The sequence below is a fragment of the Hakea prostrata genome, chromosome 3 (genome assembly GCF_041222555.1).
Source record: "Hakea prostrata isolate BN-2017 chromosome 3, UWA_Hpros_2, whole genome shotgun sequence".
Taxonomy (NCBI): domain Eukaryota; kingdom Viridiplantae; phylum Streptophyta; class Magnoliopsida; order Proteales; family Proteaceae; genus Hakea; species Hakea prostrata.
The window spans coordinates 73,918,682-73,990,446 of record NC_142602.1 but is presented as its reverse complement, the minus strand read 5'-3'; the positions used below and the strand labels follow the sequence as shown (position 1 = coordinate 73,990,446).

General features: G+C 42.0%; 3 protein-coding genes and 1 long non-coding RNA gene across 8 annotated transcripts; 3 read left to right on the top strand and 1 right to left on the bottom strand.

Annotated features, from left to right (window-relative positions):
• The first annotated feature begins 25,241 nt into the window (after positions 1–25,241).
• Positions 25,242–27,333, top strand: LOC149023053 (7-deoxyloganetin glucosyltransferase-like). Of its 3 annotated transcripts, XR_016172051.1 has the most exons (3): positions 25,242–25,783; positions 25,914–27,050; positions 27,229–27,333. XR_016172051.1 is itself a non-coding variant. In XM_089147401.1 (2 exons), exons 1-2 carry the CDS (start codon positions 25,255–25,257, stop codon positions 26,843–26,845), a joined length of 1,326 nt encoding a protein of 441 aa, XP_089003527.1. In that variant the 5' UTR covers positions 25,242–25,254; the 3' UTR covers positions 26,846–27,102. The 3 variants fall into 3 exon arrangements, 2 of the variants coding, with proteins under 2 accessions (XP_089003527.1, XP_089003526.1); XM_089147401.1 differs by lacking the exon at positions 27,229–27,333 and having other exon boundaries at positions 26,049–27,102; XM_089147400.1 differs by lacking the exon at positions 27,229–27,333 and having other exon boundaries at positions 25,914–27,102.
• Positions 27,334–50,596: 23,263 nt separating this feature from the next.
• On the bottom strand, positions 50,597–54,923 carry LOC149023051 (uncharacterized). 3 transcript variants are annotated; one of them, XR_016172508.1, is made up of 4 exons: positions 54,672–54,923; positions 51,616–52,403; positions 50,817–50,923; positions 50,597–50,667 (listed from the first exon to the last, which is right to left on the bottom strand). It is a non-coding gene; the product is annotated as an uncharacterized LOC149023051 (long non-coding RNA). The 3 variants fall into 3 exon arrangements; XR_016172507.1 differs by having other exon boundaries at positions 50,817–51,765; positions 52,015–52,403; XR_016172506.1 differs by having other exon boundaries at positions 50,817–52,403.
• LOC149023052 (ternary complex factor MIP1 leucine-zipper protein (Protein of unknown function, DUF547)) lies at positions 50,659–54,475 on the top strand. Its single transcript, XM_089150914.1, has 9 exons — positions 50,659–50,809; positions 50,915–51,034; positions 51,150–51,498; positions 52,065–52,506; positions 52,937–53,036; positions 53,122–53,181; positions 53,510–53,593; positions 53,706–53,813; positions 53,924–54,475. The coding sequence occupies exons 1-9, from the start codon at positions 50,741–50,743 to the stop codon at positions 54,230–54,232; spliced, it is 1,641 nt and encodes a 546-aa protein (XP_089007040.1). The 5' UTR covers positions 50,659–50,740; the 3' UTR covers positions 54,233–54,475.
• An 8,063-nt stretch (positions 54,924–62,986) lies between the features above and the next one.
• Positions 62,987–65,042, top strand: LOC149023050 (uncharacterized). The gene is made up of 2 exons (XM_089150913.1): positions 62,987–64,858; positions 64,931–65,042. Exon 1 carries the CDS (start codon positions 63,416–63,418, stop codon positions 64,355–64,357), a length of 942 nt encoding a protein of 313 aa, XP_089007039.1. The 5' UTR covers positions 62,987–63,415; the 3' UTR covers positions 64,358–64,858; positions 64,931–65,042.
• The last annotated feature ends 6,723 nt before the right edge of the window (positions 65,043–71,765 follow it).

Here is a 71,765-nt window from a genome sequence, read left to right as displayed (position 1 = left end):
TACTTTGTTATGACCTAGGTATCATCTCAACAGAGTACCATTTGTAACAAATAAAATCTCACAATAAAGTTGAATTTTGTTTAACAATAAGTATGCTAAGCATTACCCCAGCTTTGCATCGGAGACCAGTGGTTTGGATGGTGTTTTTCATTTGTAGGATTGTTTAGGTGTATGATTCCAGCTTTTGTATTCAAAAACATGAAGCATATCAATAGTACTATATTTATTTCTACTTTTTGCTGTGACTTTCTCCTTGTAGCAAAATTGAATCATATTCTGTGACTTGGAATCTTCTCATTGCCTACTTACTTTTTGATATCAGTTGACATGTGGAAATGCTTGAGTGACTTCTGGAAAAAAAATTTGATTGAATTTCTTATGTAAGACCTCTTGTTTTTTCCAGGTTGAATTTCTTATGTAAGACCTATTTGGTTACATTCAAGGGTAGAATGCTTACAAAGAGGAGATACAGATGACAGCCCCTGTGATTACTCAAGTTTCACCTAATGATTGACCCTTCTGTGCATCGTCATTCATTGTTAGCATTTATGTCCCTAAAGAGAATCAAGCTGACCGAGCTCTAGCAAAAATTCTTCATGTACAAAAATGGAGTTCTGGGTATGCAGCAGTAAGAAAATTTGGTGGATTTGTCTCTAATGATGAACTTGGAGAGAAGCCGTAGCATTGCATGAGAGTCTAGCTGGTTCTAATTGGGAAGCTGCCATCGAAAAAGGTCAGGCTGATGATCCAACATGAGTTTACACTGTTGCACAATATAACTCACCCTTGAATTTGAGAAAAGGGTGAATGAGATATGGATGATGTTTGATATAAATGATGCTTGAAATGTAAGATTAGATCTTTCATATCAAGCATTAGGGGGAGTGTTGCTATTGCTACTGTATGTATTTTGTCACAGGCTGTCAGCTTGAACTTATCACTGCCCTTGTGTTGAACACCATAGTCTAGTTTAAGTTACTTGGGTGTATTTGGAACCATAGTACTGTAGTACTTCATATGTAATTTGTATCAGCTAATTGTACCTAGAATCATCCTAAAGCTTTCTGAAATGTTTAAAGCCAAGTGTTACCATCAATATTTTAATTTCAATGTTATATTGTACTTTTAATTTTCTTGGATTTTTTTTCTTGGTATTCATGTATTTCTATTGTCTTTCAAGAATATTTTAACTTCAATGTTACATTGTACTTTTAAAAAAGAAATCAATGTTATCACAATTACTTCATCTACGTTGTCATTCGTTAGATTTGCAGTAGCAGATGAAGATCCATCAAGATCATTTGGATTCCATAAATACCATGACAAGGAAGCCCAAAAACCCTTTATAATATAAAATGGCATCAATGGACCCCCTTTAAAAAAGCCTTTGATGGAGATACCTTGGGGCAAACGAATCCAATGGAAGGTAGTCATGGCTTCCATCCTTTAATGACAGAACTAGTAAACTGACTGTGGGTACTTTTATTAAGAATTAAATTCTTAACCTTCATCCAAAACACATTAATTTGATGCATCTATCCCATGAAAGCAATTAGACCATAATCACCAAAGAAACCCCTGAAATACTCAAATTATTAGAAGCATACATTGATGTAGTATAATATTGTAATGTAAAGACTCCAAAACATTAGCCGATATGGAGAGTTTATGATCAGATCGGGTTCATACCTGGTCCGACCCTCGACCCCGGTCGGACGGAGAAAACCGAATCGCTCCCGAGCGAACCGGATCCGGAAGATGGCTTGTCGAAGAAGAAAGCTTATTCGGCTACAAGCGTGCCCTAATCTTACTTATGGATTAGGGTAATCACCCCGATGATGGCAGACTCAAACCGACGGCTGCGGATAATCATTATCGAAGGGATAACCATCGCATAACCTAACGGTTACCTCAGGAGTCCTCTACTAGCCAAAACTAGTAGAAGTCTATCACTCAACGTATCTCACCGATGAGATCCAACGACTACCCGAAGAAGGCTCAAGTGCATCCAACGAAGGAGATTCGAAGGTACACTCTATATAAACCTCACTACTTCATAAGGTGAGGGACGGATCAATCGATCAAGAAGAATACTATCTAAGACTCGTGTTCGGATACATACCGATAGACCTAAACAATCAGCGATCTGCTATCTTGATCACATTTCCCGTTTCTTCATTCCTTAGCTCTGTGCTTCTAGCAGAGCCGTTTGTGATTAAGTTCATCAACTTACTTAGCCTTCGGAGGTGGACTCCCGACCCCAGCCGGTCGGGCCACATCCGACGCTTTCCTTTGCGGGACATCACGTGGAGATCCAAGGGCTGAGCAGATTTTGGACGCATCATTTGGCGCCGTCTCGTGGGAAACGACTTGAAAAGCCATGGTGACTAGATCAGCAGCTGCAACAGCCGCTGCACAACGCAATTCCGGTGTTCGGATACCCGGAGTGAATAATCCAGATATTCCCCGGAAAGCCAAAATCCTATCGAAGTGGATGATGGCCAGGGAGGACGTAATCCTCCTCCCGATACAATCCAAGATCAATTGGATCAGGTAAAGATTCAACTCTTGGAGGTGATCCAAGCACTCCGCATGCTCACCGGGCGAGTGGTTTTACCACAAGAGCCCGATCAACGCGATTCGAGAAGACGTGCATTGCCACGTGACCAGAGAATGGCTGAAGATCGGAATGTTGATCAGAATTTCCGTGAAGGAGACCGAGGACTTCGGAGGATCGATGATCAACCGAGGCGAGGCGATCAGTTCGACGGACCGCAAGAGAGTACAACTAATTCAAATACAAGGTTGGATACGGGGTAAGAACTCACTCACCCACTGGTCGGAAGAACCGTTCGTGATGATCGAGCGATTCGCGACGAGAGGAATGTTCGGGAAGGACGGGCTGTTCGTGATGATCGAGTAGCACGGGATGATCGTGTTAATCGAGGTCGTGATCATATTGCTGAAGATCACCCAACCCGGATTGGTCAAGAATTGGCCAACATCAATGAGAAATTAGGGCGGTTGGCTAAGGGAAGAATAATCGAGGATATTTACTCAATCATTCGGAAGACTCCTTTGCTGAGCCAATTGCGGGATATCGGTTTCCCCATAACTTCCGTTTGCCTACCTTCTCAACGTTCGATGGCTCCGGAGATCCAACAGCTCACATCGGCTATTACCAACGAGACCATGGCGCTTTCGGGTAATTCCGATGAAATTTTATGCGGGGTTTTTGGTTCATCTCTAACTGGAGCAGCACAAAAGTGGTTTTCTAACCTCCCCTCTGGAAGGATCGTAAACTTTGACGAATTGGCGCGCCAATTCATAGGGCGATTCCAGAGTGAGATACAGGTCAAGAAAACGGAAGAAACCTTGTTTACTCGTCAAACAAGGAAAGAACGAATCGATCGGAGAGTTTCTGAAAAGATTCAACAAAGTGACGATGGAGATAGAAAACTTGGATGAACAAGTAGCCGTAATCGCTCTATTCACAGGACTCACTAACCGGAAACTCCCGGAGTTATTACTATAGGATATACCTACGACTTATGCTTGAGTTGGTACGGAGATGCCGAAGCAGGCTGAAGTCAAGGAGATTCTAGATGTGCGCCAAGGAGATAATAAAGTCTCCAATAAGGAACAAAAGGCTCCTGTGCGAGAAGCGAAAGCCAAGGAAGAATGTTAGCGATCGGGTTGGAAAATCCCAGCCTTGGCGCCAAAGATCCCCCGGTAGAAGTGAGTACACTCCATTGAATGCTCCTCGGGCTGATATTTTGAATATCCTCAAAAGAAAAAATATTTTAAAGTGGCCGCCTAAAATTCTTTTGAAACCCGGAGAGCAAGCAGGATCGGGAAAAGTATTGCCGATTCCACAAAGACTATGGTCATTATACTAATGACTGTCGTCATCCGAAGGCAGATATTGAGAGATTGATATCTCGGGGACATCTGTCCAGCTTTGTTAGCGAGGGAGAAGGGAGGAGCCACGTGGGCCACGTACGGCTGCTCCAAAGAGGGATCGTTCGGTTAGTTCAAAACGATCGAGGAATGCCCCGAAGTCTAAAAAAGGCAAGGAGGTGATTGAAGCCGCTACTCGGTCACCGATCCTTACCATCTTCGGGGGACCAGAGCCCGAATCATTCCGGAGTCCGAAAACAAAATCCAAATTTGTTGGAGCCGGAGAGGCGCGAAGCGGAAGAAGCTGAATGGTGAAGATTCTATCACCTTTAGCGAAGAAGACGAAAGAGACGTTTGTTTACCTCATGATGATGCTATAGTCATCAAGGTAGAGATTGCACGGCGGGAAGTGCATAGAGTTTTGATTGATACGGTGGTCCCAGTGACCTAATTTCCTACGAAGTGTATCAAAAATTGAAGGTGGATCAGGACTTGATGAAACCTTTATCTACACACCTATATGGCTTTGCGGGGTCATCTGCAGTAGCGGAAGGATCGGTTCAGTTGGATTTATCCATTGGAAGTTTTCCTAAGGAAACAACTGTCCGAATCAATTTTTTGGTGGTTCGAGAACTACCAGCCTATAGTATGATTCTCGGGCGACCATCTTTATCCAAGATAGGTGCTATTGTTTCGACAAAACACCGAAGATAAAATTCCCGACCGATATGGGAATTGGTCAAGTCTCCTCCGACCCGAAGATCTCTCGGCGGTGTTATGTTGCCTACTTAAAAGACAAGGAGGGTCCAAGGAAAGTTACTGCCCTCCCCATAGAAGTTCGAGATGATCGGGAAGAGATAGAGATGCAAAGGCCCGAACCAATGGAGAAATCGGAGCAAATCCAGCTGTGTACCGAAGATGAGAACAAGATTACTTATATCGGGTCCGAACAGTGGAAGAGTTTAAAGATGAGTTGAAGTTTTTTCTTCAACGAGAATAAGGATGTATTCGCATGGTCTGCCGAGGACATGCACGGGATCGATCGGGCCATTGCAGAGCACAAACTCGGATAGACCCTAAGGCGAAACCAAGTGATACGAAAAGAAGAAATTTCTCTATCGAAAAGTATGAAGCCGTTCGGAGCGAAGTTGAAAAACTTAAGAATTCTGGTTTCATAGAACCAATCGAGTGCCCAACTTGGTTGGCCAACGTGGTGATGGTGAAAAAGGCGAATGGGAAGTGGAGGATGTGTACGGACTACACAGATCTAAACAAAGCTTGCCCGAAAGATTGCTACCCGTTGCCTCGGATTGACCTCTTGATAGATGCGATCGCAAGATATGAAACTTTAAGTTTCATGGATGCCTACTCGTGGTATAATCGGATCCTTATGAATAAGGAGGATGAGAAGTATACGGCTTTCATGACTGATCGTGAGAGCTATTATTACAAGGTCATGCCTTTTGGCCTGAAGAATGTAGGAGCAACATATCGGAGGGCCGTCAACAAGATTTTCAAAGAGCTGATATGAAAGAATGTTGAAGCGTATGTTGACGACATGCTAGTGAAAAGCTTTACAAAAGCAAATCACATTGCAGATTTGATCGAGGTTTTCTCGATCGAGGAAGCATCAAATGAAGTTAAACCCGAGGAGAGAGTTAAACCGAAAAATGTGCCTTTGGAGTCTCCTCGGGCAAATTTTTGGGTTTCATGGTATCACAGAGGGGAATTGAGGCTAATCCCGCCAAAATACAAGCTCGATTGATATGGAGGCTCCCAAAACCGTTCGGGATGTACAATGTTTGACAGGGAGAGTTGCTGCTTTAAATCGATTTATCTCCAAGTCCGGAGAAAAATGTTTGCCTTTCTTCAAGGCACTTAAAGACCTGAAGGGCGTAAGGAAGCAAAGTGGATCGAAGAGTGCCGGAAAGCTTTCGAGGAATTAAAAGAAGCACTTGGACAACCACCGATCCCGTCCGGGCGCGAGAAGAAGGGGGAAATATTACAGCTATATCTAGCGACGTCCCTTTCTGCGGTCGGTGCGACTTGTTCGGGAGAAAGATAAAAAACAAGCTGTGCCGGTTACTATGTAAGCCACGTGTTGCTAGATGCGGAGACGAGATATTCGCAGATTGAGAAACAGGCTCTCGGCTCTCATGATGGCCGCCAGGAAGCTAAGGCCATATTTTCGAGCTCATCCAATTGAGGTATTTACAACTTTTCCTCTTAGTAAAGTTCTTAACAAACCCGATTTGTCCGGAAGGATGGTATCCTGGGTCGGTTGAGCTCAACGAGTTCCAAGTGAGCTTTAAGCTCGTAAGCCGCAATCAAGGCTCGGGCATTAGCCGACTTTGTAGTAGAAACTACTGCACCGGTGGAGCCCACCATTGAGGATCCCATTATACCAACCACTTGGGAGGTATATGTGGATGGTTCGAGTAATAAAGATGGAGCAGGAGCTGGAATTCTATTAAAAAGTCCAGCAGGATTCATTATTCGATATGCTTTGAGATTCGCATTTGATGCAAGTAATAACGAAGCGGAATATGAGGCCCCGATAGCGGGACTTCGGTTGTCAAAAGCATTAGCTATTGCAGATGTTACTATTTATAGTGACTCTCACTTATAGTCAACCAAGTCTAGGGGGAGTATGGCATTAAAGAACCACGCTTGCAAAAATATCGGGAGATAGTGCGGGCATTTCAAAACCAATTTCGGAATTTGAAGATATCTCGATTTCGAGGAATGAAAATTCAGTGGCGGATGAGCTATCCCGACTAGCCAATGCCAAGGAAAAAATCTAGACCCTTCGGTCTACATTGAAGAAATAACTTTTCCAAGTTATCATGAGAAAGAAATTTCTTATATTGAAGCGAACGTTGCTTGGATGGATCCAATAATCGAATATCTAAGGGATGACAAATTACCCGAAGATCCAATGGAGGCAAGGTTGATCAAGATTCGATCAGCTAGATTTGTCATTCGGAATGGGAGACTATACAAAAGATCTTATGCTGGACCCCTTATGAGATGTATAGGCCCCGAAGGAGCAAAATCAGCTTTGGCTGAAGTTCATGAAGGAATTTGTGGAGCTCACATGGGTGGCGAGCCCCCGGCCCACAAAATTCTAAGACTTGGGTTATATTGGCCTAAGATCCAAGAGGCTGCTATGGACTACGTTCGTCGATGTAGTAACTCGTCAAATTCATGCTTGCAAGTATCAAAGCGCCCGGCGGAAACTATGACTTCAATTCTAAATCCCATTCCCTTTGCAATGTGGGGAATTGATATCATGGGCAAATTCACCAAGGCATCAAAGCGGACGGGAATATCCGATAGTAGCAATTGATTACTTCACAAAATGGGTAGAAGCCGGTGACCGGCGACAATTACTCGAGAAAAAGTGGAGAAATTTGTGCTTGAATCAATCATATATCACTTTGGGATTCCAAAGATTATTGTCACCGATCATGGTACTCGGTTCGATCGTATACAATTTGAGCAATTCCGTGGAACATATATGATCGAGCATCGTATGTCCTCGGTGGCATACCCCCAAAGCAATGGCCAGGTAGAGGTTACTAACCGAACGCTACCGGAAGGAATAAAGAGAAGACTCGAAGTCGACAAAGCTTCTTGGGTCGAAGAACTACATAATGTATTGTGGGCTTATAGAACTACGGTTCGAACACCTACAGGAGAAACTCCATTCAGAGTTGGCATATGGATCCAAAGCATTGGCACCAGTGGAGATAATGGCGGGGACATTACGGGATCGTGAGTTCGAGGAAAAAGCAAATGAACAAGGACTGCTTGATAGTCTTGATTTGTTGGACGAAGTTCGGGCAAAGGAAATAGCACGAACTCAACATTATTAAAGAAGGATAGTGTCTCATTATAATACTCGAGTGAAGAATCGTCGGTACTTAGCCGGAGATCTGGTGTTGAGAAACACCCTAGCTTCCGACCCACGTCACCAAAGAAAGTTGGACCCTTCCCGGGAAGGACCTTATATGGTTGTGAAACCAGTCGGTTCAGGAGCTTACAGGCTGAAGAACATCGATTCCCGAAAGAGTTGGATCGTTCGTGGAATGCTAGGCATCTCAAAAAGTTTTATCCTTGAGGATGATTTCAATTTTGTTCGCGATGTAATCATTTTCAACTCAATCAATGCAATTTTTGGCTTTCAACAAACTATCTTTTGATTGGGGGGCATCATACACCACATTCAAGAACAAGATCCAACTATAAGGCATCGGATGAAAATTCGTATGGGTCCTTCAACACTTCAACACTTATGGAAATTTTTCGAACTTTCTTAAGTCGGGGCATCGGATGAAAATCCGAGTGAGTTCCTTTTGCAAGGTGTCGGTTTGATACCCGAGTGAGTTCCTTCGAGACTTATTGAATTTTTGAATTATCCTTAAGTAAAGGCATCGGTTTAAAACCCGAGTGAGTTCCTTCTCGGACTTATTGTATTTCTCCGGAAATCCTTAAGTAAAGGCATCGGTTTAAAACCCGAGTGAGTTCCTTCTCGGACTTATTGTATTTCTCCGGAAATCCTTAAGTAAAGGCATCGGTTTAAAACCCGAGTGAGTTCCTTCTCGGACTTATTGTATTTCTCCGGAAATCCTTAAGTAAAGGCATTGTTTCGGACAACTAAGACCTAATACAACGGCGATTCAAGTGGCTAGCAAAGTTCAAGATAAAGTAATTTCTTATTTCTTCAAAAGATCCAAAGAGGCCAGTATCAAGACAATTACAAGAGCTGGATACAAACTTCGATCAAAGAAGAAAGTCATTACAGTTGACTATTAACAAGTTATACAAGATCGACGCGACTTTGCTAGAACAAACATATGAGTCAACCATTGGTGGGGATACAAGGAAAAGAAGAGAAGAAATGAGGATTACAAAAATATTTCGGTATACATAAAATCCTCCGCAATTTCATACTCTTTGTCCAGCTTTGTCCAGGAGAAGAATGGTCTTCGACCAAACTCGCATTCAAGTACAAGCTCGTCATAATTGATTTCTTCTAGCGGAGAATAAACAGAGAATCTTTCGATATTGCATAATATCTGGATTGGAAGGTGGAGGATCAATCTTATCCTTGGTCCAATCGGGAAGAGGGAAACCCGTGTCGGTAAATACTTCAGGATGGCAAACAACACCGTAGGGAGTCGTATCAAAATGAGGACCTTTCCTCAATATTGATTCCCATACTTCGTTCTCACCATCCCGGTACGCCTGCAAGTTATAAGCATTCAGCATATCAACAAAGGGCTTACCGTGTAAATACTTGAAGACACAAGGCTCTGCGAACATCGGTTGGAAGGGATTCGGGCAAAGGAACGACAGCTTGCCTTTCGGGTAACGTTTCAGATCCTTTGGCTCCTAACTTTCCAACTGTTCGCTCCAATCCACCGGATCTTCTCCCCGGCATCATCCAAGTCCGACCGAAGACGACCAATCATCGAATTTTTTCTCCCCGCCACCTCCCAAGCTAGATTCCGAAGGCGAGCAATCTCAACATCTTTAGCTTCAGAGATTTCCCGAAGCCTAGAAACTTCATTGCTCAACCTACCGAGTCTAGTAACCGCTTCCACTTGGTTGTGGAAGTTACCAAGAAGACTCCCGCAAACAACTTCCGAGTTAGCAAGGAGCGAGAAAAGTAATTTTTCAAAATCGAGGATAATGAAGAAAGACTTACATCACCAAGTGACTTCGTAAAGACTTCATCTGGAAGTTTGGAAAGAAGCTGCGCTCTCGTAAGTCATTCGAGCAGCAGTACACCATTCCAACACTCTGTCAAACTCGTTTGACACTAATTCAAGCGAAGGATGAGAAGGATGAACTCCACCAAGCGAAGGATGAGCTTCATCACTTGTCACCCGACGGCGCTTCCTAGTGGCAACATCCTCCAACTCGGAAGGAGAGGAGGAGGATGCCAAACAAGCACTAGAGTTAGAAATAGGAGCAGCACCTGCTGGGACCACACCTTCATCGACGCCAACATAGTTGCCTCGGATGCCCGAAGAGTCTCCTTCGGGGTGCACCAACAAAGCTCACCAACAAGCTCACCAGCAGGAGGGCCGGGCAGCACCATCGGCAACGGAGTGATCAAGATCTTCCCGGGAAAGACGAGCGATCACTTCGGGCAAAGGAGGCGCAGGGACGACATCAATAGAAACCGTGGGAATCGACTTGAAGATTCACCGCCAGCAGCCGCCTTACTCTTGGAGGATTCACTAGCTGAAACCACCGCACCGGCCCCAACCACCACCGACGGAACGCTTTTCTTGCAAGATTTTGCTCGATAAAGTTCGGGTTGATCTTGGGAGCCACTAGGAAAAACAACAAAAAAAAACCAGCCGTATCGCTACGTAAATAAACGACAAGAACAACTGGGGAAACCCTAGTTTTCTACAAATTTCGACAAACCAACAAACAAAACCCCAAGTATAACTACTGTGCGGTTTACTCGGGGGGAAGTGGGGAAAGAGATGAGTAATCAAAAAACTCACTTGTTCGAAGTGGATAGAGCTGTTGTTGGAGTACGAGGAATATGGAAGCAGGCCGAAGGACGAAAGGTTGCTTTGGCACTTTAGCAAATCTAACTTGGAAGTCGGGATAGATGGAGAGTACCCACGAAGGCTTTAAATAGCCTAAGTTATAAGATGACGGTTGAAGGCTAAGGACAACCGAAGGACGAAAGGTTGCTTTGGCACTTTAGCAAATCTAACTTGCAGAAGTCGGGATAGATGGAGAGTACCCACGAAGGCTTTAAATAGCCTAAGTTATAAGATGACGGTTGAAGGCTAAGGACAACCGACGACCCAGATCGAAATGACGCTTCGAAATCCGCAAAAAGCAAGATCAACGGTCGAAGGGATGCCACATGGAAACATGTGGAAGCGAGCACTGATGCAGGAGATACCTCCAATCATCGCACCGCCATTAAAATAATGGATGTATTTCCGATTCATTGGAAACAAGTGAATGGTATACAAAAGCAGAAAACGTTTGAACTTCGCAGAAGGGAAACGTGCGGACTTTGCAATAAATGAAGTAGTGGGAAAGATTAATGCATCTTCCCGAAACGCATCTTCACAATATTTCTACAAGATTATTATTCGGCGAGGAATGAAAAGTTAAGTGATAAGTTTTATCATACTTTGATATTCAAGGCAAGATTTCGGCAGGAGACGGGGAAATTTAGAGGCCAACATGAAAAAAGAAATGTCTATTCATTAAATTGAGGGTAAATCTTTACAAAAGAACAACTCCCTAAGCCTTTTCTTCATTGTTGCCCGAGGGACCCCGGGTCGGGAGGACTTTTCTCAGGACCATGAGAAGAGCCTTCCTCAAGAGTGGCATCGGCTGAATTCTCTACAACAACAACTTGAGACTCGACTTGTGATTTCTCCTCCGGAAGTGCCGGCTCGTCATTCAAATATGCCTCATATTGAGGGTCAGCTGGAAAAGGATCATCTTCTCCCCGAGCCCAGTCCGGGAGATCCATACCAACTTTCCCGAAGACCTCTTGGTGGCATACTTCACGAAAAGGAGCAGCAGTGTCGAAGTCGTGGATCGTTCCAAGGATTTGCTCCCAAACGTCGTTTTGCCCCATGCAATAAGCTTGAATGTTGTAGAAACCTAGCAACTCGGAGAAAGGTACATTGTTCGTGTATTTCCGAATGCACTCCTTCCGAAGCTCTAGCTTTATATGCTCGGGCTTGCTAGGGATCGCCAACTTCAGATGTTCTTCGAGCTCCCTACTTTTGATTTCAAGGTTGTCACCAAACAACGTGGCAGCTGCCTTTTGCTTCCCGGCCTCGCGCTCGGCAGCAGTGACACGAATTTTCGAAGCTTCGAGGGCTTCCTTGAGGGAGATCACTTCTTCCTCATGCTTTTCTGCAGCTCCACGGTAGCTGCAGTCACTGGTCTATTTCGAATTGGCCTTGGCCAATTTCTCTTCACAAGTTTGCAGCAAGGAGCTGGTGCGACCAACCCGGCTCAATGCTTCCATGTGTTGATAAAAGCTCAACACAAAGCATTCCCCGGGAAGACGGAAGATATCAGAAGGAATCATAAGAAATTATGAAAACATAAGTAAGCAAGAAGACCGGTACCTTGTAGATTGACTAACAAGGGAGGTGTCATCCAGGGCTTCAAACTCCCGGCGATCGAAGGAGCAAGACCGAGGGAGCTCCATTCTCAGCTTTCTCAGGATCCCGAGTAACCCCGTCGGTCATCTTCGGGGTCCACCGGGGGATGAAGACCTCCTCACCATCCGTCGAAGCTTTGGATTTTTTATTTGAGGGAGCATCAATTGTGTCATGCCTCCTCTTGGTTCGGGCGGAGGAAGAGACATTAGCCCTCTCCACCATTGGTTTCTTCCCTTTACCCGAAGCATCAGCTACAGGCCCGATATTCCTAATACCCCTATAAGAGGGGTCGGGAGAGGGAAGAGAAACCTCTTGATCTACGGTCAAGACCCCCGGGCGATCGTTGCTCGGCTGTCACAACAGCCCTAGCGGCCTTCACCCGCAGAGCTTTCGGGGTTCGTTCGGGAGGCACTGCAAAGAAGAAGGACAAGAATCAGAATTCAAAACATATCACTTCAGTCAAATCAAAGGATGATGGTTAGAAGCTCACAATGAGCCAAGCCCCAAGATCGAAGGATGGAGTTATACTCCACTTCATATCCATGTATCTCTTGATACCACGGAATGGATTTGATCTTCCCGATGGCCGCCTCGTCTTCTTCGGATAAGGGAAGGCCCCGGTTACTCTCGGACGAAGAAGTAAACCTCCTCCGGGTGGTTGGGAAGTTAAGATCTGATGGAGGCGCTCGACGGAAAAAAGTATCGTTCGGGCCATCTTTTGTGGTTAGAAGGGCAAGTTCCTTTGACAAGGATGCTGCCCCTCCAATCAAGTTCAGCCTTATTGCGTTTGGAAAGAAAGACCCATCCGGGAGGATGGGAGATAGAAAGAACATGAAAATGTACAAAAAGAGAAAGAGATGGCGTAATGCCAAGCTCAAAACACAAACCCAAGAAGCCGACGATGAGACGCCAGCTATTGGGGAGGAGCATTCCGGGACAAATGTTCCAATGGATTCAAAACTGCGGAGAACAAAGGATTAAAAAAGGGAAAGCGAACCCCTCTTTCCAAAGGCATCTATATACAAAGAAAATTCACCCGAAAGGGATGAATCAACCCTCTCATCGGGATGGGAAGCCCTAACCTGATATGAGGAAGGAAGATCAAAATCTTGGACAGCTGAAAGAAGGGTTTCCTCATTATAAATGGAGGGGAACGCAGCCAGGTCCACCATTGGACCCGGAGGTTTGAGGCTGCCTAGAAGACTCGACAATCTTGGAAGATCCAGACTCGAGAAGGACAGGAGAAGTTTCGGTTTTTCTTTCAAAACCTTTTTGAGAAACTTCGGCGAACTCCCCGCCAGAGGACGGTTAGGGTTTTGTTATCACTATCCGACTGTTCGGGAGCAGGAGAAGCAAAAGCATCACCGCTATCACCAACATGGGGTACTAAAGAAGCCCTATCGTCCGCCATTTCTCATTTCAAGAAACTACAAAAAGAAAAGACCAGTAAACTTACCGATTCAGTAAGACGGAAGCTTGAGAGCAGGAAGGCGCGAAGCGGACAACAAAGGTTCAAATTCCAGACAGGAAGAATGAAACCTACGAAGACAACGAACCGCTTTTAAAACTCCCGCACGAGTGTTCGGGAATCCGAACGATCGAGATTGATTCAAAATCAACGATCAAGATTGAAAGACGTTTTGAAAGTTTGAACTCACGAATCCGAAATAGGGGTTCGGAAACCGTCGCTTGGATGACGTGAGCCACGACAGATCAACCGCAACGAGATATGTGGCCTTACACTCACAACGCTCGAGGAAAAGTGACCATCGCATTAAATGTGATATGACATTTAATGAAGCACGCAGAGATCATCACCGACGACGAACCCAGTTAAAAACCAAGCCCTCGGGATCGACCGAACGCTTGGTCCGGGGGGCTCGTGATATGGAAAGTTTATGATCGGACCGGGTTCATACCTGGTCCGACCCTCGACCCCGGTCGTGACGGAGAAAACCGAATCGCTCCCGAGCGAACCGGATCCGGAAGATGGCTTGCTGAAGAAGAAAGCTTATTCGGCTACAAGCGTGCCCTAATCTTACTTATGGATTAGGGTAATCACCCCGATGATGGCAGACTCAAACCGACGGCTGCGGATAATCATTATCGAAGGGATAACCATCGCATAACCTAACGGTTACCTCAGGAGTCCTCTACTAGCCAAAACTAGTAGAAGTCTATCACTCAACGTATCTCACCGATGAGATCCAACGACTACCCGAAGAAGGCTCAAGTGCATCCAACGAAGGAGATTCGAAGGTACACTCTATATAAACCTCACTACTTCATAAGGTGAGGGACGGATCAATCGATCAAGAAGAATACTATCCGAGACTCGAGTTCGGATACATACCGATAGACCTAAACTATCGGCGATCTGCTATCTAGATCACCTTTCCCGTTTCTTCATTCCTTAGCTCGTGCTTCTAGCAGAGCCGTTTGTGATTAAGTTCATCAACTGACTTAGCCTTCGGAGGTGGACTCCCGACCCCAGCGGTCGGGCCACATCCGACGCTTTCGTTTTGTAGGACATCACGTGGAGATCCAAGGGCTGAGCAGATTTTGGACGCATCATTAGCCAATAGACAAGATCATTAAACAAAGAATAATTCAAGTTACATAGGACAACCCTGGAACACCTAGGAGAAGGTTATTAAGGTGGAATCACCAAACATGAACGGGAAACCAGAGCTAACCAATTAAATACACTTATTTAACGATCCAACTACATGAAAACCTTTTCACTGAGATATACAAAAGCTAATGAATCAAAAGGAACTACATAAAATCAACCTAGGCCCTCTAATCTCCCAATTGGATAATAGACAACTACCTTCGAGACCTAATCTTCAACCTAAACAAATGCAAGATCTTTGAGCCAGTTTTTACCCTAATAAATAGGTAACAAGATTCATTTTCATGAGGAGTCAAAAATAAAGGTTTTTGAAGACAAGCCTTGGAAAATGATAGGGTTTAAGGAATGAAGAAGGCTATCTTCTTGTGGATTTGAGAATTAAGAAGGCGTTCTTAACCTAGAAACAAGAACCCTCATCGTCATTGTCGAACAAGTTGTCTCAACTTGTCGGAAGCCTCGTCGTCGTCATAACCCCCGTCGCAAATAAAGCTCAGATCTCTCTCTCTCTTTTTCGCAGGCTCTCTCCCTCTTTCTATTGTTCACAAGCTGGAACCCTCATCGTTGAAAACCTAACCCTCGTCTATAAGTGAACCCTAACCCTTGTCGTCGGAAACCCTAAGTGCAAAATCTCCCTCTTCAATCTCCAAACTTGCTTTTCAGTGAATGAAGATCAACATTTCCCTCGAATTGCCATTTCAAATTGCTTCGGTTCTAAGTATTTGAACCGGTATGGTTTGAAATGGATTTAGTCGAACCGCATGAGCCGAGCTGGTTATGTAACTTAAAATTGTGTTTAAGTTCAGATGTTTTAAATCAATGGCTCATATTCCATCAATCGACGTGGCTCAATCTGAGCCGTTCACAACTTTAGTGTTGTGCATTTAATGCACAACTTAGTGTTGTGCATTTAATGCACAACTTAGTGTTGTGCATTTAATGCACAACTTAGTGTTGTGCATTTAATGCACAACTTAGTGTTGTGCATTTAATGCACAACACTGAAGCGCCACCGCCCCGAGTTATACTTTTTGGCATAAATGTAGCTGAACGGCTGTGTAAATAAATCCTACCATTAAATGTATTGAATTAAATCTGAACCATTTATGATGGATGACTCAGATTTAATTCCACCAAATTTAATGATAGGATTTCTATAACCATTCAGCCAAGCAATTTACACAGCCGTTCAGCCACCCCCTTCCCATATTTTTTTATTATTTCTATTTGAGAACGGGTTCTATCGGTAAAGAGAAATCAAATGGATTCAATTAGCTAGACCCATACAGCTAATTGAAGGTCAAATTTTATAAGAGATTTACTCAATAAGATATTCTTAAAAAGTTTTACTCAAATTGATTCATTTTGAAAACAATTACCAGATCACAAATTTTGTGAAAATTTTTCCACCCACCTAATATTCTACTATGAATTACCCAAATTACCCTCAAGTCTTTCATTGCAAATGGTGAAACTGATGAATGATAAGAGAATTGAGAGAAACAAAAGATAAGATGTTGTCAAGCCCTAGAATTGCCAAGAGAGTGAGTGAATGAATTGGTAGCACTTCTCACAAGTTTTATATAAGAGACTTCGGGTAATTTGGATAAATTCGCGGTAGAATATTAGTTGGGCGGGAAAATTATCACAAAATTTCAGATTTGATAATTATTTTCAAAAATAAGATCTTTATAAGTAAAATATTTTTAATAATATCCTATTGAATAAATCTTTTATAAAATCCGAGAAATGTTCCCTAATTTTAAGGTTTGTGAAAAAATGAACAGTCAAGAATATTTTCCATCAAGTGGACAATCAAGAGTTCTAGCTCAATTTAAATAGGGGCCAAGTGAAAACTTTCTTGTTTTTTTATCATATGTGCTCTACATGAATTTGTAGTGAAGAAGTGTCCAACATGTTCCATAGGTGATTCAGACTCCACAAGTTCTATAAAAATAAATAAATAAATAAAAAAGGAAATCAGCCCACAAGATGATGACGTGATATTATATGATATGATCTGTCATGTTGTGTCTAGACCTTCTTCACGTCATCTAAGTAGTTGGATGACCTCTTGAGGGCTTTTCCTACGTGATTTGAGTAGGTGTGATGCCTACACTCACAAGGGAAATTAAAGCGCCCCAACTAGGTGTTGGTCAAGGGACCGCCTCCGACGCCCAAGTTAGTCTAGGCAACAATAGAAGGCTTTGAGAGGGTTCTCAAAGCATAGAGAATGATAGTGAGTAGAGTCTCGTACCTTGCCCATCTTAGGATGGAGGTACTTTAGTGGTTAACTAGGGGCGGCCCCTCCGACAATTTTGCCCATTGAGTTGAAGAGTGGGGCGAGTTGCCTTAGGAACCACGTTCCTTTTCTTAGTGGGGCTAATAGAGCCATTACTCCATCAATTTCCGCACATTTTGGAGTGGGCATGATGGGTGGTTATCTTTAACTGACATTTTGACTTGGTCGTCTTCAACTTTCCTCTTTGGACTTAGCATTGGGCATTCTCTCATAGCATTGGGCATTATGTCATTGCTCGAGCCTATCCCGAGTGAATCTCGAGGGATCCTTTAGGGAAAGGCTCTCCAACTCCTCGAGGGGGCATTTGTGGTTCTTCACGAGGGGTTCTTCAACTCCCCGAGGGGGTGTAAAGGATTCTCCCCAAAGGGTTCTTCAACTCCCCGAGGGGGGTGTAAAGGATTCCTCCCAAAGGGTTCTCCAACTCCCCAAGGGGGGGTGTGGTTTTTCATGAGGGGGTCTCCGGGTTGCCTACCCTCCACAACGAGCCCCACATTCCATGCGATCGGCTTCTTGAACATGTGGAATGCTTCTTACATCACTTTTGATTCAAGCTTTTATCCAAAGACCCTCTAGTAAATGTTACCCAAACCAGGTCCTTTATCCAAAAGCCATCTTCAAACATTAAGATTGTTAATTCTCAACCATTACGTCGATTCATCGTAACATTTCTTCATTACGACTCGTTGTAGCACAAAGGTTGTTTGATCTCAACCGTTGCATCCCTTGATCCTTAGCCGTTAGATCACAACCTTTCCTCTTCTTGCCTTCACTACAAATAGAGGTGTTAGTAGCTATCATTTTCATTTGAAACATTTGTTGCTCCAAGTCTCTTCAATTACCCAATTGACTTCATTCTCTTCAACTAGCTCGCTAATCAATAAATCTTCTTTCCTTCCTTCTTTGATTTCCTTTAGCTTAGATTTGTTTGAATTTCAATTGTCACTAAACTGTCTTGTCGAGTCGAGAAGCCCCCAGCCGGGTTCTCCGAGAGATGCTATTGCCTCTATTAAGGGTATCATGCACTTCGAGCCATTCCACCCACTTGACCCTCGACTATACCGAGCCTCTTGAAGAAGAAAAAACTGAAGATAGATTCAAGAAGAAGACTTCAATAGTTCCGGAGACTCCAAAAATTGAGCAAGAAGCAAACATGGTTGAGGCGATCCTTCATCTTCTTGAGAAACATGATCCTCCTCAAAATTAGACTTCTTCAATATCCATGTCTTTATTTTTTTTTTTTTCCCCTTTTTGTTGTAATTTGGGTCAGCATGCCCACATGCTTTGTTGAAGGAAATGAAATTTTCTTTTCAATGATGTTATCTTGCAATGTTGTGTGATAAATGGCTAACACTGGAGGCATTATAGTTCATCAATTGTTGATGCCTTCCCCGAGTTACTCCCCGAGCATAATGCCTTAGTTTCTCATGTTCAAATTCTTCACCTGATTGAAGACTTTAACACTTATGTTCATCATCCTCTTGAAGAGGTGGTTAGGAAGAACTCTCTTGGGTTCTTCATCCTCTTGAAGAGGTGTTAAGGAAGAAATCCCTTAGGTCAAGAACACACTTGGGTTCTTCAGCCTCTTGAAGAGGCGCTAAGGAAGAACTCTCTTGGATTCAAGAACTCTCTTGGGTTCTTTGGCCTCTTGAAGAGGTTTTAAGGAAGAACTCTCTTGGGTTCTTCGTCCTCTCAAAAAGGTGCTAAGGAAGAACTCTCTTGGGTTCTTCGTCCTCTGGTGGAGAAGGTGCTGAAGAAGAACACTCTTGGGTTCTTCGGCCTCTTGGAGAGGTGCTAAAGAAGAACTCTCTTGGGTTCTTCAGCCTCTTGAAGAGGTGTTAAGGAAGAACTCTTTTGGGTTCTTCAGCCTCTCAAAGAAGCATTAAGGAAGAACTCTCTTGGGTTCTTTAGCCTCTTGAAGAGGTGTTCGGAAGAACTCTCTTGGGTTCTTCGGCCTCTTGAAGAGGTGTTAAGGAAGAACTCTTTTGGATTCAAGAATTCTCTTGGGTTCTTCGGCCTCTTGAGGAGGCATTAAAGAAGAACTATCTTTGGTTCAAGAACTCTCTTGGGTTCTTTGGCCTCTTGAAGAGGCGCTAAGGAAGAAATCTTTTAGGTTCTTTGGCCTCTTCAATAGGCATTAAGGAATAACTCTCTTGGGTTCTTCATCCTCTCAAAGAGGTGCTAAGGAAGAACTGTCTTGTAAATATCCTCGTGAAGAGATGTTAAAAGACACCAACATTTAGTCAGCTAAAAATGATACTTCATTGAAACCGAGATGGAATAGTTACATAAGAGTTTGATCTGGGCTTCTTGATCTCTACCACTTTTTGGCTGAGGACTTCTCCGGGAACTATTCCGTTCTTCGAACATACTTCTTGAGTTGACCTTTTTGGATAAGCTTCTCAATTTCTACCTTGAGGTTCCTATAATCGTTCGTGTAGTGGTCATAATCTATATGGAAACGACAATACTTAGTTATATCCTTATCCTCCGGTTGATAATGTTGCTTACCCAACCACTTCAAGAGGTTCTTGTCTTGGATTTGGATTAGGATCTCTGATCTCTTGGTATTTAAGGGAGTGAAGGTATCTTCACTACCCTTGGTGATCTTATGCCGAGCTTCAATAACCTTTGAGACTGTGGTATACTTTTGACATTTCTTGAGAAGGGCCCCATAAGTCTTGGGCTTATCTTGGATTAAAACATCTAGCAATCGTCGTTGGTTTATCCCACTCCATAACGCACTATATGCCACTGTATCATTGAGCTATTCGATCTCAATAGCTACTTCATCAAATCTCAAGAGATAGTCTCGGATGGACTCATTTCGTCCTTCTCTAATGGCGAAGAGGCTATCAAGCATCTTTTCACTCCTAATGCTACTTCGAAATCGAGCAATGAACTTCCTCCCACGTTCCCTAAAGTTTTGGATGGATCTTGGCCTTAGGCTAGTAAACTACTTTATTGTCGGGCCCTAGAGAGAGGCCGAGAAGGTTCGACAGAGCAACTCATCCTCTCTCCCGATCACAGCCATGATTGACTTGAAATAACTAATGTGTTCTTGAGGATTGGACTTACCCTAAAAAAAAAATGAATGTTAGCATAATGAAATTGGGTGGAAGAGATGCTCTCATGACTTCTTCAAAGAAGGGCTCTCTATCGACCACATCATAGTCGTCATCTTGATCCCGATCGTCAAGCTTCCTCTCCAACTTGTCTAATATTCTTCTAAGACCATTTGCATCTTGATGTCCTTCTTGTGGAGACCAGATGCTCTCACAATCGAAATAATAAGAAAGTGATAGGGTTGAAGATCGGACTCTATTGGCCGCCCCTCTTGGGTTTCCCGGACCCTACCATGCCTTGGCTTTCTCCACGGCTTTCCCCTTCTCGTTCTCGAACTCTTTCTTTATGGTGTCTTCTTGGAATATCTTGAGTTTGCCTTATCCTAGACAAGTGATTAAATATGCTCTCTCGAGCTTGGTTACTTCGAAGTGCTTGCTCTTGAATTTGGACCCCATGGTTCCTTTCTCCAACATGTTCATTTGGCTATCTAGAACTACTTTGTTGGTCATACCCTTCTCGAACCTCATCCTCCGAACATCGCCTTGCACGTACACGTCAAATGGCTTGTAATTTTCATTTCGAGTATTTCGAGAGGGTCTTGGTGGTACTCCAAATCGGTGGACCAAATCTATTATCACTCCTTGGAGTTTCAACATTCGTTGTTGCACTTTTCTTTGCATATTTTGTAAATCGGCAAGTGTTGCTAGAATCGGAGGTTGGTTTGAACCTCGTTCTCCAAATGGAGTTGGTATGGTTCTTGAAGGAACCTCTAAAATCCCCTCTTAACCTTGCTCTTGACTTTAATTTTGTTGATTAGGAGAAAGGGGAACCTGCTCTTGAACAGCTTGAACGCGCTCGTTCTCCATCTCCCTTTCTCTTCCTCAAGTAATGACTTGATTGGAATTTGAAACAACATGGTTGGTGGTGCGTCTCACCATGATTCTTCGTTATTTTTCCCATAGACGGTGCCAACTTGTTGCATCTAGACATTCTTCACATCATCCAAGTAGTTGGACAATCTCTTGAGGGCTTCTCCAACGTGATTTGAGGTGTGATGCCTACACTCACAAAGGAAATTAGAGCGGCCCGACCAGGTGTTGGTCGGGGGACCACCTTCGACGCCCAAGTTAGTCCGGGCAACAATAAAAGGCTCGAGAGGGTTCTCAAAGCATAGAGAATGATAGTGAGTAGAGTCTCATACATTGCCCATCTTAGGATGGAGGATATATAGTGGTAAACTAAGGGCGATGTCACATCCTCCCAGCCGGTACCCTATCCGGCATACCCGAGAGTGTGATCCACAGCCCGAAGATCGGGTATCGAGTAATCAACCTCCCACATAAACAATAACATAATCATGAAAATAATAATAAAAGTGCGGAAGATAAACATAGATCCAAATAAGGAAAGAATGAATCATATATAATCGAGTACTAAATATAATCGTAGTATCTAAATCGATAAGTAGTGAGGCGAAATCCCACTCTACAACCGGGAAAGTAGTTCTAAAGAGAATAAGCAAGACGAATCTAATCTCGGTGGGTACAATAGGTAACTAAATTGTTCTCAACTTTATAGACAACATCCCTATAAGTATAAATCTCATAAACAGACAAGGGCACTTCCACTCTATGGTCGGACTAAGCATCGTACGGGCATAACCACTGCGGGATCTTGTGTAATTGTTGTAACCGAATCACCTTCCTGGAGATATGCCTCTTCTCCTTGCGCTTCTTCATAGGGGCCGTCATAATATTCGTGCTGTAGAATAGTCTAACAAACATTGTACAATAAAGGAATGAGTTTCAAAGAAACTCGGAGCGTTAAATCCATAATAACATAAATGGCAAATTTCGAGAATCATAATGCAATATGGTATGAGACAAACAATGAATGTATGAATCTAACTCTACATATGCTGGTCTCTATTGGCGCATGCTTTAAGTCATAGCTCCGTACTTCTTTAGGAAGGTCTCAATCACTCATCATCAGTTGGTAATGGGTCCGGCATCCTCGGGACATTCCATGGCTGGGGGTATAGGTCACCACTCTCTCACATCACCATTGGTCTAAGTACCGGCGCATGTCGGGGTAAGCCTAGCCAAATGCAAGTCTTCTACTTAGTTACATCAAGTCGGATCCGGATACGTCCATTCCTCGTCCCGACGATCCTTTCCGGTATCCTTCACACTAGAGTCCTCATAGTCCCCGACTACGGACTCATCAACCCTACTGGTCATCCACATATGGTAAACGGAAGCTCTCACGTCCCCTCACGGATTGGTTACCGGTCTTGGCGCCGTGAGCCCAAGTCTATCCATATGCAACCCTACCAATAAATGGCCCCCACAATGTGATTCCTGTCCTCTCACGGGTTGGTTACCGGTCTTGGCGCCCATGAATCCCATTGCTACCACGGGTCGTTCGGTCTCAATACCCCTCCGATTAGGGTCTCGCATAACTGGACATCCTAGCCAAACACTACTAGACAATCCTAAACATGTCATCCAACGGTTTAGGAAGGTGTCCGGAGGGCATCTCCGAAACATCCCATAATATTCCCGTAGTTGTCCAAGGACGTAGTGTCAAGGACACCTCTCCTTTCCAAACCATACTTAAGCATACACATGCATCAATTCATATCATCACATATATGGTAACTTCATATATGGAAAGAAATCAATAATTACAATCAATTTGTATATAACTGGTAAGTAAATCATACATGAGTCAATTCAATATGAATAAGTAATGCTACTGATATCAAGACAGGACCACGGTAGTATAACATTATAAGAATCTAATTAAAGAAATAACTTAACAAGATTCAAATATAGAAACTAAGATATGCAATTTATGTTGTTAAAGAAGTAACCATCCTTACCTTTTATAACTCGAAAGGAATCCTAAGAAATCAAGTAAGATCTTGGCAAACTTGAGAAGAAGGTCCTACACAAGTGTATACAAAATATTAGGAAAGATCCCTAATAGAAAAGATACCAAAACATCCAAAACGGACCAATTCTGGAGTTGCTGTACTCATTGGTCGAGTGGATTGGTCGATTGGTCCAGTCGACCAATCGGTCGACCAATGCAGAGATAGCCTATAAAATCGGAGTTTTGAGATATAACATTCGATTTGGTGGTTCAAAGGGTACTAATCAAGGGGTAAACTACATTAGTAGTATCCTAACATATAGGGGATCTCAAAACACTAATCAAATCAAGTCATCAAGATCCAAATTAGGAAACAAAAGTTACCATAATTAGATCAATCATGGTTCTTGAAGAATTCAAGATAGAAATCAAAGACAAGAACAATAGGAGAATGGATCATTGATTTAGGTAAAGGTATCATGAAAAGCATACTTAGATCTTCAAGAAAATAGACCTAAGAGCATAAATCTAAATAAGGAAACAAAACCTACCATATATGTAATTATCATGATTCATGAAGAAAACATGGTATGGTAGAAGAGAAACAACTAGAGATTGATAGATCATGGATCATGAAAAGAAAACACAGCAATTGACTACTAACATGATCAATATAGTAGATCCAAGGAGATCGGAATTCAAATCAAAAGATAAACAAAGACTAGATCATGGTTTGATCATGATTCCTTCAAAGCTTGCAATGATCATGGTTAAGACCATTGCTTTAGCCATTAATCCTTAGGAAGATCATGAGAGACAAGTCCAGAGATGTTTGCAACAGAGAATGCAGCATCTCCTCTCTGCTCAACTCAAAAGGAAAGAAAACAGAGATGGAGGAGAAGAAGAGAGTGTAGACATACCTTTGATGCAAAGGAAGAGTTTTGACGAAGATCCGTCAAGAAAATCACCAAGGATGCAAGGGAGATGACTTGCGAGAGGTCTTTGGTTCGTTCCAAGAGTTTGGAGGCAGCAAATACGAAGTAGACTCGAGATTGGACTTCAATAGAGCAAGCAAGACCTAATTGCCAAAGACAAGACTCATTGGTCGAGTGGATTGGTCGATGGTCCAGTCGACCAATCAGTCGACCAATGCGTCACGACAATTCCAAAACAGGGAATTGAAGACCCGGATCAAATCCAATCCTAAAGGGGTTTTGCACACATATCAAGTGACTTACCTAATAGGTAGAAATGCCTTCAAACCATGATAGAGAGCACTCCAAGTCCATCAACTAATCCGATCTTCATCAAGATTCAATTTCCATAAATAGAACTTCATCATCAACTCTCATGGATTCAAAGCGGACACCAAGTCCTCCACTGGGATGGCCCAAAGCCGACTTCTTACTTTACTTCGGCGCCTGGACCTACAAATAACAAGGTTTCCGGGTCAAGGTTAGGGCGGGTTTTAGTAGCCCCTCCGTCAATTTTGCCCATTGAGTTGAAGAGTGGGGCGAGTTGCCTTATGAAACACGTTCCTTTTCTTAGTGGGGCTAATGGAGTCATTACTCTTCATCTACTTCCCCACATTTCGGAGTGGGCATGATGGGTGGATATCTCTAACTGACCCTTTTGACTTGGTCGTCTTCAACGTTCCTCTTCGGACGTAGCATTGGGCATTTTCTCATTGCGCGAGCCTATCCCGAGTGAATCTCAAGGGATCCTTTAGGGAAAGGCTCTCCAACTCCTTGAGGGGGTGTTTGTGGTTCTTTGCGAGGGGTTCTTTAACTCCCCAAGGGGGTGTAAAAGATTCTTCTCAAAGGGTTCTCCAACTCCCCAAGGGGGTGTGTGTGGTTCTCCACGAGGGGCTCTCAAGTTGCCTACCCTCCACAACTTGTCAAAATTCGGTCACAACGGAACAACCTTATCATTAAGTACAGCAAGGCATTTGAGAATGAGGGAAAACATACAGCAACGTATATCCACAATTTAGGTTTTCATATATTCCCTTAAATATCCCCTCCCCCTCCCACAAAGTTCCAGCAATTGGAAAGTTTGGACGTCGACGCAGGTTTCTTTGATATTTAATTTGGACCTGGAATCTTGATTATGATTCTTCAAGTGGAGCTAGCTCACCACAATAATACCGCCTACCTAGTAATTATTAATTATCCAAAGGTATCTGATTGGATAGAGGGAAGAGTCCAAAACGATATCTTAATTTAGTGGGAAAGCAATGCAGTATCAGCCATGCGTTCTTTCTTCTATAAATTGACGGCAGTATGCTAGCAAGATCCCTAAAAAAAACCATGGCAAGCAAGCAAGCAAACATGGGTTCTATTGCCGCCCAGAAGCCTCACGCTGTGTGCATTCCATTCCCAGCACAAGGCCACGTTAACCCAATGATGGAAGTAGCAAAGCTTCTCCACTCGAGAGGTTTCCATATCACCTTTGTCAATACTGAGTTCAATCACAGACGTTTATTGCGATCCAAAGCTCCAGGTGCTCTCAATGGTTTCAATGATTTCCAGTTCGAAACCATACCAGATGGGTTGCCACCAACCGACCGTGATGCTACACAAGATATTCCCATACTATGTGATTCGGTAGCAAAGAACTGCCTGGCTCCCTTCCATGAGCTACTGAAAAGGCTCAATTCTTCCTCCACCACACCTCAAGTCTCTTGCGTTGTTTCTGATGGGACCATGAGTTTCTCCGCCCAAGCTGCCAAGGAACTAGGGATCCATGCGGTTCAATTTTGGACTGCCTCAGCTTGTGGCTTCATGGGTTGTCTCCAATATGAGGAGCTTATCAAAAGAGGCATATTTCCACTCCAAGGTACGTACTCTTTCCCAAGTATTAATTAACTTGTACATTTTCTGTACTTCAAGTTTCAACATATTGAATGTGTTCGCGACAATTTAAGATGTCTGGGTCTCTGATTTTTCTTCTTCGATGGGCCCCCCAGATGAGGAGGATATCACCAATGGCTATCTTGACACACCCATTGATTGGATACCTAGCATGAAAGATATCAGGCTCAAGGATCTCCCAAGCTTTCTCAGAACAACTGATCCCAATGATATTTTGTTCAATTTTCTAGGTAACGCAGCACAGAATTGTTTGAAAGCACCTGCCATTATATTGAACACATTCGATGATCTGGAACATGAGGTCTTGGGTGCAATTTCATCCAAGAATCCTCACATATATACTATCGGCCCAGTAAAGTTGCTGGAACAAGACATCCCTAAGTCCAGATCCCCTCCATCGAGCCTCTGGAAAGAAGACCTAAATTCCTTGGAGTGGTTGGATAAATGGGAACCCAACTCAGTTGTTTATGTGAGTTTTGGAAGCATAACTTTTATGAGTGAACAACACTTGAGAGAGTTCGCATGGGGGTTGGCAAATAGCAAGTATCCCTTCTTGTGGATCACCAGACCTGATGCTGTGATGGGTGAATCAGCACTCTTGCCGGAGCATTTCTTAGAAGAAACCAAAGATAGAGGATTGGTGACGAGCTGGTGCCCACAAGACAAAGTGCTCTGCCATCCCTCCACAGGTTTGTTTCTTACACACTGTGGATGGAACTCTATGATTGAAAGCATATGTGGGGGCGTGCCAGTTATATGCTGGCCCTTCTTCGCCGAGCAGCAAACTAATTGCAGATATGCTTGCACTACTTGGGGCATGGGTATGGAGATCGATCCTCAAGTAAAGCGAGACCAGATCGAGACTCTTGTTGGGGAAATGATGGAAGGAGTAAGAGGGAAATCAATGAGAAAGGCAGCCTTGTCTTGGAAGGAGAGAGCAGAAGCTGCTGCTAGACATGGAGGGTCTTCTTACAATAACTTTGAGCAAGTAATTAAGGATATCCTCCAACCAAGACAGACAGTCTAGCTAGTTGATGGCCTCTGCTGAGAAAACATAGCTCCTCAACCTAGGCGGAATGAGAAGCTCGGAATGTTCAAATAAAATAATTAAAAGAAATTTCACACAATAGTCATCTGTCTTGGTGTCTGCAAGATTGGACGGGTCAGGTCTGTGTTACTGCTAGATTCCGCTGGTAAAGGCATAAAGTGTGTCCTTTTTCTTCTTCTTTCAGGTTTGTGTTTCTGCTATATTGCTAGATTCTGTTGGTAGAGGCATAAACTTCTTCTTCTCTTCTTCTTCTTTTTCTTCTTTTTTTTTCTTTTTCTTTTTTTTTTTTTTTTTTTTTTTTTCCTTCTTCTTCTTCTTCTTCTTTTTCTTATTTTTTTTTTTTTTTTTTTTTACATATGTAGGTACAGTTGAAGCGTGTTGATTATTTGTGCACACGTCTGCAGGGTCACAAACTCACAAGTTTGACGCTCATGTGGCTAATGTATAGTAGTCCCCATTTCCCAACCCCTAGTCAATGTGGATCCGTTTCGTCTTGTGAATTGTGGCCGCCGCTTTGTGGTCGCGGAGCGATCCCAGCTCGTCGTGCTCCTTTCGGGCTGGGGATTGGCAACCGCATGTCATCTCCTAAAAAAATTCTATACTTATAATATTTCTCTCTCAAGATTAAAATAAAATTGCGCCTTGAGGGTAACTCAGGTCTCGCTGGGATGATTTGTCACGTTGATCCAAAACAAGCTGGTGAGAAAGACTCAATGTCTTGCGGGGATCAACATCGTTTTTTCGCATTTCGGGATCATTTTGAGCATTTTTCTTTTAGATGTATTTTTGTAATTTTGTGATTTTTCATTTTAGGGTTTCTTGGTACTATAAAATCATGTTTTGTGCGTCTCTTGAAGGCAGGTTATTGTTTGTGAAATAAAATAACCGCAAGTGCACAAAGATCGTGTAGCTAAGGGTCGATCTTAGGGAGATATGCCACACCTAGAATTCAACTTCTTAATAGTAATGCGAGAGTGGAATTATTCAATTTTGTTAACTAATTAATTAAACTAAACCAACGATCCTAATCCATACATCTAATGCAATCAAATTGAACGAAAATAAAGCAAACATAACCAACACATAAATAAAAGACAGGAAAAAAAATGCGAACAATAAAATAAAAGGGAAATGATCCGAGTGTCGGCTCTAAATCGAGGAAAGGGGATGATAATTATAATGACTTTGACCGTGGACCCTTTGTCGTAGCTTATAGTGCACCGATCGGGGGAAATGATATTAAAGAGAAAAAGAAATTGCAGAAAAGGAAATAACAAAAGGTAAATAACAAACCAATAAAAGCAAAAGGGAAACCTTAACTAAAGAGAGGCACGATTGTATGCATCTTTGATCAAAGATCCAGGGGAAAGGGAGAACAATAAATAAATGCTTAAATTAAATCCTAAATTAAGAATATGGAGGGTTAGATAGAAGTGGGAATGGAGGGGGGAGAAAAGATTATTGAAGAATGTTACTTACTTGCATCTTTGAATCTCCAAAAAAAATTGAACAAACTATTCGAATCTCAACCAATCCTAACAACCAAAAATCTAGATATAATCTAGATCAGCAATTGCTAAACCCAAAGAGAAAACGAATCCTCAAACTTGAAACTTGAACTTGAACTTGAAATTGCATTGATATAAATAAAGGAAATACACTTGCATAAAATAAATTACACAACTTCAATCTTTTTTGCAAAACATTAAAACCTAAACATTCAATCTAGAACTAGAACCGACAAAGTAATCAAAGAACTAGAGAAAACCTAGAACAAGCTAGAGAGAATAGAAAGTGCAAGACTAAAATAAACTAAAGAGAAAATAAAGTGTTGAAACCTAAGAGGGAGATAATATTTATAGGAGAAGGAGAATAATTTACAAACAAGGAAATAAAATAATAATACATAATATAATAAAATAATAATAATAATAAAATAAAAATAAAATAAAATAAAATAATAATAATAATAAGAGTAAAATAGAAGAAGAAGAAAACAAATAAAGAAAGAGCAAAATTTGTTAGAAATAAAGAGAGAGAGAGAGAGAGAGAGAGAGAGAGAGAGAGAGAGAGAGAGAGAGATTGTGTGGAGAATTAAATAAAATAAATAAAAACTTGATTTCACGTGGAGAAAAAGTGGGAGAAAGAAAGAAAAAGTGGAAGAAGGAAAGAAGGAAGAAAAATCCATATTTTTAGAAAACCGATTTTGGGTTAATTAAGGAAAAAAATAAAATAAAATAGTAAAAGGTATAGAAAGTGGGGAGAGAGAAAGAAACCTAATTAGAGAAATAAATAAAATCTAAAAAAAATGAAATCTTCTAGAAAAATAAAAAATCCTAATATTTGATTACTTGTGGGCCCCATACATTCATTCAAATTACAATAAAGAAAAATAAAATAAAAATCCTAATCTAATTTTATAAGATATTCTGGAGTTGGCCTATAATTGCATCTAGCCCATCATGCTCAAAATCAAGCCCATTTTTGCACTTGAGAATTTGAACGGACCTCTTGACATGTAAAATCGCATGTTTCATACCCAAAACTCCAAATATTCGCTCAATCCTAGAAATTCATAAAATCTGCAAAAATAACATATAATCCATGTGATGTTATGACTTATCTTTGAATATGATGAAATATCATGGATGTATGATATGATGAAACTAAGAATGTGATTGGATAAGTATGATTTGGGATTGGGAAATGTCCTTTCGACATTTATGTCCTTGGACATCGGAAGGAATAGAATGGGATGTTCTCCGAAGATGCCCATCGACCCTTTCCCGGATTATTGGATGACATACATAGGACTTGTCTAGATGTGTTGGCTAGGATGTCCTTCTTGTATCGGACTCGAATCGGAAGGGCATTGATAGCGAACGACCCGTGGTAGTAGTGTGGTTTGATGGGCGCTCAAGACCGGTAACCAACCCGTGAGAGGACATAAATCACACCGCTGCGGATACTTGTTAGAGGCCATTTATTGATAAGGTTGCAAATAGTTAGAGTTGGGCTCACAGTGCTCGAGACCGTGAGTTATATCCGTGAGAGGACTTGAGAGCTTCCCGTCTACTATTTGTGGATGACCAATAGGGTTGGTGAGTCTGTATTTGAGAGGGTCAAATACGCTGACTCTAGTGTGAAGGATACCAAAAAGGATCCCGAGATGGGAGGAATGGACGTATCCGGATCCGACATGATACGACCGAGTAGATGACTTGCATTGGGCTAGGCTTTACCTTGACATGCACCAATACTTAAACCAAATGGTGATGTGAGAGAGCGGTGACCGAAACCCCAGCCATGGATTGTCCGAGATGGATGTAGGACCCATTACCAACCGGAGCCGAGTGACTGAGACTTACCTAAAGAAGTATGGTGCTATGACTTAAAGCATGTCTACCATAGAGACTAGCATGTATAGAGTTAGAATCATATTTGCATCATCTGTTTCATATCATTTTGTATCATGTTATGTTTTGTATCGTATGACTTATGTATTATGGAATAATCGCCTTGCTTGAGTTCTCTTGAACTCATTCCTTTCGTGCAATTGTTTTGTTAGATTACTCTACAGGTGTTGAAGAAACTGATGGCTCCTTCATCAAGACGGACCCCGATGCCACATACTACTCCGAAGGTCTTGGCCACTATGAAGGTCACGGTGAAGATCCCGAGGGTGGTTACACTCCATACCCGGATTAGCTCAACCTTAGTGTGGGAAAGGCCGTGTTTGGTCTCCTTTGTTTAGGATTATGAAGACATCTTGTATAAGATAGAGGAGACCTTAGCTTAGACTTTTATATTGTTATCTCTTTAAACTTGGATCTGTAGTCTTAACTCTAACTTTGATTGATCTACATTCCGCTATTACTGAGGGAGTGATTTCCGCTCACTCTCTTCTTTTGGATTATACATTGGTATTTTTTATTCCGCCCTCCGATTATCTTGTTCTTATCTTATTCATGATTTCACTTATTATATGCTTTTACCTTGATTATTATTGTTCATGATTGTATTATCGCGTATATGGGAGGCATGGTTGCTCGATACTTGATCCTTGGGACTGTGGATCACATACCCGGGGATGCTAGGTAGGGTACCAGCTGGGTGTATGTGACAGAGGCAAAGTGGTTCGAATTAGATCGAAGTTTGTGTATATAGGGCTCCGGAAACCTAATTTTCCAAATATACCAAATCTATCTCGAGGACTAGCTTGGTCACTTGGCTTGGTCATTTGGGGCGACCAAGGCAATCGACCAACTAGCCCCCTTTGAAAAACAAGGTCTTTGGTCTCTCGAAAGCCACAAGCTCCACTTGGGTTCTTTTTTAACTTAAGAAAGAGTCTTACCTGGATCTATAGGACCTTCCAAGGGTGTAATCACTATACTCACTATACTCATAGTCCATTTCCCAAATCCATCATCATTCAAGTTACGTCTTCTTTCAAAGTTAGACATGGTTATCGTCAACCTCCATTGGTTCATGATCAGATCCATTGGGTTCCAATGGAATGGCCCACAGCTGTCTTCTACCTTGACTTCGAGTCTTCCCGACCTACAACATAGATTTCCAGGTTAGGGTTTGTGAGGGATTTCACATCAAGTATCTGATTTGGTAACAAAAACAATATATACTTCCCATGACATTATTTTTCATGAAAAAATCTCCCCCTTCCGTGATATATCCTCTCCCAACATGATCCAACTAGTCATTCCACTCGATTCCCGATCGTTATGATACTCCTTTGATCTTATTAACTATTTACCAACTATGGCTGACACCCCTTTTTCTTCTTCACCATCAATGTCTAATAAAACACTTGTCTACTTCATCTCCACTTGAGTCTAATAAAACAACTCCTTCTTCATCACCATGTTAGTCTACTAAAATGTCTTCTACCTCATCACCACTTCAGTCTCGCTAAAACACATTCTACTTTTGTGGAATCCCCTATGATCCTAACCTGGAAATCCACATTGTAGGCCTTAGAAACTGGAGTGCGGGTAGAATGCAACTCTGGGCTATTTAGATAGAGACCATTGAATTGGAACTTGAACTGATGGAAGTGGATGGTGAAGTTGATGAAGCTAAAGAATTGTTGAAGTTTGGAAGATCTCACTCAAACCCCGATAGATATAGAAGGTGGATCAAGAGTTCATTGGCAGCATGTTTGGAAGGTCCCAGAGATCGGGAGACTCCTCTAAGTCCGGATTAAGTGTTGGAGCAAAGCCAAGGGAAGAAACACCCCAAAACTACTACTAGAACAATTCTAGGGGTCTAGGTCAATTGGGGTATGTGTCTCTCCGGGCAACCCATACTAGTGCCCACAAGTGAAAAAGGGAAGTTATGGGTTTTTTTAGCAATTCAAACCCCTATTAAATGATTTTTTCAACCTAGAACGTGCTATTTCACTCCTAAGCTATAAAAGAATATTAGAGAACTCATTACAAAGAGGGAGACTATTGCACAGATAATCTAAAGCTTTCCGTTCAACAATTGAGTTTTTCCTAAGGTTAGTATACTCATTCTCTTTCTAGTTATTCCTTTGATTATTTTCTGTTAGTGGATCCTTGTGGAGAGATCCTTAATTAAAAGAGACCTAAATCGTATCTTTGTTATTGCTATGGATCACTCTATTCTACCTTTTCTTTCCGGATAGATTTCAAAGAAGACCTATTTTTGATTCGTTAGGATTTCAATTTGTTTTGAGTTTTTGATTGTTTCCTATTAATAGATCTTGTGCTTAGGTGTTCTTAGAACTTCCTTTTTGTTTTGGAAGTAGTTTAGAACCAAATCCAATAGCCAACAAAGTGTTGGATCAGATTTTGTCCGCACTCGGACATGGATCTCCCCAGTGCGACACTCTTAGGTTATTGTTCAAGTGACCTATACCCCCGGGGTCGATTGACCATGGTCTCTCCAAGCAATCCATACCTGTTACTATTCAAGAGACCCATGCCCGGTAGTTTTGGCTTTTTTTTTTTCCCCCCTTCTTCTTCTTCTTCTTCCACGTAGAACTTCTAAGATTGTTTCTAACTTTTACCAACATTTAAATAGGACTATTTGGGGTGCATTATATCACCTTCTAATTATTTTGAAGAAGTTCAATTTGCTTGCAAGGTGAGGATATTCATTTGTAAATGTTTATCTTTATATTCTAGAATGTTATCGAATTGCGTATTGACATGTACACTTTTTGTTTTTGAGATTTTATATTCATGCAACGTTCTAAAATTAGAGAATCATGATTGTTTTGCTGAGTTATAAGGGTTATGGTTGAGTTGAAATAAAGGTGGACTTGACCTGGGGTTGTGGCATGCGCACCGCCCTAGGAACCGTAGTATGGACATGTAACTTAAATTGCATTCTTAGGATGTCATTTTGCAAGGTTAGGAAAACCCCTAACATGTTATGACCCTATCAGCATGAGAATTGAGGCCGAGTGACCCGTGGCCACGGTATTTGGTCGGTGGGTTCCCAAGAATACGAGAAGCATAAGGGGACACAACATTACCATGGGGCCCAATCATTGGTAGGGTTGCATATAATAGAGGCTTGGGCTAGGGTTGCATAAGGGGACACGACAGCTTGTTGCCCATCATATGTGGATGATCAATAGGGTTACAAGTGCGTGAGGTTTGGAATATAAACTAGGATTGAGCGGCGACGAAAGAAGTGCATGGGTTGATCCAACGGTCGTAGTAAGAGGTAAATCCTATATAAACTAAAGGATTGCCTTAAGCAAAGGAAACTGAATCATTTCCTTCCATTAATTCGTTCAATTCAAGCTCTACATCAAGCCGAGTTCTGTGGTGTTCCAATTGCTGATTTAACCTTCGGAGGTGGCTACCCAACCACACGATCGGCCCACATCCGACTTTTGTTTTGCAAGAATCTAAAGGTTGAACAATTTTTGGACTCATCATTTGGCTGCCTCTATGGGAAACGCTTCAAAAAGCCATGGTAGACACCAAATCAACAATTTTGAGGAGTCGAATCAAAATCTCCATCTTCCTCCAGGAGAAAACCCTCCCGAGGGAAGTCGTGTTCATGAAAGAGAGATTCACGAAGAAGAAGAAATAGCGAGGGGGAGGAGTTCACCTAAATGACCTGAATGACGAAGTTTGAATGATTCCGGTCATTCAGGAGTAGATGAATCAAATGCAAATTCAATTTTTGAAGATGCAACAAATGTTTCAAACAATGGCCAGACACCTAAATGCCCCAAGACAACCTAACATTCATGATCAGGAAGAAGCTCGAGGACAAGCACAAAGGGCTGAGAGAAGAAATTCTCCAATCGGGGGCATTCTCCTCGAAGAAATAAACAACAAACCGAGGGCCAGAACTTCCGATAGGAAAGAAACCAAGATCCACCAGGAGTACAAGAAGAGTGATCGGAAATAAGGAGGACTGGAGAGTTGCCCAGGAAAGATGATCGGGATATCCAAGATCATGCACGGAGAGGAGTTGAACTAGAACTCTCACCGAGGCTCGAACGTGGAGTACGAACGCACACGGCAACATCTCAACAATTGGGCAGGGATAGCGTCCGAACAACGGTACTCGGGCAAGGTGCAAATACATCAAGAAATGGCAGACATCAACCAAAAATTAAGTCAAATCACGAGGGACAAAAGGATAAACAATATCTATTCTATCATCCAAAAGACCCCATTAGTGGAGGCAATTACCACGTACGAATTCCCCCATAACTTTAGGCTCCCAACCTTCTCACCATTTTATGGATCGGGAGACCCAATTGCCCATATGAGTTACTACCAACAAACAATGGTTGTTGCTGGAAACTCCGATCAAATCTTGTGTTGTGTGTTCGGGTCTTTATTCATGGGAGTAGCTCGAAGTGGTTCTCGAACTTGCCCTCGGGAAGAATTGTTGATTTTGATGAACTAGCCCGAAAGTTCATCGGTCGATTCCAGAGTGGGATCTAGACCAAGATTGAAGAGACATTATTCAATGTTAAACAAGGAAGGAACGAGTCTATTAGGGATTATTTGCAGAGATTCAATAAAGCTACCATGGAGATCAAGAATCTTGATGAACAATTGGCCAAAACAGCTCTCTTTATAGGCCTCTCCAATAGCAACTTCTGGAGTTACTTGTTGCAAGATATGCCAACCACATATCCCAAACTTGTGCGAAATGCCGAGAAGCAAGCAAGGAGAGGTGAAGGCAACCAACAAAGAACAAAAGGCTTCAAAAAAAAAGGCCAAGGTTCGAGAGTGCGAACAATGGTCGAGGGAGAAAACTACGTTCGGGATGGAGATATCATTTGCCCAATCATGTAGGGTACACATCGCTAAATACCCTAAGATCAAAGATCCTAATGCAGATAAAGGATCAATACATCTTAAGATGGCCACCCAAGATGATTGCCAAACCTGGAGAAAGAAATATGGAGAAATAATGCCATTTTCATGAAGATTATGGTCACTACACTAATGAGTGTAGGCACTTGAAGATGGACTTAGAAAGGTTGATATCCCAAGTGTCACACCCCACCCAGCGGATCCGGTCATTACCCAAATGCCCATGGGGGTGATACACCGCAAGATCTAGGTTCATTGACAAATCCATACAAAACATGATATAGCATAATTAAATGGACAAGAATAAATCAAGTTTATCATATTAAGTTATCAAAACCGAAATAATGGTTACAATCATCCATTACTTCAAAATAAAAGTATAAGATCGAGTTACGAAATGAAAAGAGAGTAATTTTATTCGCAGCGGAAAAATAAATTAAACTAGTTCTCTAATGGAATCCCACCCAAAAGAACAGTCTTGATACGGCATGAAGCTCCATGTGCGTCCACTTCTTCTTCGATCACTCCTTCAAGAAGATATTTTGGTAACACATCCTCCATTTGGAAGAATTCCTCATAACCTGCAGCATAATCTAAAAGAAAGAAAAAAAAGACATATAAAAGGAATGAGTTCAACGAACTCGGTGAGGTCAACTCAACATCATATCACACATTCATTCTCAAGATTCCACACCACACATATAACATAAATATCGATAATGAAATTAATGACAATGATATAATATATGAATGATTATGCTCCTAACTCTATCATGAAGTCTCTATGGTAGACACGCATTAAGTCACACACCGGTCTTCTTTGGGCGGTCTCATCACTCTTCCCTCACGGCTCGATGCACGTCCGTTGGGTTCTCCGCGGTTGTTGTGTAAAGTCCTGTCAAGCCATGGTTGGGGATTAGGTCACCACTCTCTCACATCACCATTGATATAAGATCTGGCACGTGTCAAGGATTACTCTAAGCCCAATGCAAAGTCATACGGTCTCGTACTACATATGGTCCGGATATCTCCCCTCATGCCTAGTGCTCTGTTTGTTCAATACCTTCCCACATATGAATGGAATCCTCAATGGAGGCATCTGTTGGACCCCATTCATTAACCCGGTGGTCATCCACATTTAATGGACAGGATGATCTCCATGTCCTCTCACGGGTCATTTCACCGGTCTTGAGCGTCCATGAGCCCTTATCTATTATATGCAACCCTACCTCTCTATGATGATAGTGGGCACGCTTGACATACGGGACCCAGCCACTAACATCACGGGTTAACCGGCTTCAATACCCCTGCTGAAAGGGTAGTAGTACTCATGAGGTCAACTAACCAAACACTTCTAGACATGCCCTAAATATGTAATCGGTAATAGGGAAAGAGCCAAGGACACCATAGGAATGCGTCTCATACCGCTTCCTTTGGTATCCTATGGCGAAAACACCAAAAGGGCATTCCCCATTCTCAATCATAATATAAGCAATCATATAATATCACTAGGGCAATGGGTGAACCCACAACCCTAGTAGAAAATATAAGGTAGAAGAAATAATAATATTTCTCCTCTCATACAATCACATTCCATTTCATAACAACAATAATAGATTTCAAAGCAAGGAACAACATCGAATTAATAATAAACATAAATTATAGCAATTCATATTTAACAAAAGACATAAAATAACCAAAAGATAATACTAAAGCAATACAAGATATCAATAATGAAAAGTAACTAACATCATTACACATGTTATATAAAGTTAAGTATATTCCTCACCTTTTACTTTGTTCTTCCTCCAAATCCAAGAATCCACTCCCACAAATATAGTGATTAAAGATATATTTACCTATTTATACAAAAGAAATAATTATCACAAATTAGAGCCAATTTAGAGTCAATTTGGTTTCAAAGGATATCCTAAAATCTTCCCACGAAAACCCAAATCCGAAAATTAGGTTAAAAAGGGTAGTTCTCAACCTCACTAGTGAATGGTCACTAATTTGCCACCAATTCAAGTCTAAACGAAACGAAATTTTGGGGAAAGCTAATTGACAACAAAAGGATCTTACGGGTACCTTCAATTTTGTCCAATTTGACCAAAATCAAGAAGCCCCAAATTTGGCTCTCATAAATCACCCGTGGGTGATCTAGAGAGTCAAATTCTAAAATCTTTTACAAGGGGATATACTCCCAAACTCAAGGGGAACCTTAATATAAGAAAAGATAAGCATCTAGGGTACCTATCATTATTCCCTTTCAAGATTCCCCAAAAGGAAAGGAGAGAAAATACTCACAAAATTGTGAGTAAGAGAAGGATTAAAGAAAACTAACCTTTCTTAATGATTTTGCGAAGATTCGGATCATAACAACCTTCGGAAGGATGGAAGTCGCTCCTCTCTTTCGTTTCTCCTTTTCTCCAAAGTCTCCGCCTCTTTATAGCCTCCAAAAATGCGTTTACGGATGAGATAAAACATAAATAGGGTTTAAAAATCAGAAAATTCCAATTTTGCCCCTAAATAGAAAATGGGGTGGGGGTTGGTTCACCCAAACGGCCCAAACTTCTAGTCCATGGTTGGACCCCCAAACGAACTTTGATTTTGATGATTTTCAGCTTGTTGAAAAGGTCTTTCGATGATCTTCGATTTGATACCTTATTTGCATCAATCGGATTCTCCATCACTGATCTATAGATATTCCAAAATTACCCTTTTTACACTATCGAGACTAATCTTCTCTCTTCACTTAAACTCTAGGAGAGTTTTTGAGTCATTATAAGGGTCATCTACCAACATTGGTTTAATTTCCAAACCTTCGGGCTCGAATTGAATGGTCCACAATTGTCGCCGAATCAAGGCCCTGTGTTCTCGGTCTTAAAACCATGGGTTAAAGGGGTAGAAATCCGGGGATTTCTCACCAAGGACACCTATCTAGCTTTGTAAAGGGTCAAGGTGATGATCGGGACAGAAGAGCCACCAGATAAAGGAGAAGGGAGCGTTCGGGAAGCGAGAGATCGTCGGGATGAGCCCACTCAATCCAAGAAAGGGAAGGAAATAATAGGGGCCAATAGATCCCCGATCCTCATAATATTCAGGGGGCGAACCCAAATCCCTCAAAAAATTGAAAGCAAAATCAAAGTTCATGGGATTGGGAGAGGTGATTAAAAGAAAGAGACCAAATACGGTAGAAAGTATTATTTTCAATGAAGAGGACGAGAGAGGTGATGAGCACATTTATGTGTGAAGTCTTAGGGCATAAAGCATGTATTGTATACACTTTGAGTGGAGCTACCTTGGGTTTTATGTTGTTTTTGCAGATTTTATGAATTTTCAAGACTTGAGCGAATATTTGGAGTTCGGGTATTAAACATGAGATTTTATACGTCAAGAGGTCCGCTCAAATTCTCAAATGCGAAAATGGGCCTGATTTGGAGCATTATGGGCCAGAGATGTGATTATGGGCCAACTCCAAAGTATTTTAGAGATAAAGAAGCAAATTTTGATCTACGGCTGAGATTAGAAATTATTAATCAAATCTACGAGAGATATTATTGAGAGAGTCCTAATGGAGAAAAAGAGTCATTGCACCTCAATATCTTATTTCCTATTTGGGATTTGATTAAAGAAAGAAAAAGAGGAAAAAGAATTATATTTAGAGAAGGAAGAGGCAAAAATCCCGTCTTTGAATGTCTCTGTCCAGTTTTGATCAAACCCTTCATCGAACGGTCATCTGGTGTCCGATCGTCCTGATTTTTGGAGGAGAGCTTCAAGACTTCTTAAACCTCAAATCCAACGGTGGAATTATGCATCTGATCTCTCTAAGTCTATTTGATTAGTACGTCAAAACCCTAATTGGTCGAGTCAGATAGAAACCACGAGTTTGATTCAAATTCAGCCATGATTCATATCTCATGTAAACTCTATAAAAGGAGAGCATACTCCATCAAGGGAGAAGGTGTTCTAGAGCTTAGTAGTAGCATTCTTTCTTCTCTCTTTGGTTTATTTAGGCTTTCTCTAGTTTTCTTTGCTTGCATTTGTGAGATTTAAATTTCTAGATTGAATGTTTAGGTTTAATTTTTTTTATGTAATGCAATTCAAGTTCAAGTTTCAAGTTTTTAGATTCGTTTTCTCTGGGTCTAGCAATTGCAGATTTAGATCATTCTAGATCTAGATCTGGTTGTTAGGGTTGGTTGAGATTCAAATCGTTTGTTCAATTCACAAGTAACCTTCTTTATTAATCTTCTCTCCTCCCTCCATTCCCGCTTCTATCTACCCCTTCATATTCTTAATTTAGGATTTACTTTCAGCATTTATTTATTGTTCTCCCTTCCCCTGGATCCTTGATCGAGATGCCTACGATCATGCCTCTCTTTGGTTAAGGTTTCCATTTTACTTTCTCGCAATTTACTTTTTGTTATTTATTTTCTGCAATTTACTTTCAGCAATTATTTATTGTTCTCCCTTCCCCGGATTCTTGATCGAGAGATGCCTACAATCGTACCTCTCTTTGGTTAAGGCTTCCTTTTCCTTTTATTGCTTTGTTTATTTACTTTCCTATTTACTTCGCACCGTTTTTTTTTTTCTTTAATATCCGTTCCCCGATCGGTGGACCGTAAGCTACGGCAAAGGTTCCACGGTCAAAATCATTATTATTATACTCCCCTTCCCTTGATCCGAGCTGACACTCGAGATCACTTCCCTTTTCCTTTTATTTTTATTGTTCACATTTTTTTCTCGTCTTTTATTTATGCATTGATTGTGTTTAATTTATTTTTTGTTTCAATTCGATTGCATTAGATGTATCGATTATGATCATTTAGTTTAGTTAATTAGTTAACAAAAATTGAATCATTCCACTCTCGCATTACTATTAAGAAGTTGAATTCTAAGTGGCATATCTCCTTGAGATCGACCCGTTAGCTACACGATACCGTGCGCTTGCGGTTACTTTTAATTTCACAAACAAGAGGCGTATGCACACCTCATGAAGATGCAATCGTGATCAAGGTCAAGATCAGCTGTCATAAGGTGCACGGGGTATTAGTAGACACGGTATCATCAGTGAGCTTCTGTCTTATGAAGCATATCAAAATTTAAATATGGAGGAGGATTTCCTAAAGCCAACCTCCACTCATTTGTATGGCTTTGCTAGATTATCAAGCAATAGCAAAAGGATTAGTACAACTGGATCTAATAGTTGGAAACTTCCCGAAGGAGACTACTATTCGGATAAATTTCTTAGTCATTCGGGAACTCCTCGCATACAATGTCATACTCGGGAGGCCATCCCTCACAAAGTTGGGAGCAGTTGTATCGATCAAGCATATGAAGATCAAGTTCCCAACGGAAAAAGGAATAGGAGAGGTAACTTCGATCAAAAGACCCTAGACAATGTTAAGTTTCAAACTTGAAGGATGAAGCTAGACCAACAAAAGCTACGGCTTTATCACTTGAAGTTCCCGATAACCCGAACCCATTAAAAAGCTAGAGTAAATCTAATTGGATTCAATTGAGGAAGCAAAGACCACGTTCATCAGATCGAACAATCTGTAAGCTTCAAAGAAGAGATGAAGAAGTTCCTTTGGTAAAATATTGATGTGTTCGCATGGTCAGCAGCTGATATGCCCGGCATAGACCGAACTATAGTAGACCACAAATTGTGGATAGACCCGAAGGCCAAACGTATAATACAAAGAAGAAGGAATTTCTGAATTGAAAAGCACGAAGCCATCAGAAATGAAGTGGAGAAATTGAAGGATTCGGGATTCATCCAACCGATCGAATGTCCAACTTGGTTAGCCAATGTCGTGATGGTCAAGGAGTCAAACGGGAAATGACGGATGTGTACCGATTACACAAACCTCAACAAGCATGCCTTAAGGATTGCCACCCTTTACCTCAAATAAATCTCTTGATCAATGCTATGGACGGATATGAAACTTTGAGTTTCATGGATGTGTACTCGGGATATAATCAAATCTTGATAAACATTGAGGATAAGAAGTTCATCGCATTCATGACCGATCATGAAAGCTTTTTCTACAAGGTCATGCCGTTCAAATTAAAGAGCGGGGGAGCAACTTACCAAAGGGCGGTAAACAAAACCTTTAAAGACCTGATAGGGAAAAACATGGAAGCATACGTTGACGACATGCTCATGAAGAGCCTTCAACGTTTGGGTCACATTTCCGATTTAATAGAAGTTTTTTCTATTTTGAGGAAATACCAGATGCCGCTCAATCTTGAGAAGTGTGCCTTTGGAGGGTAAGTTATTAGGGTTCATGGTTTCTCAACGTGGGATTGAAGTTAATCCAGTTAAAATATAGGCCTTGATTGACATGGAACCCCCCAAAGACTGTTTGGGATGTACAGTGCTTAATAGGCAAAGTAGCGACTTTGAATTGATTCATCACAATTGGGAGAAAAATGTTTGCCTTTCTTCAAAGCTCTAAAAGATATGAGAGGAAGCAAAGAGGCACAATGGATTGAGGAGTGTTAGAAGGCACGATGGATTGAGGAGTGTTAGAAGGTGTTCAAGAACTTAAAGACAATGCTTGAGCAAACCACCTCTATTATCCCGACCAGAGAAAGGAGAAAGTTTGCAAGTCTACCTGGCCACTTCTTCCTCAGCTGCAAGTGTTGTTCTTGTTTGGGAAAAGGACAAGAAGTAATGGCCAATCTATTACATTAGCCATGTGCTCCTAGATGCTGAAACAAGAAACTCGAAGATTGAGAAACAAGCTTTGGTCCTTATGATGGCAGCAAGGAAGCTAAGACCTTATTTTCAAGTGCACTCGATCAAGGTATTAACTACTTTCCCCTTGAAAAAAGGACTTTATAAGCCAGATTTGTCAAGAAGAAATGGTGTCATGGTCGGTAAAAATTTTGAGAACTCTAGGTGGATTTCAAACCCCAAATAGCCATAAAGGCTCGGGCCTTAACCGATTTTATGGTGAAAACTACAGCTCCTGCAGAAGAAATTACCAAACCAACATTCACGACCATGTGGGACATTTATGTAGATGGTTCAAGCAACAAGTAAGGGGTAGGAGCATGAGTCCTATTAAAGAGCCCTATGGGCTTTATCATTCATTTATGCTTTGAGATTCAGGTTTGAGGCAAGCAACAATGAAGTGAATATGAAGCTTTCCTAGCTGGCCTTCGGTTTGCAAAAGCCTTAGCAATATATGAGATAGTTGTTTATAGTGATTCTCAGCTCATCGTTAATCAAGTGCAAGGAGAGTTCGAGATGAAGGAACCTAGACTACAAAGATATCAGGAAATGATACAAATTCTGAAAAAATAGTTTAAAGAAGTCCAAGTTTTTCAAATCCCGAGGAAGGAGAACACTATGGAAGATGAGCTCTCAAAGGTTGGAAAATGCAAAGAAGAAGACCCCCGAACCTTCAATATACATTGAGGAATTAAGTTTCCCAAGCACCAAAGGAAAGGAAGTATCATATATAGAAGACGAACGATGTTGGATGGGCCCGATCGTAGAATACATCGGGATGACAAATTGCCCAAATATCCAAAAGAAAGCGAGAGTCATTCGTGTTCGAGCAACAAGGTTCAAATCCAAAATGGCTGATTATATATAAGATCCTATGCCGGACCATTGCTCATATGCTTGGGACTCGAAGGATCAAAGAGTGCCTTAGCGAGAAGTACATGAAGGGATTTGTGGAGCTCACATGGGTGGTCAAGCACTGCACATAAAATACTAAGGCTCAAGTTATACTGGCCGAAGGTGCAAGAAGATGCTTTTGAGTATGTATGTCGCTATGAGAATTGCAATTCATTCACGGTGTCGAAGAAATCAGCAACAACCCCGACATCAATCCTTGACCCAATCCCGTTCATAATGTGGGAGATTGATATCATGGGGAAGTTCACAAAGGCAACTGGAGTCGGAAATACTTGATCGTAGCAATAGATTACTTCACCAAATGGGTTGAAGCAATCGCACTAGCAACAATCACCGAAAAGAGGACAGAGAAGTTTGTTTTGAAGTCTATCATCCACAGATTCGGCATCCCAAAGGTTCTGGTCACTGATCATAGGACACAATTTGACAACCCTTAATTCACACAATTCTGTGGGACCTATATAATCGAGCACCGAATGTCTTCGGTGGTATACCCTCAAAGCAACGGCCAAGTAGAAGTGACAAACCAAACTCTACTAGATGGAGTCAATAAGAGATTAGAATCCAATAAAGTTCTATGGGTTGAGGAACTCCCAAATGTGCTATAGGCTTACCGAACAACTGTTCGGACACCAACAAGAGAAACTCCATTTAAACCGGCTTACGGGTGAAAAGCTTTGGCTCTAGTAGAACTAATGGCGGGCACCCTCAAAGAACCAGAGTTTAAAGAAAAAGCTAACTAGCAAGGCTGATAGACAGACTTGGATATGCTGGATGAGGTCCGAACGAGAGCCAATGTTATACTAGACGAGGTCCAAACGAGAGCAATGCTCGGACTCAATGTTACCAAAGGAATATTGCATCACATTATAATGCCCGAGTGAAGTCACCGACAATTTCATTCAGGAGATTTAGTTCTCAAAAACACCTTAGCATATGATCCACATCATCAAAGGAAATTGGATCCTTCATGGGAAGGACCATACATGATCATGAAACCAGTAGGTTCGGGGGCCTATAATTTGAAGAATCTAACAACTAATCGTGAGCTTAACCAATCGTGGAATGCGAGACACCCAAAAAAGTTCTATCCTTAGTTGTTATTATAGTTGCAATTTTGAGATGTAACCCAAATCAAAATTTCAAATTTTCAATGCAATTCATATTTAAGACACCAAACCTCTTTTGAATGGGGGCATATGAAATGAAGGGTATAGCAATACAATCAATTCAAAAGGCTTCGGTGTTAACCGATTGAGTCCTTCAAAAACTTAACACTTAAAAAAAATTCTCGGGAATAAGAGTTTTCAGGGATTTTCTAAATAGAGGCTTCAGTTTAACCCAAATGAGACTTCCTAACACTTAGAAAAATTCCCAGAAATTTTCGAAGTATAGGTTTCGATACACCCGAATATTGCTTACAAACACTTAAGAGATTATTGAGTATTCTATGTAGAGTCACCAGAGAATATACTAGGTACAATATTAGAACAGAGACAATGGACATGGAAAGAAAGCATTTTCATTATGATACAAAAGGCCGGGAGGGGGCCAACCCTTACAAAATAAAAAATAAAAGAAGAAATCATTCTTGGACTCGTTCAGGATTTTCTTGGGGTGCTTGGAATCGGGACTTGCTCTTGGATAGGGGCTTGCTTTGGAAGGGAGGCCCGGTTATCTTGAATAACTTCAGCTTCTGGGGAGAGAGGAGGAGAGTCACTAAGATAGAATTCAACGTTCGAGTCCGCAGCCGCAGGGTCTTCCTTCCCGTCTAGGCCCATTCGGAAGTGGCGGTTGCAAAGACTCGAACACTTCAGGATGGCAAACCTATTGGTGAGGATTAGTATCAAAGGTTGGGTCCACCTTCAAGATCAATTTCCATACCTCATTATGCTTGTCTCTCGTAGGCCCGAGTGTTGAAAGGGACCAGCAGTTCATTGAAGAGCTTACTTGTTCGGATACTTCGAACACAAGTCTCCCGGCTTCAACAGAGATTTCGTCGGGCTTGGAAGGTAAAGCCCGAGCCTAGAGATCTTCCCTCTCCTTCACTAGATTTTCTACCTTCGCCTCGAACTCCTTCAGCATTCCATGGAGTCTTTTCACCTCCCAATTAAGGTCACCAATCCTCCCGACGGCCACCTCCAAATCTTTACCAACTCTCCCCAAGATTAGGTTTTCTTCCTTCAGCTTCGACTTTCCTCTTTCAACCAAGTGACCTCGGATCCCCTTGCTCTCACCTCCTCCTCTTGCTGCTTCGTCCGAATGTTAATATGTCCGACCCAAAGAATAGCCTTCATCTGCCTATGGAAGCTATTTGCAATAACCCCCACAAAGGAAAAACAAAGTATTATCGATCGGGTTTGTAAGTTTCAAAATACTTGTTGGAATTACAAGTAAAAGACTTAGATACTTACTTGAGTGAGGAGTTCACGAACTCCTCATCGATGGCAGACTCAAGGGTCTTGCATTCGATAGGGATCTAAGCGAATGTACCCCACTCCAGAGCCTTGCTATATTCCTTGGTGATGTGGTCGGTCACCTTCAACTTCCACGGGGAATATAGATCCCCCCTCCATCGGTTCCCGATCGCCTTTTATTTGACACCGTGTCATCCTCCAAATCATGTCTCCTCTTGGTGAAGATGACATCATCATGGGTGGATTCCTCCACCTCAACGGGTTTCTTACCCTTTCCCGAATCCTCTCGGTAAGAATTTTAAAAATCCCCTTAGGGGCTTGTGCGGTGGGCTTCCGGGGGGAGGTGACGGCACCCTCGGGATCTTTCCTCTTCGCCCGAGGAGTTCTGTCCTCTGCTTCCCATTCCTTTAGTAGCCATCGCCTTCACCACCTTTGGGTTATACCTAGGAGGCACTACGAGATGAAGGGTAAGGAGTTACAACATACAACATGAAGTAAAATGGGATCATACAAAACTACAACTAGGTTCGGGAGCTTCTGGGGGCTAGACCCCACATTTGAAGGACGGCATCATACTCCATTGCTAAGCCATGAATCTCCTTACACACCTTGATAGATTTTATCTTCTTGATGGCACTTTCGTCATCGGGAGACAATGGCAAAGCACGATTTGCCTGGCTATAGGAATCGAGCCAATTCCAAGCGATCGGGAAGTCAAGTTCGGATGGTGGCGCTTGGCAAAAGAAGTACCAATGACACCACCCCTTATGGTTAGAAGGAAGAAAAGGTTGAACTTCAAGTTTGAAACAGAGCCCGAGGAAGCCAACAATATGACGCCAGCTGTTCAAGAGAAGCATCCCTAGGCAAATCTCCCAATGATTCAAATTTTCAAAAAATAAGGGATTGAAGAATAGGAACCGAACACCACTTTCGGGGTGTCCAAATAAACAGAAAACTCTTCGGGAGGGTTAGAATTAACCCCCTCGTTTAGGTTAGGCACCCGAAGGAGATATGACGGAGGCATAGAATAACGATCATATGCAGAAATCTAACTCGTCATTATTAAGATGAGAGACAAAGAAATCGGGACCTTGGGCTGGTCGGGAGGTCCTGCCAACAATTTTGGGAGTTTTTTGCTTTTGTGAAAGTCAAAGGAAGAGCATTCCAGCTTGCTCCCTAGGGTTTCGGTTTGGGCGCATAGAGGCTAACCAACGGTCGGTGATCTTTTCATCTCTATAACCCGACAGCTCTAATGAAGTAGAAAGGGTAGATTGATCACCGGAATCTTCTCTCCCAGCGGCATGGTCAAGCAAACTCATCATCGATGTTCTTCCGCTACCCATTAAGAAGAAAAAAAGGGATTTCTATATATTTCTACCGGAAGAAGAAATTAAAAATGGAGATCCCGAACCCGAAAAAGAAAAGAAAGAAGAAGATTGTGAAGAGCAATGTAGAAAGATTAAGGGAACTTACTTGTTCAGAGCTTGGTGATGAAGTAAATTTGAAGTTGAATAAACTAGGAATTGCAAGGAAAACAAAGAGCTTGGGCACAAATTCACAAAATGAACAAGTAAAGTTCATAACATGAACAACATGGCTTAAATGGGCCAAAGACTAGATCGTGTAAGGACGAGATGCATCTAGATCAACGGTCGAGTTCGAGCGACGTTTCATATTCCGATCCAACGAATGAGATTAATTCTAACCTAAGGCTGGGAATTACCGACGGTTCAAGCGTGAGAACAATGATGAATATGGCTACTAAGAGCCACGTGAAGCGACGACCCAGATTATGAGAAGAGTTTGTGGCTCGAGGAAGGTACCGTTGTCTTGTGAAGCAATAAATGTGACGTTTGGAGGTCGAGAAGACATTTGACTTTCCATCTACCATTTTCAATGATCGAGATCGGTTAGAATCAAACCAAGCCATCAGTCTCTTAATACCAATTGCTAGGCCTGGGGGGCTCATTATAATGAACAAAACAATGTCAACCAGGTTCGGTCTCGGTCGGGTTCAAAATACCAATTGGGACCGGTTCACGACCGAACCAAGAAATGACGTAAAGATCAAAGAAAACCGACGGTTATAAAAAAATACGTGTTCTTGTCAAATTCGGGATACACGATCGTGCCATAAAAGGTAACCGCCATTAACTCCAAAAAAGAGGTAAAAACCCTAAGATCAGATGACCACGAAAGAAGTGCATGGGTTGATCCAACGGTTAGTAGTAAGAGGTAAATCCTATATAAACTAAAGGATCGCATTGAGCAAAGGTAACGGAATCGTTTCCCTCCATTAATTCGTTCAATTCAACCTCTGCATCAAGCCATAGTTCTGTGGTGTTCCAATTGCTTATTTAATCTTCAGAGGTGGCTACCCGACCACTTGGTCGGCCCACTTCGACATTTGTTTTGCAGGAATCTAAAGGCTAAACAATTTTTGGACGCATGAAGCTGAATCATTGATAACAAAATGACGGTTAGCTCATCTTCTATTCTTTAAACCTCACAAAATATAGGCAAGCAGAAATTAGAAAAATAAATAAAAATTAAAAGATGCACTTGCTAAAAATTTAGAATGGCTAGGGACTTCCATTCCCGACTTAAAACTAGCAAGTAATTCCTAAAAGATGAAGGCCAAAAAAAAAAACATTGCCGTAGGTTTATATAGATATATATATAATGGAGAGGTTCTTCTATGTAGATAATGTGCAATATCTTGGTTTCCTTTCATTATATTTAGACAGTGTCAAAGAGAGAGAGAGATAGAGAGAAAATAGTGTTAACTACACGTACAATGTATAGACTTATGCCTTGCAAGAAGATTTAAGAGTCCATGTGGTTGCAAGAGAAATGCAAATAAGTAAAAGAATTTATGTGTTCAGTCGTAGGGTATTATGAAAATGTAATTTTAATCAACTTAGAAATAAAAAAAATAAAAAAAAAAAAACACAAGTAAATTAAAAACAGATGCAATCTCGACTCTCCGTATTCTATGAGAGCATTGGTAGCACAATCCTATGCTCCTTGCTCCTTGCTCCTTGCTCCTTGCTCCGTAAGGACTCCTAAACCTGTGTCATGATTTAAAAAGAAAGAATAATCACGAAATGAATTCCACCCAACTCGTGAGGAAGCTACGACCAAAAGCATGAGCAAGCTACGACCTCCATGCCTTTTCCAATATATGCAATATGATGCCCCTCTTCTAACTTAGGCAAACACACTCTTTGACCTGAGGTTAATGGGATTAGTCACCATTATTGCTCACAACCAGATTATCTGCATCAGAAGTAGCACTATCGATTGAAGCCACACGATTGCTTACCACTGGTAAATTCATGGATAAGGAGAAAAACCCAAGTCTTGCTCACCATTGGGCTTCTGAGGGAGTTCCACCACGTACTTTTCCATCATCCGTGCCCCCCCGGCCCCTGCCCAGGTGGGTAGTCACCATTACCATAACAACAAGTGGATTCTTTGTTTGGAAACCTCTTGCTCACCATTGGGTTCGTTTGACCCTAACAACATAACAACAAGTGGATTCTTTGTTTGGAAATGGGTGTTTGATAAATCCCTTTTGAAAATATTTCTAAAACACTATTAGAATAAGTTGGTGTTCGTTAAATTTGTTCTAAGGTTTCTATTAGGACCAATTTTATCACTTCCATTTCTGTTCTTTGGTAAAAACATCTTTTTTTATATTAAACAAAAAGTATTCTTCTGACCACTTTTCTAACCAATCCATTCTAAAGAACAAAAGAATGAACCGTTTTAACAAACGCTTGTAACCCATTCTTCCATTCCCAAAAAATAGAAGAACACTAAAAATTGTTTTTTAAGAACGTTACCAAATGCGCCCTAGTAGCTTATTACATTGTTTTAGTAGGAGATCCCCATACCGCAATTTCATTTTCTACAACGGGTGGAGCCTCCAACTAAGAGTCGGGATTGTGCCATGTATATGAAAAAATGATCATGGGCGTGAAAATCAAATGGTGCAGCATATTGATATATATATATGACTTTATTTATTTATACATTCAAGGGTTTAATCCTTTTCAAATTTACAAAATAAAATTCCTAAGCTCTAACACAACCCCAAATCCCTATTTCAAAGCAAAAGAGCCCTAGTCGGGAGACTAAATACCATGCTGAAGTAAATCCTAAATTAATTATCTGGAGTTCTTTTCTTCAAGAATAAGTAATTCCCTCACGTAAGCTTGTGAATAAGAACTGCATTACTCCTCTTGAATGGTAATATCCAACTAGGGCTTGAGTTTTGGGGTTTTGGGTTCGGTTAGAGCTAGGGACTTCATTTTATAAATTTATAAAAGGTTAAATCTTTGAGTGTAAAAATAAAAAATTATATTTTTAAATATGCCCCGCCTTTTGATTTCAAGGCTGTTCCATTTCATTTCATATACATGGCACAATCGTGATAAGGTTAGAGGCACCAGCCACCGCTAGAGCAAATGATAATCCTCTCCATACCCCTTTGCTCACATGCCCTCCTTCCCGGTCCAGGACATATGCTCGCTAATCCTTCAAAATGTTGATCCTCCTTCCTATTTGGGAATGCCTTCTTCCAATGTAGGATGCACTTACGAAGAAGATACCCAAGTGGTGAAGGAATCCAGATCATCACCTTCGGGGAGCACTCCCCTTCTCTGTGCTCCCTATGGCTTTACCATCACAAATCTTATGGGACCCACAGGTAAAAAATAATAAAATAAAATAAAAATATCCCATCACCCAACCCCTGGTCCCCCCGTATTTATGGTGGTAAAGCCGTCGGGAGCACTCTGTGCTGAAGCGGGCCTTGGGTTCTCTAGTTAATAATGAACCCCATCACATTCTCTAGTTAGAAAAGGTACATGCCCATAATACTTCTCATGACAAAATCTCAGATCAGATGATTCTCCACCACTTAATTATTCGATCAGATACTGGCTGATGGAACAAGCCAGCAGAATTCTACTGAATTGATGACCAAGTAATATTCTACTGTCTGATGATGCTGGATCTTGTAATTAATTTAGAGCCAAACACAAAAGACACCTACATGCCGTCAGGACAAGAACCCCATGGAGGCTTGCCTAACTGCCTAGCTTTTGCTCCAGCGGTTGGATGTTGAAGCTGTTCATGCGTTTCACGTCATTAATAAATGTCCCACTTGGCTGCATGTGATGTAATGGATTTGTAGCCAACCAACCTCAACCTCCTCCACCTGATCCTCCTCAGTTCAAAACCTCAACACCGCCAAGGCTCATGGATACTGTGGTTCATGTAATACTTTCCTCCTTTCTAGCTAGCTCCATTTTCAGGCTCTTCATTAATTCCATGGCCATACCACAGATGCTTCAATAAATTACCTCCATATCAGTGAAGCCCCTGCATTGAAACACCATTACTTCTCTAATACTGCTAAAATATTTTTTGGTCTGTTTGTTGCTTGGGTTTCATCATGAAATTTGAAGATTTCTTAATGCAAAGGAGTAGAGAAAAGCAGAAAAGAGTCGATCTAGAGAAAGAGGTAAGACCTTCGAATTGGTTCATTGCTCCATCTATTTTTTCCTCCAAGTATGAGTGCCTTCAATGCAACAATTCTTCTTAGATTTCCCAATTTGCACATATCCAGGTCGCTATACTGCAAGCAGAATTAGACGATGAGCAAAAATTGAATCGGGTTCTTCAATATGCATTACATGGACAAATTGTTTCTCATCCATCATTTTCCTCACTGCTACTACCACCTCAGGTAATTGTTTCTATCCCATGCATTAATTTACCTGCTTGCCTTAGAAAGGAAGAACGAAACAGTGGAGCCTAGACATGATGAACCAGACCTACTAACAAATGGGATGTTGATGCAGGTGCAGGTGCTTTTTGCGGAACTGAAAATGGTTGAAAAGGAGATCATTTTACTGGAAAGGAGGGTGGAGGAGCTGAACCTCTGTCTTGATCAGGAAAATAACCTGAAGAGAGAACGTCAGCTGCAGCTACTACAGCAGCATCAATGGATACAGAAGCAACAGAAACACTACTACTCTGGAGTAGATAGTCACAAAAATCAAGATCATGAACAGTCAGTGCATATATTACATAACAAGGCAGGCCTTGGAGGCCAAAAGTTGATAAGAGAGAGAACAGATTCCCTAGGCTCTGCTTCAGAAATCCATGCCATGTCTTCTGGAAGGTTAAATGGTGATGTTCCTCAGAGCAGTAAGTGAAGAAGTCCTTCTATGATTATTATTTGTTTAATGATCCATCAACATGAGCATCTAGAAACTGGATATGATATGACATGGCACAGAAGCCAGGTTTTCAATAAAGACCAACCTTAAACATAAATGTCAAATCTCAAGCTGAAGAATTTAATTAACCATCAAAACCCGCATCTTTGATTCAAAATGAGCTCATATGGCAGGGCAGGGAAAAGTGAGAAGCATCAACAGGTTAAGATCCTTGAGAAAAATGTTGATTTTTGACCTGCATATCCTCACCACATGTAAAAAAAAAGTGCAAGCATTAAAGCAATAGTCAAGTTGCACTATTGTAATCGATTGGTTGCAAATTTAAAACTTGGAAATGGCCTTTCTGGCGAAGCAGGGGGCAAGCCTACATGCATTTGCCCATCCCAGACCCTTCAATAGTGAGAGTCTCATATACATTGGAACAATCTTGGATTAGTGTCTTTTTCTTTTTTCTTTCTAGATTATGTTTATATGGAGTACTTACCATCAACATTGCTCAGAATTGAAACTTCAGAGAGGCTAATCCCTTGTCAGGTGAAGGATATGGAGGAACAGAAACTGCAGGAAAATCAAGATGCCATGGAGGAAACCAAACAAAGAATCTTCTGGATGATGCAATGGATATAGAGAAGCCAAATAAAGTCTCAGAAGAACTAATCATATGCTTGACTGGTATCTTTCTCACATTGAACCAGAGTTCAGCTCATCTTAACTCTGAAGGCTCAGCATCCATTCCAAAGCTTGCTCTTTCCTACGTGAACTCAAAAGGCCAGAAGTCCAAAACCTCGTTCATCTGTAAGGCTCCCAAGTGTTTCTTGGATGACAACACATCTATTCTCTACCCTTATGCCACATTGTCTGGTTTTGATTGCCCTGTCAGCAACATAGGCCCATACAAGAATTTCATTCAATTCACAAGAAATTCAGTGGACATGAGCCGTGTTTCAGAATGTTTACCAGCAATCAGAAAAATGAGGTTGTTTCTACATCTCCACACTCCATCAAATGAGCAACTAGGTCTGGAAATAAATAACCATACAGCTAAATATTTTTATAACAGATGAGCAGGAAATAGTGAAGGTAATTGACTAGGATGATCTACTTGAAACATGTAGTCAGGCATAGACAAGAAATGCAGGTAACTTGGCATACTGCAGTCAATAGCTCCTTCTAGGAAACTGGAAGACCTATAACGATTGAATGAATTTTACTATTTAATTTATATCCCTATTGTGGCCCATGAAATTGATTTTACCATCCAAGAAATTGAGATCAGGTATGAAATTCATTGACTGACAGTAGAACATATATGCCTTGAATTCTTACTGTCATCTTAATAGTTAACATGTAGGGTACACCTGCATCTTGGGATTTTCAACAGCTACATAAATTTGTTTTGTTTTCAGGATATTGATGCATAAACTAAGCCTTGTGGACTTAAGTTTCTTGACTTACAAGCAGAAGTTAGCATTCTGGATCAATATCTACAATGCCTGCATAATGCATGTACTGTAAGACACCAGCATCAATATTTGTATATACACAATTGTGGAACTTCAATTGAATGAATGAATATCTTTTCTTTTTTCAGGCATTTCTGCAACAGGGACTACCCTCTACGCCAGACAAATTGCTTAGCCTGATGAACAAGGTATTGTAAAATGGTTCGATCAACGAAAAATAACTTAAATTTACAGAAGTCCAATCTGCATTTAAGTGGCATTCAGTGAAACAATATTAATAAATAAAAAATCAATCATGTGGAGTTAAATGTCAGGAGCATCTTCAAAGTTTTGAAACTGAAAACCATAAAATTGATGTAATATCAGTAATTATTACAAGATAAAAGTGCAAATATTGTAGCACTTGCTCTGATGGTACATATCAGCAGTGGCCAGTCTTACAGGCTTGGTAACAGACTGTTTCTCTTCTACTACAATTCCTGTTCGTTATAAATAAGCAGACAGATTGTGATTCAGGCTGCACTGAATGTTGGAGGGATAGTACTGAATGCTTTGGCTATTGAACATGTCATTCTCAGGCATCCTTACAACTCCAAAAAAGTGAGTAGACATTCCTGTGTTTTACATCAATAGCTCCATATAGGGTTCATACATACCAGTGCTGGAATTACTCTATTTCATCTGGTCTGATTTTCCTAACACTCATTTCAAGGATGCTCTGGATGAAAAAGAAATGCTGCTGCTACATGTGTATGGTCTTAATTATCCTGAACCAAATATTACCTTTGCCCTTTGCCAAGGAAGTTGGTCTTCACCACCAGTAAGTAACTCCTCAACTAAAAGTCTTGCAAATAGATTCTTTAGATATCTACCTATGTGTTTCAGCGCCCGGAGTTTTCAGTAAAAAGGCAATGTGAATACCATTTGCAGTTAAGGGTGTACACAGCAGAAAACGTAGTAAATGAATTGGGAAGAGCAAAAGTCGAGTATTTAGAGGCTTCCGTGGGAGTTAAAAGCAAGAAGAAAATAGTGATCCCCAAGCTTCTGCAATGGCACATGCGAGATTTTGCAGACGACATGGAGTCACTATTGGAATGGATCTACAGCCAACTACCACAGTCAGGAACACTAAAGCGATCAATAATGGAGTGTCTGAATGGTAATGGCAAATTCCAAACAGCCAAAATGGTGGAAATTCAACCTTACGAGTCTGAGTTCCGCTACTTGCTGCCCTTGTAGACCAAGACGCTCAAAATTCTTACATAGAAATGTGCAGACGGACAAAAAAAATGCTGATTCAGTAGCTAAAAGATTTTTCTGAAATCATTGTTTCCTATAGAACACGATCTTACTGTTCTTTAACTTAGTTTTATCCATCATACTTATGAAGTACCACTTCTTAGTATATACTGGAGAACATTTTAATTCTTGTAAGAATGCATAAACACGCTTGAATTTCTCAATTTCCCATAACAGCATAACACAGTTCAACAAAAATGGATCAGTTAATGCAATAATGCGACAAGTAACGCAAAAACAGGGATTTAACACTGAAAATTCGTACTCTTTTTTCCCTTTTCGGTTTGAGGAGGGGATGTCAAAATCAATTATGCTATAAGCCTTTAACCCCGAATTTAGTCCAGAAAATAATTTAGATGCTATTCTTCTTATGGGATACCTGGATGAAGAACTTGCAGACATCGAATCCATGTTCGATGAGACACAGCAAATGCTTCAAAGCTTCACATATCTCTGAGTCGTAAAGCCTGCCAAGCAAGGGAACGATATTAACGTCATCTGATGAATCGTCGTAAAACCAGTGAAGATGCTTTACTCAAGGCTTTAAGCAGTGGCACTTGAAAAGCGAAAAACCGATTTCATTCATATTTTGTCCAAAATAATTAACTAAAATTTCTTGACTTTCATTATAATTTTTTCTGAAAAAAAATCCAGAGTTAGAAGGTACAAATGTTTTTTTTGGGAGAAGGTACAAATGTACAATAGAGTTAGAACCGAGCGACTGGCGAAAATCGCAGATACCCCATATAAAAATTTCCCATTTTTGGGTATTTTACAAATTTTGGTAATTGAGTTCCTAACTAATGCAAATTGTGGTAAATTGAATATTTCTAAATTATCTTTTAAATCTCCTACTAGCCCTTAGGTTCCTGGCCCACATTCGGCATATGGAAGATTATCCATTCCTCGAGATCTTTACATTCATTAATATTTAAATTGTTTCATTTATTTCGTATCTTCTTCCCTATCCTTGGCTGCGGTTTGCCCGAGTTTCGGGTATTTGGTCATTTTGACCCATTTGATATCTTCCTATTGTGCTTGTGGTATTTAATTATTTCCTATATTTTCATTTTTCCCCCCTTTCTCCTTCTGGCCTATCTTCGGATATGTTGGTTGTCGGATGATTCCGTTCTATTCTCCCTTCTTTTTTGTTTCATTTTTTCTGTATTCTTTTCTCCCTTTGGCTGTTGCTTTTGAGGCTGTTCTTGATTGTTGGTGTTGCTCATTTCTTGGTTTGCTATATATGTCTTCCTTTTTTTTGGGTTGTCCTCCTAATTATTGCCATTTTTTGGTCTTGTTTGGGTGTTGGTGATTGTGATCGGGGATAATAGTTGAATCGTCTTTGCTCCATGGTTAGAAGGTACAATCAAAACTATTCAAACATGCTGGATTAAAATATTCATAGTAACTCTAGGGGAGGAGAAAAAATAAAATAAATTCTATTCAATAGTATTAAACAAAAGTTTTCATATCCTAGCGATTCCGACGACTCTAGGAGGTTTGTTCTTATACCTTTTGAGGTTTTTATTTCTCACGGCAAGATTGAGCCAGGTAAACGCTATCCTCTTCAGACACGATTTTTCATAATCTTTTAAGGTTTCTGCCATTCTCTTTAGAAATGGCGCTTGCTTACCTCCAACTGAGGGACATGTCCGATCAGGGTTCTAATCTCTTTCTTTTCTTTCTTTTTAAGTTATGTCCAAATTCTTACTACTGTGTCTGTCACTAATGTTCTGGTTTCTTATCTTAGTTACTGTAGCTATTCTTAAATGGTTTTGTCTCTTTGCTCCCATGTTAACGCCTTGTTTCTTGTGCTCTCTTTTTTTAAATATAATTTTCTGATCTCAGCATTTATTAGCTCCACGGTTACCAATGATGGAAGACATTGAACCACGGGGGGTGGTCTAGTGGTCCCAAGCTCACTCCCAAGTGGTTTAGTAAACCTCATGTCCCAAGTTCGAATCCCTTTGCTCCTCTCTTTCTTGCGTTAGACGCTTGTGTGCTCTTTGGCCTGGACATGAGTGCTACCGACTTCGTGGACTATACTAGGCCTCCGGTGGGGCTCCTTGTTGCTGCCCGCGCAAGAGAAGGGCTAATGCTTGCATAGGTCGCACTCGATAAAAAGTCCGAACATTGCGTAGTGGGGGGCGCTAAGTCGCCCCTCTGCATCCCCTTTTTTTCTTTACCAAAAAAAAATGGAAGACATTGAAAATACCATTTCAAAACCCATAGAAATCATTCTTCCTCAAGCAACTTTGGGTCACTTTGAAGAAGGAAGCTCCTCTCACGAGTTAGACTAGTCGACTGTGCTCGTCGGTCGTATTTTACTCACAAACGGATAAGTGCTAAGACGATTGCTAAATCCCTCCAAGCTACTTGGCATATTCAGCGTGTGCTCGAAGCTCGACAAATTGGTTCTTAGTTCTTTCCGATTAAGGTGTTGACTCATCAACATGGCCATCTCACAAGGACCTTGGTTGATCAAGGGTTGTCTTATATCTTTGTAGATTTGGGACCCGAATATTACTCTGGAAAAGTACATCTTTGATGTTTTTTATATTTGGGTTCATACTTTTAGTCTTCCCGCAAATCTTATGACTCATACAATTGCTTGTGCAAATTGGAAGCACCCTTGGGGAGGTCCAACTTACAAAACCCCTAAACCACTTCAAGGATATTGGGAAACCGCTTTCTTTCCGCATTACTCGCAAGATTCTTATGCCAATTAGAGTGGGGGTGCATCTAAGGAGGAATGGAACCTCTCCAATTTGGGTTGATTTCAAATATTCCGACTTCCCGTTTTCTATTATTACTCATGGAAAAATTGGTCATGACTCTCCTCGGTGTTCTTTAAAAACCCATGTCAATCGGAATGGATATCCTTGTATTCCTCAAATCTCTCCTTCGATTACTCTCAAATATGCGATTCTTTGTTCGGAGACTAGGTCAAAATGGGAAGCTCTATCCCTTTACCCTCCATGGCAACCCGTTTCAGACTCCTGGCAAAAGCTCTACTTGTTGGTGAAGTCGGTGCTCTTCTATGCCATCCAACAACTCATCTCCCTCCAAATCCGGTGCCTCAACCGATCTTGCAGCTTGATTGTGGAACTATTATCGCAAATGCCAACCAATATCCCACCGGTGGCAAATAGTCCAATTGTAATGGTCATGCAACCTCCCTCGTTGCCGTTTATCCCTTCGAGCTCCGGCAATGGCGCCGTCATGGATGAGATATTAGGGCGACCCCACGAGGCTTCTATCGGGGTTTCCTCCGCCACGTCCACCCTAGTCTAAAGTGCATCCAACGGATTCCGGATCTCCGATCTTGTACCCGAATCCTTTAGGATTAACCCGAGTATTGATTCTTCTCTTACCCATCATCTTTCACCACCCCTTTATGATGTCCATCCCCCTCAAGCCCATGATGTGAATGGCCCATTCACCAAAGCCCAAGATAATTAGGGGGGCCCAAATTCGGACTTTGAATATGCCTTAACTTGCCCTAGCCCAATAATGATTTTCACCTTTGAGGCCTCACCCACACAAACTACTTCTTCGTGCATATTGAAGTGATTCATAGTGGGCCTGATCCCACCCCTTCCTTCACACTCAAGCACAAAGAACCCTCCACTAGACATCTCATTAACCGATTCAAGAGACTTCGATTGAACCCCAACAATGCTTTAGAGCTTGCCGCCCCTAAAAATCCCCACACTCTTACTCCTTCCTTCGAATGGGGCTGCGGGAGTCTCAACTCAATCTTAGCCCCCAGCGGCGCGGGGTCATGAGGCCTATTTTCTGGAATAGGCAGAGGCTACGAAGGCTAGGCCAACCCTTGACCCAACAATATTTGCTAAAACTCAACAATTCAGCAAGGCCAAACCTCATTCTTCTTCTCAAGACCAAGCAAAAGATAGAGTTTATGAATAAAATTAGGTTATCCAAAAATGTTTTGTCTGGATTCCAATGGCAACTCAAGTGGGATTTGTCTATTATGGAACTCTAACATCTCTTTACAATTACTTTCAGCCAATCAAAATATAATGGATGTACTAATACAACCTTGTTCCTCTTCTGCAGGATTTCGGTTATCACTTTTTTATGGGGCTCAAAAATCTGTGAGACGCTCTATGGAATGGAGAGAACTCATCCAGTTGAGTAGATCAGTGAACACCCCTTGGATTCTACTTGGCCAATTTCAATGCAATTCTAAGAAGAGAGAAAAATTTGGAGGCAAACCAAAATCGCAATGGAAATTGGATGCTTTCTATCGGATGCTAAATGATTGCAATTTAATGGAAATTCAATATTATGGGCCTCAATTCTCATTGTCAAATAAACGGAGAGGGCATGAACTAATTAAAGAAAGTCTGGATCACATTTTCTACAATTCGATCTACTTCAAGCTTATCGGGGAATTCATGCACATAGGTATCCAATGGTCAACTCGGATCACACTCTAATGGAGTTGACTTTGAAGGATGAGGGGAGGAAAACATATCGTTTTCATTATGAAACAAAGTGGGAAACACATTTAGATCTACAAAACCAAATTCGCCAGGGTTGGCAAACAAAGAAGACTGGATCCAATCTTTTCCTTATGCAATAGAAGATATCTCAAGTTGGTAAACATCTTCGCTTCTAGAGTAAAAACACCTTCCATTTTGCAGCAAAGGAAATCTCAAAGGTTATAATTGAATTAGATTCCATTGCTTCTTGCCCCGATTCTAATTCTCAACGGGCTTGTGAACTGGAACTATCAAAAAAACTTGAATTCCTACTCATTGAATAGGAAAAGTATTGGCACCAGCGATCTCGAGTGAAATGGCTAGAGGGAGGGGATAAAAACACATCCTACTTCCATTGCACTACAGCTAAACATCGGCAATGCAAGTCAATTAACAGAATCAGGTCTTCTTCGAGACAATGGATTTCGGAAGAAAGCAGACATCCACACTCGAGGTAAGAAGCTATATCTCTAACCTTTTTGAGTCATCCCAACCCCACTCTCCTAGTTCTTTTCTGAATAGCACCCCCCCCCCCCCCCCGTATCACTATTGCACAAAATATGGATCTCTGTAAACCCTTCTCGGTGATGAAATTCGGAGGAAGCCCTTTTTTAGATTAAGGGGAACAAGTCTCCCGGAATTGATGGTTTACCTAGTAGATTTTTTCACAAAAATTGGGATCTTTTGGGTGATGATTTCACTCAAGGTGTTCAACACTTTTATGGGGTTTATGCTTCAAAGCATAAACAGAACGGTCATTTCCTTAATCCCAAAAAAACAAAATCCATCGAAAATGACCCACTACAGACCAATCAACCTTTGCACAACACCCTACAAGGTGATTGCCAAATGCATTGTCAATAGATTAAAAGAAATGCTTCCTTCCCTTGTGAGTGACACTCAAAATGCTTTTGTTCCTGGAAGGATCATCTCCGATAACGTCTATTTAAACCATGAGTGTTTACACCACCTGAGGAAATCTAAGGCTAAGAAGGGGGTCCATGGCTATTAAGGTAGATTTATGTAAGGCCTATGACAAACTAGAATGGCCATTTATAGAAAATGTACTTCTCCACATGGGTTTTGGGGAGAAATGGGTCGGCCTGGTCATGCAATGCATAACCACAGTTGAATATCACATTAAAATCAATGGGGTTTTAATTGAGAAAGTCATCCCAAAGAGGGGAATTCGACAAGGTTGCCCCCTTAGTCCTTACATTTTTATCTTGTGTCATGAAACTTTAGCTCGAAATTATCTTCCACCAGCATCATTCCCGGTTTCCAGGAATTAAATTGTCAAGAAATGGACTAGAACTAAACCATACTTTTTTGGCGGATGATTCCTTTACTAAATCTAGTATAGAAAATGCAACCATTTTGGACCAAATTTTATCGAGATTATGCTCATGTTTCTGGTCAGCACATTAATTGTGCAAAATATGCAATAATGTTCAGTAGAGGGACTCCATCTCATATGAGGAACTCAATCACTTCTTTTCTCCACATTCCAAAATCCCCCTCCCTTAGAACTTACTTAGGAATTCCCTCTTTATTAGGCAGGTCAAAATCTAACACTTTTTCCTACATTCAAGATAGACTTGCTTACAATTGTCTAGTTGGAGAGAGCAACATCTTTCTGTTGTAGGGAAAGAAACTCTCATTAAGGCTATGGCAAATGCCATACCTCAATATGTGATGTCTAGCTTCTTACTCCCAAAATATTTCTGTGAGAAACCGAACCAACAGGTTAGGAAATTTTGGTGGAAATCTATTGATGGTAGGGGGCTGCATTGGGTTGCTTGGGATAAACTATGTGCAACCTAAAAAGCTTGGAGGATTGGGGTTTTGGGACTTTCATTGTTTTAATAAAGCCCTTCTTGCAAAACAGAGTTGGCGTCTTCTCCATAACCCAAACTCTTTATGGGCTCGGGTTGTAAAGGACAAGTATTTCAAGAACTGCTCTATTCTTGAAGCCCATCATAAAAGAGGTGAATCTTGGGGGTGGCACAATGTCTTAAGTGGAAGAGACCTCCTTCAAAAGGGGCTTTTGAGAAGAGTGGGAAACGGACTAAATACCCATATTTACAATGACCCCTGGCTCCCTTCTATACCTACTAAACGGATAACTTCTCCTCCTTTGGTTCAGGGGAATTGAATTTGTTCATGACTTAATTAATTGGGAGCATCTCTGCTAGAAAGAGAGGCTAATTACCTCTCTTGTCTCTCCTCAAGAAAAAAATAGCAATTCTCTCCCTCCTCATTCTTTCACCCCTTGTTCATGATTCTTGGATCTAGAGTTTAGCAAATTATGGGACATTCTCTCGTACGATCTGCTTACCATTTGGCTAGGTAGCTCACAACAAATTCCCCTTCCCCAGCTTCAACAACATCTTTTTGGACTGATATTTGGAACATTCATATTCTTCCAAAGATCAAAAACTTTATTTGGAAATTGGGTCATGGGGCTGTTGCTCTTAACCAACCTCTCTTCCATAGAAAAAGTTCTCATACGCCATATTGTTATATTTGTTGTTCAGGATTTTGAATCAATTGCTCATGCATTATTTTTTTCGCGAACATGCAAAAGCATGTTGGAAATTCTCTCCTTTGAGAATAGATGTGCTGGATTTTTCTGGTAATACAATTCAAAAATGGATGACATTTATTCATACCCGAGTTTAGAAGTACATCAAATTTGAAATGGGTGGACACATTATGGTCTTCTTTATGCTTTGGTTCATCTGGAAAAGCGAGAACAAGGTTATATTTCAAGGGGAAATCCCCTCTTTTAATAAAACTCTAATCCAATTTTCAAGTTTAATTGCGGAATTGCAGGCTGCTATGGTGCCTTCTTCTTCACCCTCCCCCTCTAGCCAGGTTTCTTCTAGAAGTGTGGATGATGTACACTCTCACCTCATATTCACCGATGTTGCTTGGGATGCCCACTCTTCTCAAGGGGGCCATGGTTGCATTATTTGGATGCCATCAAGTTCTTTTTTGGTGGCAAAATATGTTGCTTGCTTCAATGCTTCTGCTTGCCTTGCTTGAATTGGAAGCAATTCGGGATGCAATTTTGCTTGCTTTGTGAACATTGGAATCCGGCGAGTTCGCATTCATACTGATTTCCAACCTTTGTGGTTTGTGCACTTTCTTGGGGCAAACTACAACTTAGATTGGCTATGCATGGGTCTTCTTCATGAAATTTCAGTTTTAAATACTTTCTTTGATTTGTTTCAGGTTGTATATATTAATAGACGACAAAATCTCTTAGTTGATTTCCTTGCTTTGGGTGCAAAGAAACTCTCTTTGTCACGCGTCTGGTGGTCATCCCCACCCATCTTTATTATTGACCAATCTCTTGTTTTGACCATGAAGATCTCCTGGAGCTCTTTTATATGATATCTCCTTTTTGTTCGGGGGGTCAAAAATTTAATAATATTTAAACCAAAAAACCAAAGGCCCCCACCCCCCCCCCCCCCCCCCCCCCCCCCCCCCCCCCCCCCCCCCCCCCCGCGGGGCGGGGCCCCCCCCCGGGCGGCGGGCCCCCCCCCCCCCCGCCGGCCGCCCCGGGGACCTCACCCCCCCCCCCCCCCCCCCCCCCGCCCCCCCCAGCTGAAAGGAGGAGAGGGGGGGGTGGTGTTGATGAGCGCCCGCCGATTGTTTGGTCTTCCGTATGTATCCGAACCCGAGTCTCGGATAGTATTCTTTTTGATCGATTGATCCGTCCCTCACCTTGTATGGTAGTGAGGTTTATATAGAGTGTACCTTCGAATCTCCTTCGTTGGATGCACTCGAGCCTTCTTCGGGTAGTCGTTGGATCTTATCAATGAGATCCGTTGAGCGATAGACTTCTACTAGTTTGGACTAGTAGAGGACTCCTGAGATAACCGTTAGGTTATGCGATAGTTATCCCTTTGATGATGATTATCCGCAGCCGTCAGTTTGAGTCTGCTGTCATCAGGGTGATTACCCTAATCCATAAGTAAGATTAGGGCACGCTTGCAGCCGAATAATCTTTCTTCTTCAGCAAGCCATCTTCCGGATCCGGTTCGCTCGGGAGCGATTCGGTTTTCTCCGTCTCGACCGGGGTCGAGGGTCGGACCAGGTATGAACCCGGTCTGATCATAAACTCTCCATATCACGAGCCCCCGAGACCAAGCGTTCGGTCGATCCCGAGGGCTTGGTTTTTAACTGGGTTCGTCGTCAGGTGATGATCTCTGCGTGCTTCATTAAATGTCATATCACATTTAATGCGGTGGTCACTTTTCCTCGAGCGTTGTGAGTGTAAGGCCACGTATCTTCGTTGCAGTTGATCTGTCGTGGCTCACGTCATCCAAGCGACGGTTTCCGAACGCCTATTTCGGATTCGTGAGTTCAAACTTTCAAAACGTCTTTCAATCTTGATCGTTGATTTTGAATCAATCTCGATCGTTCAGATTCCCGAACACTCGTGCGGGAGTTTTAAAAGCGGTTCGTTGTCTTCGTAGGTTTCATTCTTCCTGTCTGGAATTTGAACCTTTGTTGTCTGCTTCGCGCCTTCCTGCTCTCAAGCTTCCGTCTCACTGAATCAGTAAGTTTACTGGTCTTTTCTTTTTGTAGTTTACTGAAACGAGTAATGGCGGACGATAGGGCTTCTTTAGTACCCCATGTTGGTGATAGCAGTGATGCTTTTGCTTCTCCTGCTCCCGAACAGTCGGATAGTGATAACAAAACCCTAACCGTCCTCTGGCAGGAGTTCGCTGAAGTTTCTCAAAAAGGTTTTGAAAGAAAAACCGAAACTTCTCCTGTCCTTCTCGAGTCTGGATCTTCCAAGATTGTCGAGTCTTCTAGGCAGCCTCAAACCTCCGGGTCCAATGGTGGGCCTGGCTCTGTTCCTTCCATTTATAATGGAGAAACCCTTCTTTCAGCTGTCCAAGATTTTGACCTTCCTTCCTCTTATCAGGTTAGGGCTCCCCACCCTGATGAGAGGGTTGATTCATCCCTTTCGGGTGAATTTTCTCTGTACATAGATGCACTGGAAAGCGGGGTTCGCTTTCCCTTTTTTAATCCTTTATTCTCCGCAGTTTTGAATCACTGGAACATTTGTCCCGGAATGCTCCTCCCCAATAGCTGGCGTCTCATCGTCGGCTTCTTGGGTTTGTGTTTTGAGCTTGGCATTACGCCATCTCTTTCTCTTTTTGTACATTTTCATGTTCTTTCTATCTCCCATCCTCCCGGATGGGTCTTTCTTTCCAAACGCAATAAGGCTGAACTTGATTGGAGGGGCAGCATCCTTGTCAAAGGAACTTGCCCTTCTAATCACAAAAGATGGCGCGAACGATACTTTTTCTGTCGAGCGCCTCCATCAGATCTTAACTTCCCGACCACCTGGAGGAGGTTTACTTCTTCGTCCGAAAGTAACCGGGGCCTTCCCTTATCCAAAGAAGACGAGGCGGCCATCAGGAAGATCAAATCCATTCCGTGGTATCAAGAGATACATGGATATGAAGTGGAGTATAACTCCATCCTTCAGTACTGGGGCTTGGCTCATTGTGAGCTTCTAACCATCATCCTTTGATTTGACTGAAGTGATATGTCTTGAATTCTGATTCTTGTCCTTCTTCTTTGCAGTGCCTCCCAGAACGAACCCTGAAAGCCTGCGGGTGAAGGCCGCTAGGGCCGTTGTGACAGCCGAGCAACGATCGCCCAGGGTCTTGACTGCAGATCAAGAGGCTTCTCTTCCCTCTCCCGACCCCTCTTACAGGGGTATCAGGAATATCAGGCCTGTAGCTGATGCTTCGGGTAAAGGGAAGAAACCAATGGTGGAGAGGGCTAACGTCTCTTCCTCCGTCCGAACCAAGAGGAGGCATGACACAATTGATGCTCCCTCCAACAAAAAATCCAAAGCTTCGACGGATGGTGAGGAGGTCTTCATCCCCCAGTGGACCCTGAAGATGACCGACAGGGTCACTCGGGATCCTGAGAAAGCTGCAGAGTGGAGCTCCCTCAGTCTTGCTCCTTCTGATCGCCAGGAGTTTGAAGCCCTGGATGACACCTCCCTTGTTAGTCAATCTACAAGGTACCGGTCTTCTTGCTTACTTATGTTTTCATAATTTCTTATGACTTCTTCTGATATCTTCCGTCTTCCCAGGAATGCTGTGTTGAGCTTTTATCAACACATGGAAGCATTGAGCCGGGTTGGTCGCACCAGCTCCTTGCTGCAAACTTGTGAAGAGAAATTGGCCAAGGCCAATTCTGAAATAGACCAGCTGACTGCAGCTACCGTGGAGCTGCAGAAAAAGCATGAGGAAGAAGTGATCTCCCTCAAGGAAGCTCTTGAAGCTTCGAGAATTCGTGTCTCTGCTGCCGAGCGCGAGGCCAGGAAGCAAAAGGCAGCTGCCACGTTGTTTGGTGACAGCCTTGAAATCAAAAGTAGGGAGCTCGAAGAACATCTGAAGTTGGCAATCCCTAGCAAGCCTGAGCATATAAAGCCAGACCTTCGGAAGGAGTGCATTCGGAAATACCTGAACAGCGTACCTTTCTCCGAATTGCTAGGTTTCTACAACATTCAGGCTTATCGCATGGGGCAGAACGACGTTTGGGAGCAGATCCTTGGAACGATCCCTGACTTCGACACTGCTCCTTTTCGTGAGGTATGCCACCCAGAGGTCTTCGGGAAAGTTGGTATGGATCTTCCAGACTGGGCTCAGGGAGAAGATGATCCTTTTCCAGCTGACCCTCAATATGAGGCATATCTGAATGACGAGCCGGCACTTCCAGAGGAGAAATCACAAGCCGAGTCTCAAGTTGTTGCTGTAGAGGATTCAGCCGATGCCACTCTTGAGGAAGGCTCTTCTCATGGTCCTGAGAAAAGTCCTCCCGACCAGGGTCCCTCGGGCAACAATGAAGAAAAGGCTTAGGGAGTTGTTCTTTTGTAAAGATGTACCCTCAATTTAATGAATAGACATTTCTTTATTCATGTTGGCCTCAAAATTTCCCCGTCTCCTGCCGAAGTCTTGCCTTGAATATCAAAGTATTAATGATAAAACTTATCACTTAACTTTTCATTCCTCGCCGAATAATGATCTTATAGAAATATTGTGAAGATGCGTTTCGGGAAGATGCGTTAATCTTCCCCACTACTTCATTTATTGCAAAGTCCGCACGTTTCCCTTCTGCGAAGTTCAAACGTTTTCCTGCTTTTGTATACCATTCACTGTTTCCAATGAATCGGAAATACATCCATTATTTTAATGGCAGTGCGACGATTGGAGGTTTCTCTGCATCAGGTGCTCGCTTCCACATGTTTCCATGTGGCATCCCTTCGACCGTTGATCTTGCTTTTTGCGGATTTCGAAGCGTCGTTTCGATCTGGGTCGTCGGTTGTCCTTAGCCTTCAACCGTCGTCTTATACCTTAGGCTATTTAAAGCCTTCGTGGGTACTCTCCATCTATCCTGACTTCTGCAAGATAGATTTGCTAAAGTGCCAAAGCAACCTTTCGTCCTTCGGCCTGCTTCCGTATTCCTCGTACTCCAACGACAGCTCTATCCATTTCTGAACAAGTGAGTTTTTTGATTTCTCATCTCTTTCCCCTCTTCCCCCCGAAGTAAACTGCACAGTAGTTATACTTGGGGTTTAGTTTGTTGGTCTGTCAGAAGCTTTAGAAAACTAGGGTTTCCCCATTGTTGCTGTCGTTTATTTCTGTACTGATACGGCTGGTTTTTTTTTTTGTTTTGCATAGTGGCTCCCAAGATCAACCCGAACTTTATCAGAGCAAAATCTTGCAAGAAAAGGGTTGCGTCGGTGGTGGTTGGGGCCAGTGTGGTGGTTTCAGCTAGTGAATCCTCCAAGCGTAAGGCGACTGCTGGCGGTGAATCTTCAAGTCAGATTCCTGCAGCTTCTGTTGATGCCGTCCCTACGCCTCCTTTGCCCGAAGTGATCGCTCGTCTTTCCCAGGAAGATCTTGATCACTCCGTTGCCGATGGTGCTGCCGGCACTCCTGCTGGTGAGCCTGTTGGTGAGCCTGTTGGTGCACCCCCGAAGAAGACTCTTCGGGCATCCGAGGCAACTATGTTGGCGTCTGATGAAGGTGTGGTCCCAGCAGGTGCTGCTCCTATTTCTAACTCTAGTGCTTGTTTGGCATCCTCCTCCTCTCCTTCTGAGTTGGAGGATTTTGCCACCAGGAAGCGCCGTCGGGTGACAAGTGATGAAGCTCAGCCTTTGCTTGGTGTAGTTCATCCTTCTCATCCTTCGCCTGAATTAGTGTCAAACGAGTTTGACAGAGCGTTGGAATGGTGTACTGCTGCTCGAATGACTTCTGAGAGCGCAGTTCTTTCCAAACTTCCAGATGAAGTCTTTACGAAGTCACTGGTGATGTAAGTCTTTCTTCATTATCCTCTGATTTTGAAAAATTACTTTTCTGCTCCTCGCTAACTCGAAAGTTGTTTGCAGGAGTCTTGCTGGTAACTTCCACAACCAAGTGGAAGCAGTTACTAGACTCAGTAGGTTGAGCAATGAAGTTTCTAGGCTTCGGGAAATCTCTGAAGCTAAAGATGTTGAGATTGCTCGCCTTCGGAATCTAGCTTGGGAGGTGGCAGGAGAAAAGAATTCGATGATTGGTCGTCTTCGGTCGGACTTGGATGATGCCAGGGAGAAGATCCGGCGACTGGAGCGGACAGTTGGAAAGTCAGGAGCTAAAGGATCTGAAACATTACCCGAAAGGCAAGCTGTCGTTCCTTTGCCCGAATCCCTTCCAACTGATGTTCGCAGAGCCTGCGTCTTCAAGTATTTACACAGTAAGCCTTTTGTTGATATGCTGAATGCTTATAACTTGCAGGCGTACCGGGATGGTGAGAACGAAGTATGGGAATCAATATTAAGGAAAGATCCTCATTTTGATACGACTCCCTACAGTGCTGTTTGCCATCCTGAAGTATTTACCGACCTGGGTATTCCTCCTCCCGACTGGACCAAGGATAAGATTGATCCTCCACCTTCCGATCCAGATATTATGCAATATCTGGAAGATTCTCCTGTTTATTCTCCGCTGGAAGAAGTCAATTATGACGAGCTTGTACCGAATGCGAGTTTGGTCGAGGACCATTCTTCTCCTGGACAAGCTGGACAAAGAGTATGAAATTGCGGAGGATTTTCTGAATATCGAAATATTTTTGTAATCCTCATTTCTTCTCTTCTTTTCCTTGACTCCCCACCAATGGTTGACTCATATGTTTGTTCTAGCAAAGTCGCGTCGATCTTGTATAACTTGTTAACAGTCACCTGTAATGACTTTCTTCTTTGATCAAAGATTGTATCCAGCTCTTGTAATTGTTTTGATACTGGCCTCTTTGGATCTTCTGAAGAAATAAGAAATTACTTTATCTTTGAACTTTGCTAGCCACTTGAATCGCCGTTGCATTAGGTCTTAGTTGTCTGAAACAATGCCTTTACACTTAAGGATTTCCGGAGAAATACAATAAGTCTGAGAAGGAACTCACTCGGGTTTTAAACCGATGCCTTATACTTAAGGATTTCCGGAGAAATACAATAAGTCTGAGAAGGAACTCACTCGGGTTTTAAACCGATGCCTTATACTTAAGGATTTCCGGAGAAATACAATAAGTCTGAGAAGGAACTCACTGGTCGGCTTTCTGGGTATTCAAAAATAACCGCCCGGGTCCCGACGCCTTGCAAAAGGAACTCACTCGGATTTTCATCCGATGCCCCGACTTAAGAAAGTTCGAAAAATTTTCCATAAGCGTTGAAGTGTTGAAGGACCCACACGAATTTTCATCCGATGCCTTATAGTTGGATCTTGTTCTTGAATGTGGTGTATGATGCCCCCCAATCAAAAGATAGTTTGTTGAAAGCCAAAAATTGCATTGATTGAGTTGAAAATGATTACATCACGAACAAAATTGAAATCATCCTCAAGGATAAAACTTTTTGAGATGCCTAGCATTCCACGAACGATCCAACTCTTTCTGGGAATCTATGTTCTTCAGCCTGTAAGCTCCTGAACCGACCGGTTTCACAACCATATAAGGTCCTTCCCAGGAAGGGTCCAACTTTCTTTGGTGACGCGGGTCGGAAGCTAGGGTGTTTCTCAACACCAAATCTCCGGCTAAGTACCGACGATTCTTCACTCGAGTATTATAATGAGACGCTATCCTTCTTTGATAATGTTGAGTTCGTGCTATTGCCTTTGCCCGAACTTCGTCCAACAAATCAAGACTATCAAGCAGTCCTTGTTCATTTGCTTTTTCCTCGAACTCACGATCCCGTAACGTCCCCGCCATTATCTCCACAGGTGCCAATGCTTCGGATCCATATGCCAACCTGAATGGAGTTTCTCCTGTAGGTGTTCGAACCGTAGTTCTATAAGCCCACAATACATTATGTAGTTCTTCGACCCAAGAAGCTTTGTCAGCTTCGAGTCTTCTCTTTATTCCTTCCAGTAGCGTTCGGTTAGTAACCTCTACCTGGCCATTGCTTTGGGGGTATGCCACTGAGGACATACGATGCTCGATCATATATGTTCCACAGAATTGCTCAAATTGTGGACAGTCGAACTGAGTACCATGGTCAGTGACAATTATCTTTGGAATCCCAAAGCGATATATGATTGATTCAAGCACAAATTTCTCCACTTTTTTCTCAGTAATTGTCGCCAGTGCACTGGCTTCTACCCATTTTGTGAAGTAATCAATTGCTACTATCAGATATTCCCGTCCGCCTGATGCCTTGGTGAATTTGCCCATGATATCAATTCCCCACATTGCAAAGGGAATGGGATTTAGAATTGAAGTCATAATTTCCGCCGGGCGCTTCGATACTGTAGCATGAATTTGACAGTTACTACATCGACGAACGTAGTCCATAGCAGCCTCTTGGATCTTAGGCCAATATAACCCAAGTCTTAGAATTTTGTGGGCCAGGGCTCTGCCACCCATGTGAGCGCCACAAATTCCTTCATGAACCTCAGCCAAAGCTGATTTTGCTCCTTCGGGGCCTATACATCTCATAAGGGGTCCAGCATAAGATCTTTTGTATAGTCTCCCATTCTGAATGACAAATCTAGCTGATCGAATCTTGATCAACCTTGCCTCTACTGGATCCTCGGGTAACTTGTCATCTCTTAGATATTCGATTATTGGATCCATCCAGCAACGTTCTGCTTCAATATAAGAAATTTCTTTCTCATGATAACTTGGAAAAGTTACCTCTTCAATGTAGACCGAAGGGTCTAGATTCTTTTCCTTGGCATTGGCTAGTCGGGATAGCTCATCTGCCACTGAATTTTCATTCCTCGAAATCTGAGATATCTTCAAATTCCGAAATTGGTTCTGAAATGCCTGCACTATCTCCCGATATTTTTGCAAGCGTGGTTCTTTAATGCCATACTCCCCCTGGACTTGGTTGACTATAAGCTGAGAGTCACTATAAATAGTAACATCTGCAATAGCTAATGCCTTTGACAACCGAAGTCCTGCTATCAGGGCCTCATATTCCGCTTCGTTATTACTTGCATCAAATGCGAATCTCAAAGCATATCGAATAATAAATCCTGCTGGACTTTTTAATAGAATTCCAGCGCCTGCTCCATCTTTATTACTCGAACCATCCACATATACCTCCCAAGTGGTTGGTATAATGGGATCCTCAATGGTGGGTTCCACTGGTGCAGTAGTTTCTACTACAAAGTCGGCTAATGCCTGAGCCTTGATTGCAGTTCTGGGCTTAAAGCTCACTTGGAACTCACTTAGCTCAACCGACCAGGATACCATCCTTCCAGACAAATCAGGTTTGTTAAGAACTTTACTAAGAGGAAAAGTTGTAAATACCTCAATTGGATGAGCCTGAAAATATGGCCTTAGCTTCCTGGCGGCCATCATGAGAGCCAGAGCCTGCTTCTCAATCTGCGAATATCTCGTCTCCGCATCTAGCAACACGTGGCTTACATAGTAAATCGGCCACTGTTTCTTATCTTTCTCCCGAACAAGTACTGCACTGACCGCCGAAAGGGATGTCGCTAGATATAGCTGTAATATTTCCCCCTTCTCTGGTCTGGACAGGATCGGTGGTTGTCCAAGTGCTTCTTTTAATTCCTCGAAAGCTTTCTGGCACTCTTCAGTCCACTTTGCTTCCTTACTGCCCTTCAGGTCTTTAAGTGCCTTGAAGAAAGGCAAACATTTTTCTCCAGACTTGGAGATAAATCGATTTAAGGCAGCAACTCTCCCTGTCAAACATTGTACATCCCGAACGGTTTTGGGAGCCTCCATATCAATCAGAGCTTGTATTTTGGCAGGATTTGCCTCAATTCCCCTCTGTGATACCATGAAACCCAAGAATTTGCCCGAGGAGACTCCAAAGGCACATTTTTCGGGGTTCAACTTCATTTGATGTTTCCTCAGTACTGAGAAAACCTCAGTCAAATCTGCAATGTGATTTGCTTTTGTAAAGCTTTTCACCAGCATGTCGTCAACATATGCTTCAACATTCTTTCCTATCAGCTCTTTGAAAATCTTGTTGACGGCCCTCTGATATGTTGCTCCTGCATTCTTCAGGCCAAAAGGCATGACCTTGTAATAATAGCTTTCACGATCAGTCATGAAAGCCGTATACTTCTCATCCTCCTTATTCATAAGGATCTGATTATACCCTGAGTAGGCATCCATGAAACTTAAAGTTTCATATCCTGCAGTAGCATCTATCAAGAGGTCAATCCGAGGCAACGGGTAGCAATCTTTTGGGCAAGCTTTGTTTAGATCCGTGTAGTCTGTACACATCCTCCACTTCCCATTCGCCTTTTTCACCATCACCACGTTGGCCAACCAAGTTGGGCACTCGATTGGTTCTATGAAACCAGAATTCTTAAGTTTTTCAACTTCGTTCCGAACGGCTTCATACTTTTCAATAGAGAAATTTCTTCTTTTCTGTATCACTGGTTTCGCCTTAGGGTCTATCCAGAGTTTGTGCTCTGCAA

Coding starts and splice junctions, on each gene's coding strand:
- LOC149023050 (XM_089150913.1), top strand. CDS start 63,416: ATGGCGGACGATAGGGCTTCTTTAGTACCCCATGTTGGTGATAGCAGT.
- LOC149023052 (XM_089150914.1), top strand. CDS start 50,741: ATGAAATTTGAAGATTTCTTAATGCAAAGGAGTAGAGAAAAGCAGAAA. Junction 52,507..52,936: donor CCAGCAATCAGAAAAATGAG/GTTGTTTCTACA, acceptor TTTTGTTTTCAG/GATATTGATGCATAAACTAA. Junction 53,182..53,509: donor TGCTTAGCCTGATGAACAAG/GTATTGTAAAAT, acceptor ATTGTGATTCAG/GCTGCACTGAATGTTGGAGG.
- LOC149023053 (XM_089147400.1), top strand. CDS start 25,255: ATGGCAAGCAAGCAAGCAAACATGGGTTCTATTGCCGCCCAGAAGCCT. Junction 25,784..25,913: donor AGGCATATTTCCACTCCAAG/GTACGTACTCTT, acceptor TGGGCCCCCCAG/ATGAGGAGGATATCACCAAT.